This window comes from Phascolarctos cinereus, unplaced genomic scaffold, assembly GCF_003287225.1.
Source record: "Phascolarctos cinereus isolate Bilbo 61053 unplaced genomic scaffold, phaCin_HiC Scaffold_2;HRSCAF=192, whole genome shotgun sequence".
Taxonomy (NCBI): domain Eukaryota; kingdom Metazoa; phylum Chordata; class Mammalia; order Diprotodontia; family Phascolarctidae; genus Phascolarctos; species Phascolarctos cinereus.
In genome coordinates this window covers 137,955,812-138,027,900 of record NW_027555625.1, presented here as the reverse complement: position 1 = coordinate 138,027,900, position 72,089 = coordinate 137,955,812, and the positions used below count along the sequence as shown (strand labels likewise).

Sequence of the window (72,089 nt, the reverse complement as noted above, 5' to 3'; positions counted from 1 at the left end):
GAGAAATGATAAATGACCGTAGCTGTAGGGAATTGTGGTTCCTCCCACCCCCACCCCTACCCCACTCCTCTTGTTTGCGTGTACAGTCAATCCTCAACATTTGCAAGTTTAATTTTCATTAGTAACCTCATTTTCACTTTGGGGTTGGCAACCTGAACATTAAAAAAAAATGAGAGGCACCACATGCATATTTATATCTGTCTACTTTTCTGATAATGCTAACACTTAGTTTACTGTTAGTATCTGTCCCTGGGAAGGTGAAACTATGGAGCATTTTGTTTAAGAATGGATGCCAGTTATCCCTGTTGTTAAATTTAAGTCAAATATTAAGTTAGAAGCAATATGGCACAGAGGATAGAGAGCTGGCTTCAGAGTCAGAAAGACTTGGGTCAGGTCCCAACTCTGACACATTGACTGGGTGATTCTGGGCAATTCAATCAGTCTCTCAGTGCCTCAAACAACTCCCTAAGACTTTAGAAGAGAAAGTGACCATCTGCACTGGCAGAGGGAATTCCCCACCAGGAGCTCCCTATACCAGTAAATAGCCTAATATGCCACCCCTCCCAGATTAAGGTAATAGATAAATTTATAATATGTGAATACCAATAATTTGAATGGAAGGTAAGCTTGTTTTGTTCTTATTCACACTTTCTCCTCCTAGAATCCTGCAAACCAAATATCACATGTAGATATCTGTTTTCTTTGTTTCCATGTTATACAGTACTTGTTAAAATTTAAAAAAAGCTTTAAAATACAGAATTATTTTAAATAATGTGTCTGATTCTATTAACATGAGTAGATTAGACAGTCATTTTTGAAAGAGTATTCCAAAGGAGATGTGAGATTTAAAAGGAACATGCCCTGTCTCCAGTTCCCTAAACTCTGATTCTAGGAATCTATTTTGAGAGTCACACAGGGCACATAGGAATGAAATCGGTTTGTAAGATAAGCAGGGGTGAAACTATATAGGTCTTCACAAATTGAAGCCCATACCTTGAATGGTGCTCAGAAATAGATCAGAAGACTCAAAGTAGATCACAGAATGCTAGAGTCAGATGCTACTTGTTAACTCACATTCAATTCAATCCAACATGAACAATATGTTAAGGGATTACTTTGTGCAAGGCACTGTGCTGGACCAACCAATTATCAGTTTTTGATAGCTCAAGACACTTATTATTATTATTTATTCTTTCTCTCCTTTTTTTAATACTCATTACAAAAACCTCTGAGATATGTGTAGCTGTACTCATCTATATCTATCATCTATCATCTACACCTACCTATAACTATCTATATCTATCTATCTATCTATCTATCTATCTATCTATCTATCTATCTATCCATCTACCTAATCTGTAGCTATAAGACACACACAAAAAAAAAAAGAAGAAAGAAAACTGTCATTCCAAACCATCTTTCCCTCTTTAAATCCTTTTATATCCCAATCCCCATTCCATTCTTCTTGGCTAGGTGAAGTTTTGAGAGGACAGATTCACACTGAATTTTTTATTCGAAGGGCTTTTATGTTTGACTGAGAAGGGAAATGGATTCCATTAGAGTGAATAATCATCAAGCTAAAGAGTCTATTTGTATAGTTTCTTTTCTCTTAAACTGGGAAAACAGTTGTCTCTGTAGAAAGAGACAAAAATGAAATACTTCCTGTCCTCAAAGAGCTTACATCTTCCTGGAGGAGGAGAAATACATACATGGATAAAGAAATACAATGTATTTTGAATAGAGAGTGTGTACTAATAAGTGGAGGGGAAGGAATCATGGAAGACTTCACAGAGGAGATATTAGAGTCTTCTTAGAGGAGACTTCGAAGATGAGAAAACTTGAAGAGAGTACATCTCAAATGTGGAATGTAATCTATGCAAATACATGGAGGGAAAAGAGTGTTGGTCATGACTGGGGAATAGCTAGTAGTTTTGGTATGGCAAGAACATCAAAGACATGAAATAAAGCTAGGAAGGAAGGTTGGAAGCAAATCCTAGAGTACGTTAAGAAGCTTGGATTTCATCCTTTAAGGAGTAAGGAGGCACTAATGGTTTTCAGGAAGTTATATTAAATACATCTTCCCTATAGCCCTAATTAGAATATTGACAAGATAGAACCTTTGCCAATCCAGTCTCCTAGGAGAAGTCCTGCTCCAGTAATTGCAGCAGAGAGGAGCTAGAGATTATGGCAGCAATATGAAGTTGGATATGTCATTCTGCAACAGTAGAATGAGATTCTCAAAAGAGAGTTGGAAGGAGCCTCTGAGGCAGCAAGGGGTTCCCTTCTCTATGTATAATTGAATATATGCATTAATTTGGTAGCCAGGTGAATTAGGATTTAAAAAGGGGAGTGACTGGACTTGGGTTTGGGTGGTAGCAGTGGGAGTGAAGAAAACAGGAAGGCTGAGTCTTCTGATCTATTTCTGAGCACTATTCAAGGCATGGACTTCACAACTTGTGAAGACCTATAAAATTTCACCCCTGCTTATCAATTTCATAGTGTATTAGTAAAATCAACAAGATTTTACAATTGATTGGCATTGTTGTTTGTCCTTTTTCTCAGTGAGGGCCATGACATCAGAAAGGTTATGTCATGACTTGAAAGTGAATTGGATTGAAGTGAGGCAGGGCTGTGCTCTCTCTCCTTAGGAGCCATCTGGGTCCAGTGGAGAGACAAATATCAGTGTGACTGGAAACGGCCCCAAACATGTAAGCAGAAAGGAAAATAGTGACCACCGATTCAACTGAGCAAGCCTCTATTAAGTATCTGCTATGTACAAGGACCCTGACCTGGGGACAGGTACAGATGCAGCCCCTTAACTTAAGCAGCCCCTCCCCTAGCTGAGCTTATATTCTACTGGGAAGGGATGTAGAAGAGAGGACTTTAAAACAGACAAACATAAAAGGCAGCGATTTGAAGATGGGCTTCCTCAGAAGATGTCATCTGAATTGAATTTTGAAAGAAAAGAAGGATTCTTACAGGCAGGGATGAGGAAGAAGTAGGTCCCAGGCCTGGGAGATAATTTATGTAATTATAAAGAAGTGGGAGAGGAAATGTTAAGTTCAGGGAACATCTAATAGTCAAATTTTGCATGAATTTAATGTGAAAATATGGCTGGAAAGGTAGGATAGAGCCAAGCTGTGAAAGGCCTTGACTATCAAGATAAGGCATTTATGTTTTTCCTACAACAGTTAGAGAGCCAATTGATTGGCAAGGGAGAGGGAAAAGTCCAAGGTAACTCTAAAGATTCCAGTCTGTGTGACTGTGAGGAAGCACTAGCAACAGAAATCATTGTGTTTTGAGAAGAGATGGTTCTGCTAGGGATAATAAGGAGTTCTATTTTGGATGTTAATTTTTAAGTACCAGTAAGATACACAGGTGGAGGATATTCAGCAGGAAAACTATAGTGTGGGATCTTGGTGGGAGTGGGGTTAGAATGGGACTGGAAATATAGATTTGGGTGTCATACACAAAGAAGCCATGGGAGTGTATGTTATCACAGAGCGAGCAGGCAGAGAGAAAGAGACCAATGACTGAGCCTTGGTGAATGTTTATTGTTTGTCAGGAAGATGAAGTGAAGAAGGAGCTTGAGAAAGAGAACCAGGGGACAGTAGTGTCATAGAACTTTGGGGAGGAAAGAGTTGGTGGTCAATATTATCGTGGATGAAGACTTAGAAAAAGTCATTCATTTGGAAATTAGAATGCTAATAGTGACCTTGAAGAAAGCAAGATAAGTAGAGTGGTGGAATGAAAGCCAAGTTGGAGAAGACTGAAGAGTGAGTGAGAGGTAGGAGAGTAGAGGCCACAATTTTAGAGTGCTGCTTCTAGAAGTTCACCAGTGAAAAGTAGGAGGAAGAGAAATAGGGCAACAGCTTGACAGATGACAAAACCAAGGGAAGATTCTTTGGGAGTAGGGGAGACCTGAAAATGCCTTTAAGTTGAAAGAAAGGGGGTGACAGATAAGGAGAGATTAAAGATGGGAGAGAAGGAGGAAAGAAATAATAGAAAGAGCAAGAACTGAGAAGACATAGAAGGAAGAGAGTAAGGCCATAAGTGGAGAGGTTAGTCTTGGGAATGAAGAGGCCCACTTCATTATCTACCACAGGGAATAAGGAGGGAGGGAAAGAAGGAAGGAAGGAAGGAAGGAAGGAAGGAAGGAAGGAAGGAAGGAAGGAAGGAAGGAAGGAAGGAAGGAAGAAAAAAAGGAAAGGAAAAAGGATAATGTTGGGAATTCCGGAAATATAGAGGAGGAGAGATGGAATTTCATTTTGGATGAACTTAATCTTCTCAATGGAGTAGGACCTGAGCTCATCTTCTTAGAATGGGGGCTAGAAGGAAAGCAGAATCCAGAACCTTAGGATTAAAGTTTCAGGTGATGATGAGATCTAAGGTGGGACCATTGCTATGATCCGCCAAAGGAGAGAGAGAGGCTATGAGACCTGAGGAAACAGGTGAACAGGGAGACCAGGATGTTAGAAAGATCATCAGTGTGAATATGTAAAATTAATTTTCATCAATATCTTTTAATATTACTTTCATTTTCAACATATACCTCCTCACCCACAGAGAGAGCCATACCTAATAATAAAGAATAATAGAGGTGGAGGGGAAAGCAGTTCAGCAAAACAAATCAACACATCAATGAAGTCTGGGAGAATGTGCAGTGTGTTCCCACATGTATAACTCCCTCTCCCTGTCCCCTCCTTACCAAAAGTAGAGAGGGAGGTATATTCTCATATCTCTTCTTCAAAGTTAATTATAATTATAAAGTCATTATAATTATTCAAAACTCAATTTGGTAGTTTTTGTTAATATTATTCTTTTTTCTTTATATTATTATATATTTATATATATATATACATATATATGTATATATATACACATATATATGTATATATATATATATGTACATATATATATATATATATATATATATATATATATATATATATATATATATATATATATATATATATATAAAATCTTGCTAGTTCTACTTATTTCCCTTTGCATCAGGCCAAATAAGTCTATCTGTATTCCTCAAATTCATTTTTTCTTATGTACCACGCTTCATCTAGCCATTCATTGATCAATGGGAATCTACTTTGTTTCTAGTTCTTTTCTGACACTCAGTCAGCAAGTATTTCTTTGGGTTTTGTTGTTGTTGTTGTTGTTTTGTTTTGTTTTTAGGCAATTAGGGTTAAGTGACTTGCCCAGGGTCACACAGCTAGTGAGTGTCAAGTGTTTGGTGTGAAGTCAGATTTGAACTAAGGTCCTCCTGACTTCAAGACTGGTGCTGTATCCACTGGGCCACCTAGCTGCCCCAGCAAGTATTTCTTAAGCTCCTATAATAAAGAGGTCAGGCACTGTGCTAGGTACTGTTGATACAAATATTGTGAAGGAAGCCATCCTCACTATCAAGCTTACATGATAATGAGGAAGATGACAAATACATAAGCAGAATAGCTCTAAAATGGTTAAATGCAAATAGATAAAGTAGTGAAAAACAAGGTAGATTGTGTTGGAGGGAATCATTGGGAATATTGAATTCACCAAGGAAGATGGCCACAGTTAGGGTAGAGGTACAAGCTGTAAATCAGGTAGTAATGTATGGAAAAAGGTTAGAGAGTGGGAGTCCAATGGATGGTAGCAAGAAAGTTTTTGTTTTGTTTTCACTGGGTGCTATAATCAGATAGTACTAACTTCAAAGAAGGGAGATTATTCAGTGAGTGGTAAGGCAAGTGTGCCAAGCCTAGTGAAGATCCAGGAATATGCTGGTTGCTCTTTTGGGCTCTAGGAGCCAGAACACATTAAATGAGTGGCCAATAGAAGAGAAGGTGGGGAAAGATATATCTCTTGGGGGAAAGTCAACCAATTTTCTATTAGTACTAGGGGATGGTAAGAGTGTAGGAAGGAAAAGGTCTAGGATGAAGAGGAGTTTGTTGACAACAGAGCAGAGATTGCATGAGGCACAGTGGAGAAGTAAGGCAGAGGAAGTTAGGTGCTGGGGAAGGATATGAAGGATATGAGTGATATGAAGGTCAGAGGAAAAACCTGTCATTTGTACAGTTTTATGCTAGGTGAAGGCGATGGTAAGAATAAAAAAGAAATGATATATTTCCTGCCCTGAAGGAGCATGGGAAAGAGATGTTTGCCTAAGCAGATAATAATGGGAGCAGAAGGTTGGGTTTTGTTCACCATTCTGTCTACTTTTAGACAGAAGCTTGTACATATAGTGTCCCCAGGATGCTAATTAGTTTTTATGTCATGGAACCTTTGCTGATATAGTGTCCCAGGTAAAACTGCTCAGGTGATTGCAGCATGGAAAGGCTAGAGGTTGCAGCAGCAGGAGAGGATCATAGGATGATAAGGTTGTAGAATCATAGATTTAGAGTTGGGAGGAATATCAGAGACCAATTATTCCCAAGCTTCTTAACTTTATATGTGTCATGGATCCCTTTGGCAGGTAGTCTGGTGAAGCATATGGACCTCTTCTCAGAATCATGTTTTTAGATGCATAAAATAAAATATATAAGATTATAAAGGATACCAATCACAATGAAATCCATTTACCAAAATGTTGTAAAACCAAGTTCACATGCCCCAGATGAAGAATCCCTGATCCAGTCTGACTAACCCCTTCATTTAAGTGAGGATAAGTTATTTGTCTTAGGTTACATCGGTAGTAACGGTCAGGGACAGGATTTGAATCCATTATCATTTGGCAGTGCCAGAGTGAGATGCAGTGAGAACAGGAGAGAGAGTTCACAGAAGAGTTCCTTGAGGTATAGGGGTTCTGTTCTCTACAAATGGGTTCTCTGAGGCTCTCAGCCCTTGCCTAAACGGCCCAAGAAGAGAAGAAGGAACAAGAAGAGGTATTTCATCATTTTTGTTCTACCTGAAGGAAACTGTCATCAAAGTGATGCTTGTCTTAACTGTCTAGGGTTACAGAAGCAGCTGATGCCAAGACTAGGGCTGTGAGTCTATGAGGCGGTGAGTGGTGAGACAAGTGCCCTCAGACTCAGATGTGTATGTAATGGAGGCCTTCTGCATCTACCTGTGGCTGTGCCTGCTCTGGAATACAAATGAAGTTGGCCCACCCAGGACAAAGTTGTCATTAGAGAATAAAGGAGGGAAGATAGTTTTATGGGAACTCAATAGAATGTAGCTCCTTAGGGGCATAGACTGCTCTGTTTTTCTTTCTATATCTCCAAAGCTCAGCACAGTACTGGACATAGAAAGAAGACTTAGCAAATGGTCTTCAATTTAATTAAGCTTAACTCTAATGTTGTGATTCTTAACTGTCAAAGGATGAGCTTGTCTTCTCAACTAAGGAAATGAATTCTCCATGATCCTTTCCATCCTGCACCCTCCCAACCAATTATTTTTTGGCCAACAAGTATCAGATACCAGTGGGTTGAGATACATACCCCCAGCTTAGCAAGGCAAGTGACAAAATGGAACTGCTAGCCATGGTAGGTAGAAGTTGAAGTGAAGCTTATAATTGGCACAGAAGAAGACAGCTCAAAATAGATCACTGCTTCTTCTAGGGGCTGCATAAATCAATTTATATAAATTTGTTTAGATTGATTTAAGTAGCAATATAAATAAATTGTCTCTATTTGAACATGATTCTCATGATTCCCCTGAAGATGATTAGACAAATTAAAATTCTCTCCCCTGCCCCAACCATTTTACCATTGAAAGAAGTTTAAAAATTGATTCTTTGCCTCTATCACCTTCAATTTTGCAAAGGGTTTTCATCCAACTTTGGATGCTTACTGAATTGAGCTAAAATAATTCTTGTTGACTTAAATAAGGAAAGGTTAAAAAAAAAAGAGAGAAGAAATGGTTTTCTAGTATTCCAGCTTTGGAAGGGACTGTGCACATCTAGTAGTTCAAACTCACTCATTTTATAGATGTGGAAACTGAAGCCCTGAAAGGTTACATAAATTGTCCAATATCACATGGGTAGTTAGTGGCAAAGCCAGGATTGGAACCCAGGTCCTCTGACTCCAAATCCAGTACTCTTACCATCGTACCATGTAGCCCCTTGAAGTAGATACTCTTACCACTTTTGTACTGCTCTAATTATTTGGAAAATTTTCCTTACATTGAACCAAAATTGACCTCTCTATAATTTATACTCATTTCATTATTATACACTTCTGAAACTAGTTTGAAACCACTGTTCTTTTTTTTAAAGATCTGATTTATTTTATTTTACTTTCAAAATTATTATTTATTTTCTTTAACATTCTTTTCTTTTTCAAAAATTCCCTCCCAACCCTCCTCCACACATTGAGAAGGCAAGCAAAAATGATATAAATTATATATCTGAAATTATGTAAAACATGTTTTTATATTAGCCATACAGAAAAAAAGCAAAATAATTAAAGTGAGAAGTTATACTTCAATTTGCACTCAGAGTTCATCAGTTCTCTCTCTGGAAGTGAATAGCACTTTTTTCATTGTGAGTCCTTTGGAATTGTCTTGAATCATTGCATTGATAAGAGAAGCCAAATCTTTTACACTTGATAATCATTACAACATTGCTGTTACCATGCACAAATATCAGCCAGTTCTTCTCACTTCATTTTGCTTCAATTCATATAGGTCTTGCCATGTTTGTTTGCTTTTTTCCCCCAAAGTCACCCCCTCATCATTTCTTGTAGCACAATAGTATTCCATCACAATCATATGCCACAACTTATTCAGCCTTCTCCAACTGATGAGTATCTCCTAAATTTATAATTCTTTGCCATCACAAAAAGAGCTGCTAGAAATATTTTTCTACATATAGGTCCTTTCCTTTTTTCTTTAATCTCTTTGGGGGTACAAACCTAGTAGTGATATTGCTGGGTCAAAGAGTATGCACAGCTACAAAGCTCTTTGGGCATAGTTCCAAATTGTTTTCCAGAGTGACTGGACCAGTTCACTGCTCCCCAATAATTCATTACTATATCTATTTTCCCTTATCTCCTCCACCATTTGTCATTTCTGATAGGTATGAGATAGTATCTCAGGGTTGTTTTAATGTACATTTCTCCAATTAATAATGATTTAGAATTACATTATAGTAAATGGTTGTAGTAACCTAGTAAATGATAAACCCAAAGATCTAAGCTTTTGGAATAAAAATGCATTATTTGACAAAAATTGCTGGGAAAACTGGAAAACATCATAGCAGAAACTAAGTATAGACCAACACCTCACACTGTATACCAAGATCAAACTGGCTACATGATTTACACATAAAGATTGATACCATAAGCAAATTAGGAGAGCATGCTATAGTTTATTTGTCAGATCTATGGATAAAGGAATAATTTAGAACCAAAGAAAATACAGAAACCATTACAAAATGTAAAGTAGATAATTTCAATTATATAAAATTAAAAAGTTTTTGCACAAACAAAATCAATGCAGCCAAAATTAAAAGGAAAGCAGAAAACTAGGGGGGGGATTTTGAAACATATCTCTGATAAAGGCTTCATTTCTCAAATATATAGAGAACTGAGTCAAATTTATAAAAATACAAGTCTTTCCCCAATTGATAAATGATAAAAATATATTAACAGGCAGTTTTCAGACAAAGGAATCAAAGCTATCTATACTCATATGAAAAAATGTTCTAAATCACTATTGAATAGAGAAATGCAAATTAAAACAACTCTGAGGTAGCACCTCACACCTATCAGATTGGCTAATATGACAAAAAGGGAAAATGATAAATATTGGCAGGGATGTGGGAAAACTGTTACACTAATGCATTGCTTGTTTGGCTTTTAAAGCCCTTAGTAACCTTTCCAGTCTTCTTACACCTTACTCCCTTCCACATACTCTGATTAAACTCAGCTTCCTTGCTATTCCTTGCATGAGACTTTCATTTTTTTTTTTACTCTGTGTATTTTCATAAACTGTCTCCAGTGCCTGGAATTCTCTCTCTCTCCTTGTCTCTGCCTCTTGGCTTCCCTGGCTTCCTTCAAGTCTCACCTAAAATCTTACCTTCTACCAGAAGCCTTTCCTGGACTCTCTTAATGCTAGTGTTTTCCCTATGAGATTGTCTCTAATTTATCTGGCCTCTATCTCAAAGCAGTAAAAGCAGCTTCATCCATGGCCACATTGAGACTCTTTCCCATAGAATTTTTGTCTGAAAAAGACAGCCTTCTCTCTACATTTCAGAGCAGTAACATAGAAGTATCGTATGAGGCTATTGCTTGAACTCTCTCAATGAAGGACTAATAATTCCTGTATATTCTTAGATAGCTCGTGGATCAAGCAATTTACTTGTTTAGTAGGGAAAATATTGCCATGGTATTAATTGCCTTCTAGCAGATCCATGAAGAAAAGGCTTACTTCCAAAGGTTTATTACCACCTCCTCTCTGACCTCTTTGATTGGAGAATTAATCAGAACAGACCTGACGACACCATCTTTGGGAAACTGGAGTTTCCTAGTAGAAATGGATTGAATGATACTATATTAAGATTTAGCAGGAATTAAATTTCCCAATCAAGCCTAAGTAGTTACAGGAGATTTCTTCTAATAAGAGACTAACTGGGCTCAGAAATTGCTTTCCACAAATTCATTGAACATAGTTTGAATGCTGATAAGATACGACTTTGGCTTGGAGTCACCCTAGAAATGGTTGTAAGAATAACTTGCTAAGTTCATGAGAAGAGTTCATTTGTAATTTCCTGCATTTTCAAAAGTTTCTTCCTAATGAAAAAGAGGAGAGTTGAATCTAGAGTAATCGCTACCAACCTTGGTTTTGCTAAAAAACAAAAATAAAACTTTAAAATTTCTCTAAGTATCTTAGGGGGAAATAAAGAAATCCTTCAAACAAATTGATTTTACTTCAATATTATTAGAAAATGCTTGAAAGATTCCAGCTTAGGCACAGTGTGAAGAAAATTTTAGCTACAACAATTCTTAAATGCCAATTCCTATGTTATAGAAGGACTGCAATCTGTCTTTGCTAAATGAGTGCCTACCCACAATGACAAAAGCATAGATGCTTAAAGAACTAAAGTAATTAGGAAAAGGAAAGATAGGCCATGGTCACCAAAGGAGCTTGCCTTTGCCATGGAGGATGTTCAGCCTGGAGTCCAAACAGAAGAGGGTTTCCCTCCAAATGGTGAGGTCCTCCAGGTGATCCTGTTTATGGGTGACATTAATCTAATTATATCAAGCCCAAGAACAATAGAACCCCTAAATGATATCCACAATCACACAAAATATATTAGACTAATAATACAAATAGGGAAAAAATAGATGAAGTATATTTATTGCCCAGACTCTGATATGCAATTGAATAGATAGCCAATAGAGCTGGTCCATTTACACATATCTTTGGCAGACATTGCAGATAGACAGAGAGATGGACAAAGAATTGAATAGAATAAGAAGATTAGGGTGGATGGCTTATGGTAAATTGCATTTTTTAGTACCCACATTCTTCTAGAGATTCTGTATGGTAGTGAGTTGAAGGTCACCCAAAGGTTGGGCATAAGTAGTCTATATTATACCGATAAAGAAAAACTCATGTAGAAAAAGATATGTAAAGGATAAAATCAGGAGATATGTTTAACGAGGGGGAAAAAAGTGCACTAGGCATGGAGCTAAAAAGAGGAAAAACCCTTCCATATACTTATCACCATGGAAGAACTCTCTGCTTCTCCCCCCCACACACTTCCTGTTACTTAATTATTCCTAGAACCTCCGTTTTGAGGAAGGCCTAGTCCAGCCATGCTGACTCCTTCCCTCCTTGCCTTGCTCTCCTGACTCTTTGGACTTCTCCATACTCCCGTCTCCCACTGATGCTTTTCAGTTCCCTTTTATATGTTGTCTTCCCATATTAGAACATGAATTATTTCAAGGCAGGGACTTTTAAAAAATCATGTTTGTATTTTCAGGGCTAAGAACAATGTCTGGCACATAGTAAATGCTTAATAAATGCTTGTCGACTGTTGACCAGTGAACAACTGATTTGTTCCATTGGTATCTATATAGTATTAAGAGATCTAAAGAAAGGTTCGCTGTATGTTAAACAGATCCTTTGGGGATGATTTACATGAAGATATGACAAGAGCCACACTAGAAGAGACAGAATAGATTGGTTTCGATGAACACTGTTGGAGTGAGTAACCACACTGATGAGCTCACAGACCCATCAATGTATTCACTGTAGTATTAACATAGTTCTTTTAACTGAGAAGGTGCATGTTAGGTGGGAACCTAACAAATCTTTTTTAATATAAAATAGTAATAATACCCAGGATTTATATAATGCTTTAAAATTTATGTACCACTTTATGTGATATCTTATTTTATCTTCACTTCAATCCTACGTTGCTGTTGTTTACTTATTTCAATCATGTCCATGTGCCCCATTTGGAGTTTTCTTGGCAATGATACTAGAGAGGTTTGCCATTTCCTTCTCCAGTTCATTTTACAGATGGGGAACTGAGGCAAACAGAGTTAAGTGACTTGCCTAGGATTATAAGGCTAGTAAGTGTCTGAGGCCAGATTTGAACTCAGTAGAATGAGTCTTCTTGAGTTCAGGTCCAGCACTTTATCTACTGTGCCACGTAACTGCCTTAATAGATGCTATTATTATCATCATTTTACAGATGAGGAAATTGAGACATAAGAGAGGTTATGTGATCTGCCTAAGGTCACAAAGGTAGTAAGTGTTTGAGGTAGGATTCAAACTTAGCTCTTCTGGTTTCCAAGTCCAAATACTCTAGCTACTATTCATCTAGCTGAAAGGAAATAATAGGGTGTCCAAGTTCTCAGAAGGTTGGAAATCACTGGTCTCCGAATCAGAGTAGGGACTGCCAGCTTAAGAAATGCATACCAAATATGGAAGATGACATGATTTCTAATGGTATGATAGCTAGAGTTGTGGAAAGAGGCACATGCATGGCAATAGGGGTGGAAAGATAGAGGAGGGGAAGAGGTGGAGAATCTATTTAGCTTTCCTCCCTCTTTTCCTAACTGTTGATCTGATCCTAGGTTTCCCAAGAGCCTGGATTATCAGGAGCCACAGGGTCAGGGCAGGAGTGTATTGGAACCAGTTTGAATTTTCAGTATGGACATTTACATCTTGGAAATCAGCAGACTACAAATCATGGCTTGTTGAACGTATAGACTTCAGAAAGCAATGGAAAAAATGTCGCACAGCTAATGACACGCAGATTCAACTTAAATACATGCTATATGTACTCTTTTTTTGAGATCTTGTTGTCAAACTTTTACCACCACATCCCTGGAACAGGGGGTTAATTCCCCAGATTGTTTTCAATGACTAGGGCTCAATCAAACCAGTTGGGTAGGCTCAACGTGTGCACAGAAGAAACTAAAGCTCATTTGTTCTTTCCCCCTCCCCCCATTTAACACCACCTCTACTTCTTTCTGAACCTGTTCACAACTTGAAAAGGTATCTCCTGTGAACCCAAGGGTGACCTTGTACAAACCATCATCCTCTTGGACCTGTCGCCCAGTCCGTTTTCTCATCGCTACATTGAGGAAGTTGAATTACAGTATTTCTAAGATTCCTTCTTTCTATATCCTTTCCATTCTACGTTCTATAATTTAACTGGTCCCTAGCTTCATACTTCCTGGCAAGAAAACAGAGGTTCTCCATCAGCTAGCATTGTATCATCTATACAAAGAACTATCAGTTACAGCACGTGGAGAAACATTGAATGCTGCAGATAAGTACGTTTACCTTGGCAGTATACTTTCCAGGGATGTAACCTCATCGATGGTGAGGTTGATGTACACATTGCCAAAGCTAGCTCAGTATTTGGGAGGCTCCAAAGGAAGGTGTGGGAGGGAGGAGGTATTATTCTGCCTACTAAACGGAAGGTCTACAGAGTCCTTAAGGTGACCTCATTGTTTTATGCCTGTGAAACCCATATAGTCTATCAGCACCACGCTAGGAAACGGGACCATTTCCATTTGAATGGTCTTAAGAAGAGTCTGAAGATCACCTGACCAGATAAAGTATCAGACAACGAGGCCCTTTCTCAAGCTGAACTTCCAAGCATTCAAACTCTACTGCAGAGAGGTCTACTCTGATAGGCTGGTCATATTGTATGAACACCAAATGTACATTTGCTTAAAAGACTATTTTATGGAAAACACACAAGGCAAGCACTGCAGGTCAGTAGAGGTGACACAAGGACACTCTGAAAATCTCTCTGAAGAATTCTGCTATTGATTGTGAGACATGGGAGACACTGGCACAGGATCACCCAGCACGGTGTGCCCACATTGAAGAAGTCATTGTTCTCTAAGCAAAGCAGAACTGCAGCAGCTCATGTTCATATGGACTATTTGTGTCTTACCTGTGGAAGAACTTTCTGAGTTTGTATTGGTCTGATCAGCCACAGTCAAACACACTGTTTCTTGACCCCCCATACAGTGATGTCATTTTGGTCCTCTTCAAGCATGAAACACAACCAACCAACCAACCACTAGAAATATGTCTCATTTTTCATAGTCTACATGAAAATCCAGACTTAACAACAGTTTGGGTTCTAGGATGACAATGACAATATATTTTAATAAAGAGATCATTGCACCTGAAGTCAGGAGACTCTGGATTGGATTCCCAGCTCTACTATTTACTGCCTGACTGACCTTAGTTAAGTCCTTTCCTCTCCCTGGTTCTCAGTTTCTTCATTTGTAAGATGAGGAAGTGGGGCTGTGTAATTTCTAAGGTCCCTTCCATCTCTAAATCCCACAATCACTCATTTTACAAAAGTATTCTTCATTTTGGAGAGAAGATTCATAACAGTGTTGCTTTGAAATGTGAGCTTCCCAGATAGAGTAAAATTGTGTTTAGAAAAACATGACATATTTAATTCTTCAAGAGTCCATCTACCATATAAAATAAGACATGCTAAATCCTCTTAAAAAATATTTTTTCTGTATCTGATTAGTCCATATAGTCTTGGAGCACAGCACTAATTAAAATACAGTTTAGGGCTTGATATCCTATAAGAAGCAATGAGCTTCAGATAACAGAATTCACCCTTAAGCTTCACCTAAGTCATGAAGGAGGCCAGACAATTAATGGAAATTCAATACCAGTACTGTAAAAACTGCAAAGATGTTCCCTTCTAATGGAGCATTAATAGTGTCATAGATGTACACAGAAGTGGGCTGGGAGTCAGAAAACCTGGGTTCTGGTCATGGTTCTGCCACTAACTAGGTATGTAACTTTGAACAAATCTCTTTCACTCACTGGGACTCCATTTCCTCATCTGCTGAATGACAAGATTGTACCAGGTCTTCTATGAAGTTCCTTCCAGCTCTAAAACAGTTACCTAATATGGGTATGCATGTATACACACACACACACACACACACACACGTATATATACATATATGTGTATATATATGTACCTATGTATACCAATATACACTCATACACACATACATACATATACACACACATATATATGTGTGTGTGTATGTATATGTGTGTGTGTATATATGTGTGTGTATATATATATATATGTACATATATATACACACACACATGTATCTGTCTAGGTGGCAAAATGATGTAGTAGAATCAAAACTTGACTTGGAGTTAAAAAGCTTGTTACTCCTAGTCCCAGCTTTGTCAATTATTTTGTTTGCTTGGGAAGATCACTTCATCTCTCTGGGCTTCAGTTTCTTCCTCAGTAAAATGAAGGGTTTGGATTAGATCAGGGTTTTAAAAACTTTTTTTCAGGCAAATATATATATATATTATATATATATGTATGTATGTATGTATGTATTTATACACACATATATGTATATTTATACACACATACATATATTATATATATATGTATGTATGTATGTATGTATTTATACACACATATATGTATATATACACACGTATATATGTATATACATATATATGTATATACGTATATATGTATATATGTATATACACACACATATATACATATATATTTATGTATACCTTTGGCAATCTAGTGAAACCTATGGGCTCATTCTCAGAATAATTGCTTATTTTTAATTGAAGGAAATGCTAAATTTCAATTAGAGGTTAATGAAAATAAGTGAGGCAACATGGTCCTGGATTTAGAGTCAGAGGACCTGTGTTAAAATCCCAAATCTGTCACTTATTACCTGGCTAACTTTGGTCATCATTTAACCTTTATGGGCCTCAGTTTCTTCATCTATAAAATGGAAGAGCTAGACTAGGTGGCTTGTAAAGTCTCCTCCAGCTCTCCACCTATGACTTAGTATGTGAAAGATACTGTGCTATGGTGTAGGAATACAAGAACCCAAACTGACAAACAGTCCCTGCCCTCAAGGAGCTTACAGTCTGCAAGATTTACCCATAGCTAAGAATAAGATAATTTGAAGGAGAGAGTACTAACAGCCAAGAGTAATCAGGAAAGACTTCCCATGGGAAGTGATGCCTTTGCTCACTGCTATGTCTCTGTTGTACAAAGACATGAAGTGTTTTCTGACTGAGGAAGTTTTGATCTCTTTGTGATTATAAAATTATGCTGGTCAAATTTCCATAAGAGATAGAAAGAGTCTGTTTTAATGTGTATTCTTTTCTCTATTTCTCTTTTTGTATGTATGTGTGAGGTCCAAAATTAGGGTCACCTTTCTGACTGATCTTCTGAACAGGTTTATTCATTCCTAACATTGATGGGTATGGTAGAGGATGAGATAGAAGTGTTCGTAGCATATGGCACTGTATGAAAGATTATCAAATGAGGAAAAACAAGTTGGTTTCATTTCCATTAAGGGTAGGCCAATGCTAACTCTTTATCAGCAAGAATTTAGGTTAGACATTAATATTAAAACAATGAGATTTGTTGTTGTTCAGCTATTTTCACTCATGTTTAACTCTTTGTGATCCCATTTGGGGTTTTCTTGGCAGAAATACTGGAATAGTTTGCCATTTCCTTCTCCAGCTCATTTTACAGATGACAAAACTGAGGCAAACAGGGTTAAAGTGATTTGCACAGGGTCACACAGCTAGTACCATTCTGGGGTCATATTTGACCTCAGGCCCAGTACTCTATCCACTACATCACCATGCTGCCCCCCACAAAAAAACCAATAAAATATCTGCCCTAATTATGTTGGTTAAGTAACACCATCTTTATTTAAGAAGAACAGCCTTGGCCAATAAGATTCCACAAGAAGGCAAGAGATTGTGATTTAATTCTTCTTCTGTATTTGTGAAAAGGCAGGCTCCTGCCCAATTTGTAACATGGCCTTCGAAACAACTAACTTCTATACAACTGGAAACATGGGCTACATATTCAATACCATTTCAGATGTTAATATGGCCCATTGGGTTGGCTTTTTAAAAATTAGTTTTAACAATTTGGTTGTTTTCATGGCAATAGAAATAACAACATTACAGGTAAGATATTGGTCAAAGAGAAGGGATCTGGGGAAGCAGAGACAATGTATTTCAGAGAGTGATTGACACATCACACACAATGCTCTCTTCCTTTGTAGTCATTCTTGCCTCTGGACTCTTCCTCACTACATCCCCCCTACTGTCTCATGTTATGACCCACCAAATCTTGTCAGTTATACTTCCACAATATTTACATCTTGCATCTCTTGCATCTGCTCCTTCTCTTCATTCCCACGACTCCTGCTCTAGGTCAGTTTGTTATCACCTTTTCTGCCTGGGCTGTGGAGCTTCTCAGTTGTTCTCTGCCCACAAAGGTACCAAATTAACATGCCTAAAGTACCATGTCACTCCCCTGCTCACAAATTTTCAGTGGCTCCCTATTACCTCTGGAGTAAAAGACACAATCCTGAGCATGGAATTTAAAGCTAGGGATAGGGACTGGACTGACACAGGGAATGCCTGAATGATAAAACTCTTTCAGTATAGACCAGCATCTTCTCTGCAATTTAGTCTTCTGGTTGCCTAGAAGCTGTCTACAATATGGTTCCTGCCTCTAGACCTTCCTAGTCCTGTCTCATATGAGTTCTCTGCATGCACCCATTGTCTGGTTGGATGGATTTGCTACATACCATTCCATCTTCTACCTCCCTGCCTTTATACATGCACGTGGTCTCTCACATTTGGGATGCAAACGCTGCCCACCTCTAACTTGAAGAATTCCTAGGCCCTTTCAAAGCACAGGTCAAGCACAACCTCCCATAACAGGTTTCCCCAATTGTTAATACTCTCCCCTCATTGAAATTACTTGTTATTTATTTAATTGTGCATATGTTGTATCCCTCAGTAGAATATAAGCTTTTCAAGGGCTGCAATTTACTAGCTTTATAGTGCCTTACACATTCTTGTCATTTGGTTGCTCAGTTATGTCCGACTCTTCATGACCCCATGAACCACACTGTTCATGTGGTTTTCTTGACAAAGATATTGGAGTGGTTTGCCATTTCCTTCTCCAGTGGATTAAAGCAAACAGAGGTTAAGTGACTTGCCCAGGGTCATATAGCTAATAAGTTTCTGAAGCCAGATTTGAACTCAGATCTTCCTAACTCCAGGCCAGGCCTCTATCTACTGAACCCCCGGTTACCTCCAACGCAAATGAGATTAAGTGACTTGCCCAGGGTCACATAGCTAATGTCTGAGGCTGAATTTCAACACAGGTCTTCTTGACTGCAGGCCCAGTACTCTATCCACTGAGCCATATGGCTGCCTCTGCCTTACTCATAGTAGGTTCTTACTAGATTTTTGCTAAATTTGAGTGGGCTGTCACTTTATACTCATGAGGGTCACTGTGCCAGAAAGCTCTTTTCTGAGGTCATATTCCTTTTATTTCAGAGGAACATTATACCAATTTTAAAAATCTTTTCTATAAATAAAGGAAAGGCTGGGCTTAGGTTTCATGATAACTTGAAGGTTTTTCTAAGTAGTTTTGAGAAGCATATGTCAGAGAAGACTTTGTGTAGGTATCACTGCAGCAGATTTTTGGAAGCTAAGTTTCGTGATATATCCGAACACAGAGAAGGTGCTAGGTAAATATGATTAAGTGGAATCAGCTCCACAAATCAATGAATCCCCCACTGGGTAGAATGACATTAAGAAAAATAATGACTTGCACCATGGTAGAATTTTGTCCATTTTTATTAAAAGCATGTTTTACTTTTTCACAGAGTTAAGAAGGTCTCTTTAATGAAAAGCTCAGTCTACAGCATTATTTCTTAAGGCTAAATTTGCTTCAGTGAGACAATGTCACTATTAGAAAGTATTTACAAAGTTAGCACCTTGCATATGTAAATGCAGATAGCCTTGAAGTTTTTGTCAATATATACAAACTACCTTTACACACACACACACACACACACACACACACACACACACACACATACACATATTTACAGCTAATAAATAACATTTAAAGCCAAATCATATCTTGCATGTATAGACATCCTTAGAAGCTGGAGTTCCAAGTGATGCAGACCAGTTGACTAAAGGTTCTAACTTAAATTTATTTGTCTTCGCTAAAAAGTAGGCTTTGCTCCAATTAGTTAGCAGTAAAGGGGAACGCCAGCAGCAAACCACCCCACTCTCTTTTTTGTGGAGAACTCATCCCAACCAGCTCTTAACAACTTAACAACCGACATCACTGAGGCCTGACTGTAAATGGAGACCTATGACCCTACAACTTTCAAAAGCATCTCCATTCTAAGACATTCAGCACATCAACTTTTTTTTTAACCTGCCATGTCATAAGAACAGTAAACATAACTATGGGGAAATCTATCTAGATGTAGGGGAGAGGTTCATAGGATGAATCCCCCAGCAGCCATTTGCACCTTTGACCTTTCTCTCTTATTGTACACAAAAGCCTTTTTAGGGGGGAAAAAAAAGGAGATCTAGTTTATACACAATCATTTATTAACTCTGTGCTGATGATTTAAAAAACCTTTGGTGGTATTTGTAGGTGGCCATGGTGATACAGAAGCATCATTTTCTCATACAGAGTATTTTCTTTAAAAAAAAAAAACAAGCACTTTTTAATAGTTTTATTCATAATTAGAAATGAACGATTTAGGGGAAATGGCTTTTCAGAGATTTGTGTAAGTACAGACCACAGAGACAATTTGAGGTCTATTATTGGAACCAAGGAACAAAGAGTGATTCATCTTTATTAAGGTTCTTATTTATTTCCAAAATGCTTTGATTTGATTGAGATGTGCTTGACCCAATGCATTTTTGGAAAATAGCTCTTATCTAATGCTCTCTAATCACCGTCAGAATGGACAAAACCATCATATTCTAAATAATTTCACTTTCATAAAAAAATAAAAGGTAGTAACACAATTATCTTGCCATCTTCCTTCTATATGCAAGTTCTGGGTGATATCACAGGCTTCACTGGCTATTTTCAGAAATGACTCACTTTAAGGTCTAAAGCTAAAATATAAAATTGGTACAAATATATATCCATGGAGATACATATATATGCATATATATGCACACATATATATTTTGTTCAAGATAAACCAAGTAGCCCAATAAAAAATAATTCAAATTTTTGAGATGTCCTTTGAGTGTAGGCTGAAGATGGATATGTGAGAAGTTTTCAAAGGCCCAGTGCTCTAATTAACATTCTTAGTCATTCTCTCTCTATGTTCACTTAGTCCTGGTTGTCTCATGAGCCATGTCTCTTCAAGAGTCTTTCAAATAAGGCGGGGGGAAGGGGACTTTTAGTCAGGCAAACAGATGGGTCTGAATCGGCTATAAGCAAACCACAGGAAACCCTTGGTTCTACTCCATGTTAATGTTAGAAAACTGCAAAATAGGTCACATAAGAAAATTTACAACAGGCTAGTACCATAGGGCATAATTCATGTTTTATCTCAGTGGTCCAGATTTCATGTCTTTCACAATATGGGCTGTCTTTTCAGCTAAGATCAAGTGCTATTTGGCCACTGTATTCCTCAAATTAAACATACTATTTTTGGTTTTTCTTTGGGGGGGTGGATGTTTTTTGGATGTTCTGAGACTGTCTCCTTTAATAACTAACAAGTAAAAAGAGCTAATGATAGTAATACAGCTGGCATCATAAATACTTGGATGAATCCACTTCCAAACACCCAAAGCAGTAGGACTTAGTTTAAAATCTGGCTTTCTTCATTTGCTTCATTCCTTGCAGAATAAGTACAGTTCTTCCTGCAGGCTAGCACGGTTTCTGAAAACCAAAAGAAGGGGGAACTTATAGTCACATTCAGTAGTAGAACCATAAATTTACAATTGGAACCAGCATTGGAGATGATCTAGTCCAATCCTCTCATTTTACCGATGACAAAAATTGAAGCCCGGAGATGGGGAGTTTAAGGTTACCCAAGTAGTGACCTGTTTGCTATTCCATGCTGTAAATATTTATTAAGTACCTTCCATGTGCTAGACAAGAAGGATGGTGTGGTGTGGTAGAATAGAATATTTCACTGGAATCATAGAAATCTGAGTTCAGATCCTGCCTCTGACACACTGGCTGTGTGACCCTTGGCAAGTCATTTAACCACTAGGTGTCCCCAGGCAAGTATCTGAAAGCAAGTGTCAGTCTGTATTGTTAGTAAGAGCACCTCACTGAGAGCTTCCTAGCCCAGGAGGAATCACAAGTACAAGTCCAAAAAGAGACATGAAAGTTAATGCTTTGCAACTTTCTGTCTTGGGATAAAACAATGTGCAGCTCAAAGGCTATATGGGAGATGGCTCCCACCTACCTTTCAAGGCTTATTCATACTATTTCACTTTCACACATGTTCTGTTCCCGTCAAACTGATCTGCTATCTATTTGCTGTCTATGCATCATTACATTTCCACCTCCATGCTTTTGCAAAGATGGTCCCCCATGTCTAGAATCTTCTCCCTCCTCCTCACTGCTTCTTAGGGTCCCTGGCTTCCTTCAAAGCAAGCTGATCCATGCCTAGCAAAATACCTTGTGCATAGCAGGCCCTTAATAAACGAACTGAAGGGAGAAGGGTACAATGAATGAGTGATGAGTCCAGAGCACAGGAAAGAAAAAAGGCTTACAGCCCTTCAGTTAAGTTCCAGCTATCAAAGAACTCTTCTTAGAGAATGGCATCCTGTTAATTTATGCAAAAACTTAGGAAGCACTTCTCATCTTTATTCATGGATTGATGGTTAGTGCCTAATTCTCTGTATAAGCTGGAAGATAAGACTTGTGGTGAGGTAGGTCAGTCCATGGAAAACTAGAAACTTAAAATGCAAAATAATTTTATCTAGGCTTTTTGCAGGGAGGGGTAGTTTGATTCAATTACTTTCTAGTTCACGTTCAGATGCATCAGTGGAGGTGTCTTTAATGTATCTAAAGCCCAGTGGTCTAGAAATAAGATAAGGATTTTTACTAACATCAAACTCTCCAGAGTGCCTATAATGCTTGGGCTCTGCATAAAAATTCCTGATACTCTGGAAATAACTAGAAAATAGCATCCGTTCTACTCTTGGATTTAGATTATTAAAGAAAACTTCAATTGACCCATTCATTTTTGCAGAAAAAGAAACTAATTTTAGGAAGTTAAGGGACCTGCCCAAGGTTAGATGGGTAATAGTCTAAAGCAGATAGAAACAAGGGAAAGCATGCTGGCTCTGGAGCCAGACAACCAAGATTCAAATCCCAGCTCTTTGAGTTATCATCTATATGTCCTGGAAAAAGTCATGCAAATTCTCTGAGCCTCAGTTTGCTCAACTGTAAGATGAGGGGATTTTAGATTAGATGTTCTGTAAAGTCCTCTTATAACTCTATATCTATGATCCTATGATGAGGCCTCTGTTCCTCTGACTCCAAAGCCCAGTGGTTCTTTCTGATACACAATACAGCCTTTTCAACTAACACTTATTCACCCCTACTTGTTTTTTCCTCAAGCATCTACAGATGTCTACTCTTATAGTCATATATAATTCTTGAGAGAAAAGTGTAAACATGTGTATCACGGCTCATTTAAGGAAACCTACAGGTAAATGCATCTTTCTACAAATAACCATGTGGCCGATGACAAGCTTGAAGAACCATCTAGGGCTGTTTAAAAGCAAACACCAAGTTACCTCTGGCTGTGATAAGCAGAATAAACAAGACGATGAACTCATTATATTTGTTGAGTGAATGAATAAATCACTCAGTGATGTAGTACTATTGGCACATTCCCACTTTGAAAAGAATGTAATTTATCTAATTCAACAAGGTCACTGGCATTACTATCAATCCATATTGATATAGCGGTTTTTGAAAGGCTCTTTGACCCATGTGATCCACCCATTCAAAGACAGATATGCCTATCTGCATATGGGATAGCCATTGGAACATATTTAACAGGCATGCAACTCTCATTCTCTATATAAACATAGAAGGAGAAGGAATGCAGGTGAATAATGATAATTTTAGGGAGGGGCTAGTACTTCCCACTGTTTGTTAGGTTATTGGTTTATGTTACATTTTCTATATTCTCTCCCCTTCATACCTGTGCCAAAAGTGTGCTAGAGCCAATTCACACTGGCTTGTAAGAGCTGATTGTTAAATTTTCAGTGTGAGCATTTACATATCAGAAATTGGAAAACCCTACAAATTAGGGCTTGATTTCTTTTTTGCCGTTGTTGTTGATCGTCTAGACTTAAGAAAGTGACGGGAAAAAAGGAAAATCGTCTAGCCAGGAATTCAATAACATTGTTGGGGAAGGTCATGCATTAATCTGTACCTAACATGGAAAATTCTTTCTGGAAAGACTCTGTTAATGACTCTTATGGAGATTGTACTTAAATAACAGAAGAGCCAAAAATTTAATCTGGAATGGAATAAAAAGAGAAAACAAAGAAATCCCTATGGTACTGCTCTACCCCCACTTCTACCATCTTTGGATGTCTAGGAGAAGAGATTTGGTAGCTACTCCTCTGTTTCTTTCACTGTGACTTAAGGCAAGAGCATCAAGCTTGATGCTGCTGGTGAGATGTGGTGCTGTGGGCCTCTTCAGCGTGCTATTTGAAGATCAGCCATTCACATTCACAAAGGAAGCCAGCTGGGCCTTGCTCCCCACCCAAGGGTATTCCTAAAGGCACCTTAGAATTGGTAGAGTAAAAGACATTAATATTTTTTCTTAAAGACATCTATGAAAATGGTCCTAGAGAAGGAAGGTAGAATGAGAAAGGAATTGGGTAAAGTACAGTAGAGTAGAGAAAGAAATACTAAATACTAGTAAGAATATTTTGGAACACGGACAAATTAACAAAACCATTGCCATCACTGAAAAGCTATGGTGGCTTGAGAGGTCGAATAAAGAGAATTCCAGAGGGAGGTTTGGTCAGGGAAATGGGTACTATTAGACAAAACTCCTTATAGATTACAAAATGTAAGGAAATTCTCAGCAATATATTTTCTGGAACTTACCAGACAGCCTTTTTGCTCAGTGATTTGTCATAGCATTTCACAAATACTACAGGTTCTTTTCCTTTCTTCAGATGGGAGATTTTTTCTCTAGAACAGAAGACGACCCTATGAAAGAAAAAGGCGGTGAGGACATGCTATCCATGGGACCCTCATCAATTCCATCCAATGAAATCAATCAAAACCAGTCAAGTCAGTTTCTGCAACCATCACAATAATTAACAATCATCTGGGCCATAGACCTTTTTTGTTTTTTCTCATTCAAGTTTGGTTATCTCAGCAAATGAAGCAGATTGCAGAAGTACCAAATGCCAGCATAGAGGATTCCAGGTCTTTAGTCTATGGCTAAACAAAAATATTTGATGAGTAATCACCCAGCCTTTGTTTAAAGACTTCCAGCAAAAGGTGTGTATGTGGTGGTGGGGGGAAATCCTCCTACCTCCTGAAGTGGGCCATTCCATTTTAAAATGTAATTGTTATTAAGGGTTTCTTCCCCCTTGACATATAACATTTGTTTCTTTGTAATTTCTACCAACTACTTTTAATTTATGACTCTCAGGCCAAGAAGAACAAGTCTGTTGCCTCACCTGTGTGACAGTCCTTCAAATACCCAAATACAGCCAAGCCTTCTGTAGGCTAAACATTGGCAATTGCTTCTACTGATGTTCATGTGGCATGAACTGGGGGCCCCTTGTTATCTTGGTTGAGAGTTGAGTTTAATTCCTACCTTGGACACATTCTGGCTGTACGACCTTGAGCAAGTGACCTTTAATTGGTTTCTTCCTGCTCACTGCCTCCTGCTCACTACCTCCTGGCTTCCCTGGCTTTCTTCAAATCCCAGCTAAAACTCTGTCATCTACAAGAAGCCTTTCCTGATCCCTCTTAATTCTAGTGCCTTTCCTTTGTTGATTATCTCCAAGTGTTCCTATATGTATCATTTTTGTGTAGTTATTTGCATGATCTTCCATTAAACCATGAGCTCCTTGACATAAGAAACTTTTTTGCCTTTCTTTATAGCTCTAGTGTCTCAATACGTGACATATAGTAGGCATTTAATAAATGTTGTTGACTCACTCAGTAAGCCATATAATTCTGAAGACTACAAGCTTCTGAATGGGTACTGATTCATACTGGTGGAGGGAATTTCCTTACCAGAAGTTCTCTCCTTTAACGAAACCACAGGTGTGAATTATCTTTTTTAAAAACCAAAACATTAAAATCCTACCACAAGTTCATTTGAAAGTGAAATTGTCAGAGATAATTATGTTACTCTAAAGTTTCCAAAAGCTTTATGGAAAAATGTTTGCTAATTAGATGAAATCTTGTAAAAAAATTCAGGTTCCTACTCTAGCCATTCCAGATACAGGGGAAAATCACTGGACTCCATCTTTTCCATGCAGTGTCTACAAGGAATCATGTACCAGAAAAAAGTAGGAGCACCAAGCAGGGAATCAGGGCTTTGGGATTTTTAAGTCCAACTCTCCTATTGCTGTATCAAGGCATGGAATTGGGAAATACAACCCCTTTCCCAGCATGTTTGTGAAGGAATTATTCTAAGAAGGATTTCTAATGAAAACAGCCCCATTTGTAGAAATGCTGAACGCCTGGACTCTAAGATCATAGAGTACAAGCCAGAAGAATTCTTAGGCATCTCAGCCAACACCCTTATTTTACAGTTGAAGAATGGAGGCCCAGAAAGTTTAGGTGACTGCCCAAGGTCACATGGCTAGTGGATAGCAAAGCCAGGATTCAAAAGCAGGTCTCTTGACCATAAAGTCACTGTTCCAGGTCACCTTCAGGACCAAGTGCCTCTCTGCCTAAAATGAATGCAAATGATGGAGTAGATAATCCTAAAACACCTTTCCGTTCATAATAAAGTTAAAGGGAGTCTGAAATGAAGTCTGATAAGATTAAATTTAGTTACTTTTTCTGAGTTTCTCCTGCTTTGACTCTGATTTTCTGGATGCCAAAGCCAGTGTTGCTCCACCAGTCAGACCAGCTGAAGAAAGAATCGCTTTTCCACTGCAGTTTCACCATGAGTAGTTCTCCAAGGTCTATCTCCGTGTAAATCAGGAAGGAGTAAGTCTGGTTGGTAGACATTTCAGGCCTGAGTACAAATGCAGCACACACTGGGTTAACACATGCTTTGGGATCCATCTTCAAAGATAGGGACGTCTGACCTACTAAGCTCATGGAGAACACCTACTGCATTTGGTGTAGGCCAGGCAGTATATTTCAAGATTTTATATTTATGTAGATTTTTATACTTCAGTTGCCTAAGCCTTAGTTTGTTCATCAGCAAAATGGAGATAATAGTACCTGAAATAATAACTGCTGTGTCTCAGATGTGATAATACATGCAAAATATTTTATATACTTTAAAATGATAAGCATCAATTATATTATTGTATAAAGGTAAGAAATATATTTAAAGTAACAAAGATAAAAAAGTTCCTAGCTACTGGGGAAATGTATTCCATATAAGCAAGAAAAAAATGAACTCAGCATAGAGCAGAGACAAAGAGTTCTAGTTTTTTGAACCAGAAATTGGGATTTCCTGGTTAACTAATGTATTTTTGTTTCTCAGGCCTGTAGTTACACAAGTGAACTCTCTGGGTTTATTTACTTGTATATGAATCAAGTTTAATTTTTTAAAAAAGGTTGCTACTTACAGGGTGACAGAGATTTCCTCACTCTCAGCTATGGTGCCATACAGAGACAGCAGCAACACCTGATTGGTCTGAGTCACACTTTCAGTCCCAAGAAAATGTAACTTCACCTGATAGTGGAAGACTGGATAGGAGGAAAACAGAGAAGAATTATGAATTAAATCTTCTTAAGGAGCCCACAAATCGACAATTTAGAATTAGACCAAACATACTACTGATAATGAAACAGGAAAGATTTATTAGCACGTACATGGAATGCACATCTGTCTGGATTATCAGCGATGTGATAAGGAAAATATGAAGAGGCAACCATGATATAGGTAAAGAATGTTGGATCTGGAGTCAGATGACCTGAGTTCGAATACTGACTTGGACATTTACTACCTATGTGACCTTGGGACAGTTATTTATTCTCTCTAGTTTCAGTTTTCTTATTGGTAAAATCAGTGGGCTGAATCAGATGACTCCTCAGGTCCCTTCTAGCTTTAAATCTTTGATCCTTGAAGGCACAGGGGCCAATTTTTGAGAGGAAATTCCCCTATAAGGAAAAGGTTTTCAAAATGGGTTTATTTAAGTGAGCACACTAACATACAACAAATATTTGTTGAGTTCCACGTGAGTTGTGTGTAGGGTATTGTACTAATGAGAAAGGGAGGGAGGGAGAGAGGGGGAGAGAGAGAGAGAGAGAGAGAGAGAGAGAGAGAGAGAGAGAGAGAGAGAGAGAGAGAGAGAGAGAGAGAGAGAATATACTTAATAATGGTTATCAAGTGTAGGAAGGATTGACACATGAAGGACAGCAAGCTGGCTTTGTGTTTCCACTGAAGAAGGGTCAATGCTAAAATTTCAGCAAGAATTCATGTTATACCCTAATGGAAGGATGACACAGGGCATACGTCCTATGGATGGGGTTTGATATATAGGTAGATAGATAGATAGATAGATAGATAGATAGATAGATAGATATACACACACATACACACACACATACATATATACATATATATACACAGGATAATTCAGTAAGAGGGCAAGAGATGATGATGACTTGATGCCATCATTTCTGAGGAAGGTCCTAACCTACCTTTGTAGGGCATCTGAGAACGGGTCTTCAGGTACATTTTGCTGCTTCTCTTGGCTCTCACTTTATTGATCTCATAGCCCATGTTGTTGCAACGGTTCTTCCGACAGCTCAGGCAGAGTCCCTTATCAAAGGCTTCCTTTGAACTGCAGCGGTATGCCTTACTTGGGTTTTCTTCATTCAGTAGGGAGTCAATGAAGAGATGAATGGATCTTTCATGAGAGCATTTCACCAGCTGATCCATATCTTGAAAAGAAAAGAAAATCATGAAGAAAAAAAATACTCTCTGAAAAGAAAATCTCACTCTCTAGAAAGTCTACACATCACGTGATCCATTTACATGTCTAGATTTGTTTATATGTGGTGCTGTGTAAGATGACCTTAAGGTCCCTCCCATGGTTACATGACTACCTCTATCAACTTTCAGCGCCCAACACGAGATTTCAATTTAGAAAGGAAGAGTAACATCCATACAAGGATAGAAGTTAAGTTTTACAGAATTTACCATTCTTTCAAGGGAGGATCCCACCATCTTTTTTTTTTTTTGCTTCATACATTGCTAGCAATAGAATCAGTGTGTGGTAGTGGATAGAGTACTGAGCTTGGCATCAGAAAGACCTAGATTCAAATCTTGCGTCTGAAACTTTCAAGCTGTATGCCCCTGAATAAGGCCATTCTCTAGTTGGATAAGGACTGAGGTACAGCATCAGAAAGAAGGCTGGAGTGAACGTGGGTTTGAAACCTGGCTTTGCTATTTGTTACCTGTGTGACCTTGGGCAAGTTACTTAACCTCCCTGGGTGTCAGTTGGTTTGACAATCACCTGTACCACCATCAACTCAGAATCTGAATTTTAGAGGCTAAGGGGCCCTCAAAGGCCATCTAGACCAACCTGTGCAATTGAGCAATGACAAATAGGCCTAATTTACTCAATAGCAGTCAGACTGTAATCTGTGCTGGTAGAGTGTCCCCATACTGGGAGTTCCCGATGCCATAGATGCCATAGATCCTTCATGTCTGTTCCCAGGAGGCTTAACAGAGCATGGTGCAGTTATGAAACTCCATGCAGAGGTGTCAGATTCTGCCTCCTTCTTCTGCCAAAACTCCCAAGTGTGGCAGAACCAGATTGAAGAGTAACTGGGAGACGTTTAACAAAATAAATTTTAAAAATACAATACAGCATAGGTAATGTTAATCTGTGATTTTTCTAAGTCAATATGCAGCCTTCAAGGATATATTTCTATTTGAGTGTGACACCACTGCTCTGGAGGACTCCAGAAACAACAACAGCCTTTCCCTGTAGCAATAGCCCTCAAGGAGGTGATTGTAGGTATCATTAATTTCATTTTACAGGTGAGTAAACAGATTCAGATCAGTTAAGTGACTTGTCTGAGGACATATGATCAGTAATTGTTGCAGGTTGAGAGAGCCCTTGAGTGGGAATCCAAAGAAAGGAGATTGTTATAAACTCTGCCAATGAATGGCTATTGGACTTAACTAATAAAGTGGGGTGGAAAAGCAGAATTCTATTTCCTCCTTCACCACTGTGATCCCTGTTAGCTTAACATTTTATGGTTCCACACTGTGCAGAATCCAGTTAAGACCCTCACGTGACTACATTAAGTATAGGGGTTGGTAGATGGTACAAGAAAATGGAAGGACTTAGCATTCTTCAAGAAGCTCTCTGATCCCATCTGGGCTGACCCTTGATAACAGTGGAACTCACTTTCTGGGAGATGTGGAGGATACTGTGGTCACCAAGGCAATAAAATAAAAATAAAAGATAGGCTTCACCTGCTTCTAGTTGACATTTACCTCCCAGGCCTTTCGTTGCAATTTGGTTGATAGCATCAAAAAGATTACACCCTGGTTGAAAGAAGCCTCCATTGGGATAAATGTCAACATGCCCCACTGGCTTCTGGATTCCGATACTTCGGCCGGGCGATCCTCGAGTGAAGGTGTGCAATACATCTACAAAATCGGCATCATCTGGAGAAAGGCGACTGGTAGCTTCAGCATATTCAAAATTAGGTCCAGCAGGATCTAAGCCTAAATGAGATAAAACCAAGAGTTACCAACTACTCAAATCTGGTTTCCCCCCTCCCCAACACTGCTTATTTTGCAATTAAAGTTGACAGTGAATCTGAGAATTAAAATTTAAATGGCAGGAGTGTAGAGGGCACTAGTTGTACAGTCAAAGGGCCTGGGATGGAACCCTGGCTGCCAGTGGGACCTCAGGAAGGTCAATGAACCTCTTTGGGCCTAGTTTTCTCATCTAGAGGCAGCTGGTTACACAGTGGAGAGAGCACTGCGCCTAGAATCAGGAAGACCTAAGTTCAGATCTGGCCTCAGAAATCCACCAGCTGTGTAACTCTGGGCAAATCACTTAACTTATGTTTGCCTCAGTTTCCTCAACTATGAAATGGGGATATTGACCACACCTTCCTCATAAGGTTGTTGTGAAGATCAAATGAGATAATATTTGTGAAAATTGCTTAGTACAGTGCCTAGCACATAGTAGGTGTTAAATGCTTATTCCCTTCTAGCTTCTGCCCTTCCCCTCTGCCACTAGCCATGCCCCACATTTGACAGTACATCTTCCATCCCTGTGCTTTTGCATGGGTGGTTCCTTCGCCTCCACACTCCCCACTTCCCATGCCTGGAACACATTCCCCTCCTCACCTCTAACTTCCAGAAATGAGAGCTTCCTTCAAGCTTCCACTTGGGTCCTACCTTCTATTCAAATATTTTCTTAATCCTTGAAGTTGCTAATACTTACTTTTCTGTGTACATGTTGTTTTACTCAAGTGAACTGTTCATTTTAAGTGCTTAATAAATGTTTGCTGAATTGAATAATACAGACTCAATTTCTATTTAAAAATAGAATTTATCTATCATTTGTCCCTATAGCAGGATGATGTAGCCCTACCCATAATTTAAAACCCAATTCAAATGCCGCCTCTCCCAATCTTCTCCTCCTCCTCCAACTAAATAACTTTTGTTTTCATTCCTCCTTTGATGTTTTGGTTAGTTTTTGCTCTCTGGCTTCATGTGAGGGCCATCCACAACAGAAAATAATCAAGGCAAGGCAACCCATGTCCCCTGTCCATCAATCTAAAACAGCACTGCTTTAATACAGTGTTTCTGCCCAACCCTTAACATGCCCTTCCCATCTCACTCCCCAAAATACACATGATCATGGCCTCCACATTGCTCTGACTCTCCTAGAGAATGATCCCCATCCCTGTACTTGGGGCTCAGTCAAAGAAGGCTGTCTCCTTACCAGTAATTCTGTTAACCTTCTTATTTGTCAGACTTCCCGCAATGCCAGCAGCATGGGCACCGAGACTGTATCCCAAGAGATGAACATTTTCCAGTGGGTAGTTGAACTGCTCCTTTAGACAATGAAGAATGAAAAAATATGAATTCCCAGAGCTCTTGGTAAAACCACAAAGCCAAAGGAAACATAGCATGAACACCCATGGCAGTGAGGAAAAAAATGAGAATTACTCCAAATGAATTCTATTCTTTTTAATTTTATATGTCACAGATGAAAGAGATAAAAACTGCTCTTGTTAGGTAGGATTTAATTCTTTCCCCCTGAGCTGGCTAAATTTGAGGAAGCATTGGCTGATATCTGCTTTGAACTTTCCTTTTTTTTTTCCTCTTTAACTGGCTTCCTCCTAAAGCCCTTTCCCTCTTCACTTCTCTTGTCTAGAGCAATTACTTGTCATTTCCAAAAATGGTTCAACCTTTAATTTTTACAGGGGAAGAAACTGAGGCCTTAGGAGGGGAAATGCCTGGCCCAAGGCACCTAGCTAGTTAGTTGAAGGGCTAGAACCCAAGCACCCAAGTCTCCTGCCTCTCAACCTTTCACTGTCCTTCATGCTGTGTGGCCTCTCCTAACTCCAATTGTCCACCCTGACTGGTTCTGTACTACCCTGGGCCTTTCCAGAGTCTTGGCATGTTGTTGATCCCAAGGTGCTTAGGACAGAAAGGCTGCCAAAGACCAGCCTTAAGTTAAATTTGTGAAGGAAAAAAAAATGACCCTCTTGCCTTCCCAAGGGGAATTAGAATTTTAACTATGGAATTTTAGGCATCAAGTCAATGAATAGGGTGTGGGTTGAGGTCAATAGAGGGGAGGTTCTTCTCTATGTCCCCGAAGTGACTCTGTGTAGGGGGGTTGCCAATTCCACCTACTTGCTTTCCAGAAATCTGCACACTGGGCCGGGCAGGGCAGGACAGAACTACATTTTTATCAGATAGTTTCACAAGGCTGAAAGATGACAGGAAACTTGAACTTTTAGAGAGATTTAAATTGCTCTTGAGGGATATATGTACAAGGGAAAAAGGAGGAACACTGACCAGTGATCAGCTCTGGCACCCATGGCCAAGAGAATTGTATGCCATGTTATACTCTTTCATGTGTGCTTACCGCCAGCCAGTTGATAAATTTAGCAACATCTTGTCCCACCAGCTTTGTGTAGCCAGCAGATACTGGATAATGCTGCTGGGCTCTCGTCAGCCAATCGACTACAATGACATTGGAGTCTGGTTCCCTCTTGAAGAGAGCCCCCACAAGTTTGGGCACCCAGCTCTCATACATTCCTGTCACCTGGAAAAGAAAACAAAGGCTACCTTCTTAACATGATATTTTCTTAAAATATCAACAAAAAGGGTGGTTCAAGCTATCCATGGCCCATGGAGTCCACTGCTATCTTCCCAAAGTCAAAAGATGTCAAAGAAGTCCCCTATCACATTGGGTAGCCTCCCTGTGGAAGATTTCTGAGATGAGGACAATAGTGCCACAGAACAAGTAGATCTGGGTGGGTTGCAATCTGTATCACCAGAGGCAGTACTGAAATCAAGGAACCTTATGGCTCCAGGAAGCTGTAGCATGTGCAGCAGCCGTACCCTGATAAATGGGCTAAACCAGGTTGGGGGTAACTGACCAACAGGTCTCAAACCCATCAATGAGTTAGGGGATTGTCTACTCCAAGCCTGTGAAGACTTCCCTCAGTGGAATGGGTGGATGAGAATAGCTTGTTCCAATGGTCATGAAGGTGGCTGAAGCAGGCACTGTGGAGCTCTTAGAGCTTGGTCAGACATCAGAGATGCCAATGTCACCCACGGCATCCTGCACCATTGCCACTGGTCCTGACTGTTGTCCTGCCACTGAACTCCAGAAAAGAGAGGGATGCTGATGACTGAGAAGCTCTGCCTCACTCATAAGTCATGTGCAAGTCAAGCTATCACCTGTGATGTTTATTGGTCCTCTTTGAAAACAAAGGATAAATAACAATGATGACTGAAATCAATGAGATGATGGCTCCATCATAGTGTAGTAGAAGGAAAAGAGGGAATCAGTTACAGGAAAGCCCAGTCACTTAATAAACAAATGTGATAATACTCTTCAATTCAGTACAGCAAAGATTTATTAAGTCCCTAGCATGAGCAAGACATTGTGTGGAACCCTAGCGATGCAAAAACAAATACGGGACAGGGAGGGGGGAAGGGAATAAGTATTTATAAAGCACCTACTATGTGGCAGGCACCATGCTAAGCACTTTCAACAAATATTATATCATTTTGATCTTCACAACAACCCTACAAAATAAATAATTATTTCCATGTTACAGTTGAAGAAACTAAGGCAAATTGAAGCTAAGTGACTCGCCCAGGGTCACACAGCTAGTAAATGCCTGAGGCTGGATTTGAACTCAGATTTACCTGACCCCAGGCCCAGAACTCTATCCACTGCTTTATGGAGCATATATTCTATTGGAGAGTTAAGACGTCTACCCAAATGATATAGTATGAGGGAAATTGAGAAGGGAGAGAACACCAGAAACTTGGCAAAGCAGGACAGAAGGGATGGCACCTGCACTGTAATTCAAAGGAAGAAAAGCATTCTGAAAGGTTGGGATGAGGAGGCAGGATATTCCAGATTAGTGCAAATTCAGAGAGCAGGGGTGGTGTTTCCAATCTAGCTGGAATCTCCTTGTTTGTGAAGAGGACAAGTATGAAAGAAGACTAGAAATGCATGTGGGGGCCTATTGTGGTGGGAGGCCTGGAGTTCCTAACAAAGGCAGATAGGCAATGACACTGTGCCAAGCACATTGTGCTCTCCTTCTTTGTTAAACAAGTCTTTTTTTCCCAGATAAATCTTTACCCAACCTTAATCAGAACAATCACCTTGGGTCCAGATTAATGAGGTCTGATTGCATTATGTTGTCCTCAAAATTGGTTTAATTCACTTTGTAAAATTTGTAACCTTGCCAATTGGAAATGCTTCATTAGATTGTTTTACTCATTTCTACAATTTTTAATATGATTATCTGATAATTCTCTGCTTTTCTTCCCCATCCTACCCTCACACAGCCCAGACTAGATTAATCTATTATGGAACAAATTTGGTTCAATTCAACAGTACTGAGCACCCATTAAGTATGAGGTGGAAATCACCCTAAAAATTACTCCCTAAACATAAGCAAGAGATGTTTGTCAGTATAGGAACCAGTTAAAATAATGATCTCTGACTCCTGAGCAAAGGGAATCCTTTGGCATCGGTTGGCACTTCATGTGACTGGCTTGTATCACGCTCAAATGGCTTTTGTTTTTTCCTGTGATACAATCAATTCTCAAAGGACTCAAGAAAGCTAGGTTCTAGAACCATCGCTGCCACTAAATGGACCCATGTGAAACAAGTCACTTCATCTCTCTGGGTCTCAATTTTCTCATCTGTAAAATGGAGGTAATAAAGCATGCCATATCTAACTCACAGGGCTGCTAGCATAACAACATTGTAGTTTTAGAGCTGAAGATTCATTACAAGTCATCCGATACAGGCCCCCTTATTTTACAGATAAAAAACTGAGATCCAAAAGAGATAAAGAACTGTGAATGGTTGTATAATCCGGTGTTATTTAGGGACCAATAGAAATCTTATTGAACCCTCTCTTGGCAATCTGCTGCTTAATCTTCTTTGCATTCCCTCTGAGTGAGCACCTTAGGCTTCTTAAACTTAGTTTAATAGGCCTGCCCCTCCCTTGTCCTCAGTCTTCCTCTCAGATGGCGCAGCAGTGAATGGCAAAGCTGCCATTCAGGAGGGGATGATGTCAGACTTGCAGAATGCAAGGTTAATCACTCCCAAAGGGGATGAGACCCTCATCCTTCACAAAGAGGTCCCTGTACTTTAGTGCTTGTCAGGCAGAATCCAGGCAAGCGGCCAGGCTCCAGTACAGCTGCTTCTAAGGGCTTTCTGTGCTTGCTTGTGTGTGTGCTACATACTAAGCATTCTTTCAGCTTCTGCACGATAGGGCTGGCAGGACCCCTTCCATTCCCTGCTTTGCACAGAAAGCAACTTCCCTTTGTGCAGGTGACTAGTCTGGCAGGAGAATCCTGTCTGTGCGTGACCCCAGGTGCAGCAGGTTCCTTGAAACAATCAACCTTTTCAGATCAGGTAACCAGTAAATAGTAAGCAATTCGCCAGACATCTCCCATGCCCTAGGTGTCTGGTATAGATACCCTTATCAGTGGAATGGGCAGTGAGGTCACACAGTGGATAGAGCAATGGGTCTGGAGTCCGGAAGACTTGAGTTTAAAGCCAGCCTCAAACATTTATTAGTTGTGTGACCCTGGGAAAGTTATTTAACCCTATTTGTAACTCCAGTATCTTTGCCAAGGAAAACCCCAAAAGGGGCATGAAGAGCTGGACATGACTGAAAACGGCTGCACAGACAAAATCAATGGGAATGATAATCAATCCAATCTTAAGGTCATATAATCATATAGGCAATGGCTCATCGGTGGTGTTGTTCAGTCATATCTGACCCCATGTGGGTCAGATACTGGAGTGGTTTGTCATTTCCTTCTCCAGCTCATTTTACATATGAGGAAACTGAGACTACCAGGGTGAAGTGACTTGCCCAGGGTCACACAGCTAGTAATAACACATAGTAAACATTCAATTAAATGTTTGTTGATTGACTGATTGACCCTCTGCCTTAATCTACTGGACAAGGAAATGGCGAACCATTTTGGCAAACAAGCCCCCATGGACAGTATGGTCTATAGGGTCACAAAGAGTCTGACATGACTGAACAACAGACAATCCCTATATTATTTTTTGCAACCCCTTTGTTTTACAGATGAGGAAGCCAAGGGACAGCAAGTAAAGTGGTTCCTGACCTGCCGGGTCCAGTGCTTGGGTATTTGGATAAATACTAAATGCAGGTTCTGTCAATTCAATGGGATGAATTCCTAAACATCAGATATTCATCTTCTACCTAAAGCTATTTCAAGGTACATGTTCATATTTAACAAGCTAATATTTTGTAATAAAATATAGTTTATCTTGTTAACAAGATGTTTTATGGTTGGATGAAAAACCTAGTATATTTGTGGACTGTGTTGACCATTCACTCTTGCTCACACAAAAATTATTACAACATTCAATTTGTGTTTGTAGATAAAGGTTCCGAAGTTCTGTCATGAGAGAAAAGATGATGAGACCTAAATTTGTTCATTCTCCTGGCTCTATTTTCTCATAACCTTTTCGTATCAATTTCAAGGACCATAACCCTTAAAATTACGGAGGGATTGTCTCAAAACTTAAAAAAAAGAGATCATCACATAAAAATATTTTTTAAATGGGCAATGAAATGACCAGACATCTTGAATTAGCAAAAACCAAACAAGTAAATATTAGAGTCTGGCAAATTAAAGTGCTTATTCCCTTTTTTGGAGCAAATTTATGAGTGTGTAAAGAGTGTAATTAGCACATACCTGAAATATATCACAGTGTTCACAAAAAAGCATGCTTTTTTGGTTATTTACTTTTGACCCTGGGGTTGTAGCAGCTCAGGACAGCCCTTTCCCTACACATGCTCTCTTACCGTCCATCCATGAATCACCACAAAGGTTTTGCTGCTATGATTGAAGTTACAGTCAGCCACAGAATTGATGTCCCCAGGAACAAGGTGGCACCTATCCTCTGTGATTTCTTCTGGGGTCCTCAGTGCAAATTTGCTTTCAATGTCTCCAAAATCCTCATTTCCTCTTCTTCCTATCAGTGAAAAGGAAAAGGATTAGCATTGTGTTTGGAATGACCACGACATGAGCCTAAGGTCAAGGAAATGATTATTAATGGTGTCACTCCTCTGCTCAAAATAGCTATGGTAGCTTTCTACTGTCTACTCAGAGGAAGCTGATGGAGTAATGAATAGAGCCCTAAACCTAGGGTCAGGAAAACCAGAGTTCATATCCAGCCTCAGACAACTTACTAACTGTATGACCCTGGTTTACCCGACTCTAGGCCCTGGTAAATTGTATGACCATTTAACTTTTGTCTGCCTCAGGGTTATTGTGAGGAGAAAATGAGATAATGTTTGCAACGTGCTTAGCGTAATACTTGGAAATACGGTATATATATTTATAAAAATATAAATGCTTATTCCCTTCCCTATCAGATAAAAAAATTCAACTCCTTTGAATGATATTCAAGATCCTCCAAAGTCTAGCCACAGGTGAGCTTTACTGAAACAACTTTAGTGGGGCACTCCACCTTGTTTCTAAGGTTCTAAATAAATATCAGCTCTAGAGTTCAACAAGTAAACTATGGGTTCAAAGCCCAGCTCTGCTTCTTCTAATATGTGTGACCTTAGCCATGCCCTGTCCCCAATATGTACCTTGGTTTCCTGGAATAAATGATCTTTAAAGTCTCATCAGATACTAAGTCTTTTAACTGTTACCCAAACTCTGCCAGCTATCATGAAGCAGAGCTAAGGTTAGGATCCCCCAGTTCTCTGACTCAAAAGCCACCCTTTCCACCACCATTATCATCATAATCATAATAGTTAGCATTTACATAGCACTCTAAAGTTTGCAAAACATTTTACAAATATCATCTCATTTGATCCTCACAACAACCCTGGGAGGTAGGTGCTCTTAATATCCCCATTTTATAGATGAGGAAACCAAGGCAGATAGCAATTAAATGACTTGCCCAGTGTCACAAGTGTAGCAAATGTCTGAGGCTGGATTTGAAATCAGGTCTTCCTGACTCCAGGTCCAGAGCTCTGTCCTCTCAGAGTATCAGACCAAGTCAGAATGAGAGAAGATAAAACACATTCACAGGAAGTTTCTTTGTAGAACCCACCAATTTTAAAACAATGTTTTGAAAACCAAAAAAAGTAATTATTTTTATTAATTCAATTAAATTAAAAACATTTATGAAGTGCTAAGACAGGCATGAAAGAAAAACAATGCCTTTAAGGGCCAGAGGAATCATTTTATAGGGTCTAACAGGTTCCCTTTCTCAAAAGCTAATAGTTATGCCTTTCCCTCTAAATATCCTTTTGCATTTCTACCTATGCAGCCCTCCACAGGAGGTCAGAATTAAGGCAAAAGAAGTTATTTATCAGTTCTTAGTAGTTAGTACAAAATGGAGATAGCTGAGAATGAAAGACTGTTGGATGAATCTTCTGATGGGGATAGGCAGTTGAATTGAATGTTAAGAAAACTTCCTTTGGTATCATATAGGAGAGACAACCTGGCTTAGTGGACAGACAGTGAAACTTGGAGCCAGGAAGACCCAGTTCAAGTCTCATTTCTGGTATTTATTGTCTATGTGACCTTGGACAAGTTATTTAATCTCTTGGCAATTCACCAATCAATCAAAAAACAGTTATTAAGGACCTGCTTTGTGCCAGGAACTGTGCTAAGACTCTTAAGTGGCAGAGAAGGCCCACCAAAATCAGCAAAGTTCCCTATGCTAATGAAATAGCAGGTCCAATTTCTCTCCCTAATATAGACATAGCAAAAAAAAAAAACCATACCAAAGTGAAGATTCTGAAAAGGAGCAGTCAAAATTCTGGCGTGAAGTCTATAACCCAAAACCAATAATATCCATAGGGGAAATCACAAGACTTTTTTTTTTGTCATCTGTTGGCAAATTGTTCCTCTCTATTTCTTGCTAAACTGTTCTCTAAGAAGCTAAGGACAAGTATATGATCAAATCCACTACCATGCCTGAGCTTTAGCAGGAACAGTGGCTTTAGAAATTGAGTAAGGATTATGTCAATTCCCATTTATTTTTCTAACAGGAATAATAGAATACTTGTTCATTTAAGACATAATTAGATTTGCAAAGAGAGACCTGACTGAGATCAATAATAGCACTGATAATAGAAACCCAAAGACTACCAAGGGATCTCAACAAATTTATCCTAATGTTATCTTAGGAATGTCCAGTGTTTTCAGTTGTGATAGTCTATTACCCGAGTCTAACATTCTAATAAGTGATTCCCAATCAGTACCAAGATTCGACTTGAAAACCAAAGGCAGCATTTGGCATTCAGCGTCAAAAACCATTCTTGGCAAAGAGATACCCACATGGCAAGATTTGGACTTTAAAGAAAAGTCTGTTCTAAACCATGGCAAAAAGCCAGTCTTTAACACAATCTCCATTCCAATAAAGGCCCCAACATCATACTTGTAATAGCTGCATTCAAATTCAACAGACATTTATTAACCTCCTCCTGTGTACCTTTCAGTGTTGTTTGTAAGAAAACTTCTTTTCCAAGCCCCATGTAAATAAGAGTCTCTGTCAGGGATTGGAAGCAGGGCTGGCCTTGAGTTAGGAAGACCTAATTCAAGGTAGGCTTCTGAAACCTACCAGGTGTGTCTAAGGGCAAATCATTTAACCTCTTAGAGCTCCCAGATAACTCTCTAAGGCTGTTAGTTGGAGGAGTGTGGCAGCTCTGCTTGAGTGAGGGGGATTTGTTTAATTGAATTCAGGCATCAGGAAAATCACAGGAACTGCCAGGACATATTTTGGTGTGGAGAGAATTCAGTCATCTCCCTAAATAACTCACCAACATCCAAATGAGGGACATGTTCCCATGACATAGTGCCCTCTACTACTGTGTGGGATCTCTGAGCACAGGGGTCACGTATTATTTTACCTTTGTACCATCCCAAGCTGTGAACGTTGTTCTCTGCAAACAAAAAGAGTGCATCATTTTCTATGTGTTAGGAGAACATTGCCTGCATTCTGGATCTAATGATTTAGACTTGAGTCTCCTTTCCCCAAACTGAAAGAGATCCTAGCCATGCTCACTTGCTTTCCTGAATTCAGTTGGTCAGTTGTTCTTGAAGAAAACCAAGCACATCACGAGGGCGATTATCTCGACTTTTGAGTGAATTGGATTTAGGTGCACAACAAACCTATTAAATAAGTACAAAGCTCTTTGTTAAGTTATTGGGATATGATACCTATATCGGTAGAAAGCCTAAAGACTAATGTGTGGCCAAGTCTAAATCTATAACAAACATTACATACTGTGGTAATGTGTAGTTAGAAGTCCCTTTGAGAAGCCTGAAATCCAATTGCAATACACAACTGCCCCGCCTTTGCTTTGGCACAAAGGAGGGGATGGATTTCCTCCGGTGATAGAACAAAAGCCAAAGCGTTCTGTCCATTACCTTAGGGAAGAGATCTGGGACTTGATGTTGTGCAATGATTAGAGCAAGGATACAAACTTGAGCAATGTACACTAAATCATTCTACTTCTCAGTACCTCGACTTCCTCCTCTATTTAAAAAAGAGTAAGTTGGACCGCCTGACATTTAAGGTCTTTTCCACCTCTAAAATCTGTCATACTCACGACAGGATGATTAAGGGAATACTTGCTACCATATAAGCTCTCTACAAGTTGAATAGCCACCTCAAGAAGAGAACATGTGTTTCCCTTCACTGGAAGTCTTCAAGCAAGAGCTAGGTGGCTACTTGTCAGGTATATGCTTGGAAAGGGATATTTGTTCAGATAGGGCTGGCATAGATTGTCTTGGAGGTTCCTTCTAACTCTGAGATGCTTATTCTGTGACTACGACTAGTTTTTGCCTTTCTCCTTAAATAGTTATTCAACTTGTATAGGTCTTGTGTGTGATTGTATAAGTGGATAAACTACTTGGAAGTTCAGCATCTTATGATCCACAGAGAAACCCTTCTGTCTTAAAATGTTTTAAAAATCCTTATGTAGAAATGTTGCCTTAAATTTATCTTCTAAAATTATAAAACTCATAAGGTCTCTCCATTATTAAGTTTTAATTGTTTGCCATTACCCCTAAACATCAAACTATTTATGAAATAAAATGCTCATTTTTTTCCTTGAAAGTGTTTACCAAATTTGAAGTTTTGATAGGAATTAATCAGTAAGTATTTATTAAGCCCTTGCTATGTATTTGATGTTGTATGGGTGCTAGAGAAACAAATATAAAATCTAACCAATCTCTGCCTTCAAAGGGCTTATGTTCTACTGGAGATATTTACAACATGTGCATGAGTAAGCAGAGAATATAAGAAATGAGGTATTTCAGAGAACACAATTATCTTCCAGATGATCATTACTATAATTCCTTAAAGATATCTCAGTTGCTTAAAAGAGTGAAATATGCTTCCTCAAAACTTCCACAATCCTAGCTTAGGCCATGTGTAGATAAAAGGAAGGAAGGAAGGAAGGAAGGAAGGAAGGAAGGAAGGAAGGAAGGAAGGAAGGAAGGAAGGAAGGAAGGAAGGAAGGAAGGAAGGAAGGAAGGAAGGAAGGAAGGGTTAACAAATGAATATTTTTAATCATAAGATTATAGATATAGAGCTGAAAGGGATCTTAGAAGTTATCCATTCCATCCCCCTCATTTTACAAATGAGGAAACTGAGACTCAGAGATTTTAAGTGACTTGCCCAAGTTCATATTGAGTAACAGAAATAGAACTTGATCCCAGGCTTTTATTCCCAAATTCTGGGAGTCTTCTTCTGTACCACAGTCTTTAATAAGTTATAGAGTAGCTGAGTTGGTTCTGCCACCAACTAACTGTGTGACCTTGGACCAGTCACTTCATTAGTCTGGTCTTCATTCTCCCTGCCTGTAAAATGGTAGAACTAGACTAGTTAACTTTTGTTTCCTTCCAGTTGAGTCTCAGACTAAGTACGATGCCTTTCTACATAAAATAATGAGAGCTTACTAGCTGCCTTTTTTAAAAAGGATCCATGGAACAGAATATTAGGGTCAAGAAGTTTGCTGATAATCTGATCCCAAATTTGCTTGGACTAATTAGCATTCAACCTCTAACAGAGAAAAATGAGGAGTCCATCTCCAGAAGAGGACCACTAAAGAGAGAGGTCATTGGGTATGGCTGAAGATCTGGCTTTTTGGTGCCTGACGTTAGGGCTACTGCAGACCTGCAACATCTGTATTTCCTAAATAAGTAGCTAAAGGGTGGAGAATGTTAATGAGGATAAAATGCTTATCTCTAGGCAGACAATAATTCAGAGATAAGAAACAGGATTGAAGTATAAATCTAAGTAACTGGAAAATTTAAAGAGGAAAAACCTAATTTATAGGATCTATAGCTATAACTATACTAACCTATAGTATAAGAACTGCTAAGAACTTTGGTAGTTATTTGGTCCAATCCCCTAATTTTACAGGTAAGAATCTGAGGGTCACAGATGTGAAGTATCAGGTGCCATTTGAACCAGTCCCCTACCTGCCCCCCCAACTCAAAGTTCAACATTTTTTCTACTACGACAGGGGTTCTTAACCTGAGGCCCATAAACTTGTCTTTAAAAAATATTTTTGACAGTTGTATTTCAATGAAATTTGTTTCCTTTGTAATTCTACGTGCTTTATTTTAGGCATTTAAAAGCATTGTTCTGGGAAGGGTTTGATACTGGACTGCCACACAAAAAGGTTAAAATCCCTGAGATAGGGGGTATAGGAAATCAGTCACTACTAGGCATCTGAGCCAGGAAGGCTTAGATATGCTAAAAGTTCTTTTCAGTCTGCAAGAGAAATGCAGATCACTAAAACTGCCATTCATCTGTAGCCTTTTAGATACAAAGGTCATTTAAAACAGAATTCCTTCTCGGGTTGCTATGACCTCTCTGGTGAGGACAAAGTATTTAAAGGATAAGCTTTTTTTTTTTATTTGCTGTGGCTGAAATTCATAATCATTTACCCAGACTGTGTCTGCCAGCTGCCAAAGTAATAGAGTGGATAACTCCAAATAAGGGGGTAACTGAGGGAAGGCAGGGAAATCAGTCCAAATAGGCATTTGATGGAATTGGCCTCACGAATTCAACACTGTCTCAAGGCATCAAGGGCCCAAATTAAATGTCTGTTTTAATATTAATTATTCTTTTTTTCCAGAAAAAAATAGCAAGTGTTTATTAGAAAGCAGCACGAAGAGTCAGTTCTTCACCACCTAAATCCTTAACAAATTGAATTACCTAAGGTTAAATTTCTTACATCACTGGAGAAGAGAGAAGGGGAAAAGATTGCATTAAGATATGGATTTTAAATCCTACTGTATTTAGCTAATGAAAAAGAAGGTCCTCATTCTAATACATAAGTTCCCAAAATGGGCAATACTGCCCCCTGGGGGGGGGGCTCTGGAAAGATGAGGGGGTGGTAGTAGTCTCAGGTGCAATTGGGGGGCACTGAATAAAAAAAGGGTTAACCTAACCTAATCCCAGTGGGGGTACTGAGTAATTTTTTTTTGAAAAGGGGACAGAAAGCCAAGTAAGTATGCTTCATCTGTCTCCCAGATTAAATATAGGAAACATGTTGTTTTAAAAATCCAAGTCAACATATGCAAACTAAATAGCTGTATTAACAAAGGATTTTTATTACTGGAAAACCTTCTAAATTCCTTTCCATTGATTATCAGATCACTCACCATCTGAAAAAACTTGGATGAGAGTAGAGGGGGGGAAATGGAAAGAATCCCATCAGAAAAATTGAAATCCAAATGCATTTATTCTCTTGGGTCTGCAAACCCAAAGAAAGTCTGTCATATGAACATTTTTTAAAAATCCAGGAAGCTAAGATGCCTTTGTCAAAAATACAGGCAAAACATAAATTAGTTTGAGTCTGAAAGGCACTGCTCCTACTTGTCTATATAAAATCAAACAGCCATGGGGAGTGGAGGAAGCATATGTAGACCAGGGGAAGGGGAGCATATCTATATATGGCTCTGGAATTACACTGCAACATGGCTACAAACCAGTCCTTTCATCCTTCTTGAAGAGACAACATGGCAAAGTGAAAAAGGAGCTGAATTTGGAGTTCAAGGGCATGGGTTTGAAACTTGGCTCTTCTAAAATCCTGTGGGATCTTGGGCAAGTCTTATAACCTCTCTTGGCCTCAGTTTTCTTATCTCTAAAATGAGGGTGTTGGCCTCCCTTAACTGAGATCCCATGTCAGTCCTTTATCCAATCAGAATCACTGAACTCAGAGTCATTCAAGGTTGCTTCCAAAAGCTAGGTCCACTCTGCTGTAATTTGGGGCAAGTGCCAAGCCAACGTTAAAATAAAGTTATCTTGAGTAAGTCTTCACAATAAGGTTTCAGATTCTCCCTTAATGGCAAACACTTACTTCACCCATTATTAACAAGTGTTCACAGGATCATAGATTTATTCTGAGACTGTAACCTCCTTCGAGGGGGTTCAACTTTGTGTCCTCGTGGCCTACAACATTGTGGGCACATAATAGTTGATGAGTAAAAATGAACTTGGCTCAATTCAACAAGCCCCAGGTAACTTATGCCTACATATATGACAAAATAAAATAGCTAAGTATATCTAGGAAGATTAAGCGTTCAAGATTGTATACTCCTGCTAATTATATTACGTGTAGTGTATGATCTATACCTTTAAAATAGCCACAGACAACAATACACAGAATCAATCATGCAAACTCAAATTTGTTCAGAAAAACGCTGGAGGAGAGAGTTTTTACATTGACGGGGCCATCAAGAAGCTCCAGAAAAGAATCATGGACCAGGATTCAAGAAATGTACAAACTAGGGAAATGTATGACCCTGGGCAAGTCATTTTTCTTCTCTTGACCTCAGGTCCCTCATCTGTAAGAATGAACAGGTTGCTTCGTGTAGTGGGAAGCTCACTGAATGTGAAGTCAAGACTGGGATTTGAATCCCAGCTCAACCACTTACTACCTGTGTGAACATGGGAAATCATCCTACTTCTGTGGTCCTCAGTTTCTTCATTTATAAAATGAGAAGATTAGACTAGTTGAACTCTGAGGCCCCTTGCAGCCTCAAGTCTCGTGAACTGTTGAACGCTTCTCTAAGTGCTCTCCCCACTCTAAAATTCTGTGAACATTCTTGAAATACACTGGAACACCATCACTTACTTCAAAAGTCTTCCAAATATGCCTCCTACTTTGGAAAGGGCAAATGCAAGCAAAAAAGGGAAAAGCAAACCCCTACTTAGATAAAGAGTTTTTAACAAAGATGTGTTGTTGTTCAGTCCAGTCTGACTTTTTGTTACCCAACTTGGGGTTTTCTTGGAAAAGATACTGGAGTGACTTGCCATTTCCTTTTCCAGCTCATTTTACAGAAGAGGAAAATGAGGGAAAGGTTAAGTGACTTGCCCAGGGTCACATAGCTAGTAAGTGTCTGAGGCCAGATTTGAACTCAGGAAGATGAATATTCAAGTGCTCTATCCACTATGCCACCTAGCTGCCCCCCTGCCCACCTCATCTCCCCCCCCACCCCAGGATTTGCAGCCTAGGTAAAATGTCTTATTTGAATAAAGCAACTTCTGCACACTAAAACAAACTACAATTATTATAAAAGTCGATACTTTAAAAATCTTCTCACTCACAAGAATTCCAGAATTATGGATCTAGAATGTTGCCACCTCCCTAGCCTGCTAAACTATTCATCCTCTGATATCTTTCTCCCCACAGTCCTGCAAAGAAGTAGCAGTATTATAAAATATAAAAATATAAAAATAATTAGCAACCATTGCCTCAAATGATCCTTCACCATTCACAGTGAGGCCCAAAAGACATTGGTTTAGCCTTCATTTTGAGTGATTGAATTCCTTAAACATTAAGGTAAATTACAGATTGTCTTCATATTAACAAAGTATAATGTTTAGAGTTGGAGAAAAAAAATAAACCTTCAAAAAGGTTGTCAGGTTATAAGAGCCTTAACAAGAGTCTTACAGAACTGGGAATGGATCCTTCTCAAATAGTCAATTTTATTTCAGGTAAGAAAGGCAGACAAAGGATTGTGACCGGAGGGAAGGGGCAAATTTCCACTTCTACCCCCACACAAGTCTCTTCTTCCACCCCTTTCCTTTTCCATGAAACTATCAGACTTAATTATATTTCCTCTCCCTGGGCCTCAGTTTCTTCAACTGTCAAATGCAGAGTTAAGCCTGATGATCTCTAAGGCTCTTTAGATCCTTAAGATTGTAACACCAATTATCTAATTAATCATTTGTTCAACTATATAGCAAGAGAGGCAGCCAGGTGCAGTGAGTGGATATGTCAGCCTCACAGTCAGGAAGACCTGGGTTAAGACCTGTCTCTGACAAATACTAGTTCTGTGACATAAGGTAAAAATCTATCAACACCACAGTGCCCCAGGCAACCATGTGAAACAACTGTCTTAATTTGGGGTCTGGGAACTCACTTTAAAAATTTGATAATTATTTCAACATAATTCTTTTGTAATCATCTATATTTTATTTTAGGCATTTACAAACATTCTAAGAAGGGGGCTGACTGAAAAAGGGATCCATGATACACACACAGAAGATTAAGAAAGATTTCTGCTGCCAGACAAGAAGGTGGTCTACCTTGGTTGAGGGAGTTTCCTTATTGGGAGTTTCTTGAACCAATGAAGTCACAGGTCTGCCCCCCCCCCCCAAATGTAACAAGGACACATCAAAAGTACGGAAATATTTGCAGGAATCTCCTCTCCTAATTGGTACAACCTAGATCTTCTGACTACAAATCACAAGGTCATGCTGAAAGTCACAGTGGCTAAGGTGGTGCAGTGGATACAGCAAGGAGCTTGGAATCAGGAAGACTTATCTTCCTTCATGAGTTCAGATCCAACCTCAGAAATTTACTAGCTGTGTGACCCAGGGTAAGCCACTTAACCCTGTTTGCCTCAGTTCCTCATCTGTAAAATGAGCTGGAGAAGAAAATGGCAAACCACTCCAATATCTTTGCCAAGAAAACCCCATAAAAATGGGGTCATGAAGAGTCAGACGCCACTGAAACCACTAGACAACAAGGAGATCAAGCCATCATTAAGTACTGGCTCTCTTCCCCCTTTGTAAGTTACTGTTAATTAGATCAATGCCAGGAGTGTGGCAGGTGAGCCTAATGTAGCTACTCTGAAGGTAGGGGGACAGAGCCTTCAGGGAGTGCTGTCTCCTCTTCTGGAACAGTCCCTTCTCTCTCTAGCCTGAACGAATTTAAATACACAAAACACCTTGATATCTTAAATGATCATAACAGTAGAATACACATTGAAAGCTGGAATGGCCCTTTAGCAACCTCCTAGCTAATCCCTTATTTTACAGAGGAGCCCCAAAGCATTATGATCTTTTAACCCTAACAATAAAGTTAACAGTTAAAACTACTCTGAGTTAATAGTACACATACACTTTTCAAATGTATAGGGGGACGGGGGGGGGGGGAAGGGGGGAGACGGGACGGGGGAGGGGAGATTGGGGGAATGGAAGGGGAACCTTGTCATTTTACTAAGGTTTTTATTTTATGGTTGTAGAATCTGAATTCCACCCAGTACCTTTTCTAGTGTTTTTCGTGAGACAGGACTCCAAAAAGTCAGACGTGAAGTCCGAGATCTTTCACATACTGTATTACTTTTTGAACAGGGCCTCCCATAATTTTGAAGAGTAAAACTGTAGTGAATGTCAACCCTTCTCCCAAAGTCTTATCGCTTCCTACCTCATTAACAAGAATACTTTCCCCAACCTCAAAATAAGTCAAACGTTTCAACACAACCATTCTCTCTCTGTCCCTGTTTCTGTCTTTCTGTCTTTCGTACATAATACACTGATACACAGAGAGATAGATACACCACATTCTAAGCCCAGACTAGCTGAACTGGATATCAGAATTCTTAATAGTAGCACGTGGCCTCGCAGAGGGGAAAAAAAACGAAACAAAAATCAATATGAGAGCTAAGGGATTGGGAAGCCTGATCCAATTCCCCCTTTTTTCTTTTCCAGAATAATGCTTCAATTACCCATGTTGTGTGGCTTTATTGTGGGCAAAGCCTTGGACCTGGAAGAAACGCTCCCCACCTCTATTCAGTTAAAGACAGACGCTCAGTGTCTAGCTCCAGACAGCTTAAAACTCCGAATTCTTTCTCTAGGAAGAGCAAAAAGTGCTCCGACTTGGCAGCGTCCACACCCAATCTCTGAAACCACTCTTGTGAACCCAAGAGCCAACAGGAGCCCACGTGGCATGGGATCCATAGCCCCCCGGGAGTAGCCTCGTGAGCAGAGCTAGCAGGCACCTTGGCTTTGGAAGGCTGGCCGCCTGGACACATCTCTGAGTTGCGGTGGCAAGGCACCCGTGTGATCGTGCTTTTCCTGGTCTGCTGTTAAGTTCTAACAGCATCGTAAGATTTTGGGTTTGGGGACACCTCTAGGAAAGCTCCCCGTACACCATCTCTATCTGCAACTCAAAGCCAGTGTAGGATTTCCTGCACATTCTTCCCTTCCCCCCAGTCCACAGGGAGTTTGGAGAGCGCGCGAGTGCCAGCTTCTCCTAGAAATGCAGGCATCCTTCCCTGATTCGCCGTACAGAAACTCCTCATTTTTTTCCCCGCCCCTCGGCTCTTCTGGGAAGACAGCCCTTCCCTCTTGCCCCGAGGCCCGAGCTGAGCTGTGCTAAACTGAGCAGCCGCGCCAGCCACAACTAGGGTCACCTTGGCTGGCGTTCCTCTCATTCTTGCGCTCCCGGGGCTGCGGGGTTACCGCCGGTCACCACCATCCCAGGCCCTTCCCCTCCCACGTCCCGCCCCTCACACTCCCCCAGACCATCACTGGCCCGAGCTCATCTCGAACGGCTGCTATGTAATGCGGCCAAGGCGAGTGACCCTTAAGCACCAGTAGCTGCAGAAGCCGGGTGCTGCGGCCGCCCGGAAACCCAGAGCGACGGTGATAAGAGCAAACCATCTCCACCGTGTCTAGTCCCTCAACTGCCAGAGAAAAAAACTATGCACTTCCCACCCCTGGCTCCAGGCGCCCGTCTCCCCAAGGGACTGCTAGTCAGTGCCCTAGCAAGTCCTGTTCTGTCCCGTACTCCCTTCCTTCGCTGTTTCCCTGGTGTGCATCAGGTTCGCCCTTCCATCCTCCTCCTCTCACTCCCGCAGCTCGGCAAAGTTGCAAGAGAAGTTGGGTCTGCCCGGGAAGGGGTTCAGACTGCAGATGAAACTTACTATTTGAGGCGGCAGCGGCCACCCCTCCGCTGGACATGTTCAGACTCTGGAACCACAAACCCAGGACTACCAGAAGCAGCGCTTTGCCCTTCATCTCTGCACGCTTCCCTCTCAGCTGGCGCTGGACTGCACAGGCTGGGCTGGGGGAGGGCTGGGGAAGCCTCAGTGCAGGGCAGAGCAAAGTTGCCCTTTAAAGTGGAGAAGGGCTCCCGAGTCAGGAGTCTGACACTATTGCTACTCCGGGGCTTCTTATGTGACTGGAAATATGCAAATAAACCTCATCACCTATTGGCTATAAAATCATAAGTTGGGGGGAGGGCCCTAAATTCACTTCCAAATATCTGAGCAAATTGTAATACGAATCAACCCTGCCAGCAAGAAGAGGGGGAAAGGGCAGGAAGCGAAATTTGTTTGCTGTGCGCATTTGCCCCTTGCCTTTCCTCAGGTGGCCGATTCCCTAGGGCATTACATAATTACTAATAAAATGAAGAATAACTATATAAAATGAATTGTGCTCACAAAGATTTTTTTTTATTCTTGTTTTTGAAGATTATACTGTTAAACTGTGGTAAGTCAGTGGCTTTGTCCTGAGCAGAGTGAATCTTCGGCCAATTCTCAACTTTTTAATAACATTCATTCTACCTTCCCCCCACCCAGTTCTCTGGGATTCAGCGGTGATTGTGAAGAGGGCGTAAGCTTGCTTGCAGGATGCACTTAGGCATGTTGATGAGAAGGGAGCATCCAACATCTACGCAAGACTGAACCTCATTTATGTTTCTCTTTTGTCCTTTTAAAATGCTGGGCCATCAGAGATCCCCTCCAGGTACCCAAGAATTAGACCATATTCTCAAAAGACTGAGTGTGGATTTCACATAACTCCAATTCACAGAATTTGGAGATGCAAAGAACCTTAGAGATCATTCTGTACAAACTCCTGATTTTATAAATGAGGAATCCCGAGGTACAGAGATGGGAAGTGATTTGCCCCAGGTCACATACAGAGAAAACAGCAGAGTCAGGGTTCCAACCCAGGTCCTTTGACTTTTTCTTAGATTTTCTAAATATGAATATCAAGCATAAATTATTTTTTAGGTAAAACTACATACATTCAATGTATACAATTCATGTCTTGGACACGAATCTTGAAAGTAATGTATTCAGCAGCAAATATCTCACTCAAAATTCCAACACCAATCTCCATTTAGGGGGCAGGGTAAGGAGGGAAGGAATCAGAAATCAAAGAGATTGCCTGAGATTTGACAAAAGTTAGCTTTTTAGTTTAATTCTTTCTTTTATTTCTTAGTAAAACAGGAACATTGCATTTATTGTCTCAAACGAAATTATTTGTAAAGCATTCTACTAACCTTATAGCCCTCTCTAAATGCCAGATGTTATTATAATTATTATTACTATTATTATATAAAAATAGTACTAAAATATATTATTACTCTAAGAAAAAATTTTTTAAAGTATAAACAGTTTTGTAATGGCCCTTGATTTGCTAATTTTGTGTGTCTACTAATTGGCCAAAATTTTCCTGGAAGAATGAACTCACAGCAACTTCTATCTGCTTGAGATTAACACTAAAGGAAAAAGAACATTACTAATTCTCTCTTCTCCAGGGCATACGTAGTTGATAGGTGGGCGTGGAGGCTAAAGATCCTCTCCGATTGGCTGTTCTCTCTATGCCCATCAGGTGCCTAAATATGAATGACTTGGCTCACATGATAGCCAAGCTGTTCCTGCAGTGGGTTAAAGATGGGTCTGTCCCAAGCTTTTGCAAGGTTATTTGGAGGATGATGGCAAGAGAGGTTTGGCTTTTTGTAAAAGGCATTTCATTTGTGGCAATGTCCTCTTCCAAGTGAAAGACACCCTCAGGCCAGAGGCCTAGGCATTTATGATGTCTTAATATTATCCTGAGTCAGTCCTGCTTTCTCATAGGACGGAATAAAATAAAATTTACATTCTCTGTGAAATATATCAACGACTTTTAGGACTTTAACTATGGAAAAGTTTTTTTATGACCCAGAATATCGTAAAGATAGCAAGTAAGTATCTCTGGAGCATTCTTTGAGAAGAGAACAGGGTGTATGGCACATTGATAATGTTTTATCATTGCATTTTCAAGCTGGAGGAAGATAGGTCCCCAAATGGGGGTTTTCTTCATATGTATATTTTAGGGGTAAGAGATGACACTGTTGTAATCTATTGCAGGCTATGTCTAACCCCCTCAGGTCTTTAGGATGCCCTGAGAATTTATGGGGGTATCTTCTCTACTGACATGGCTGGAGTGCCCCTTGGCTGCATTCCTTCCACTGTTAGGGACCAGTTACTAACTTCTCAGTTCCATTTAACCACTGAAAATCAATTAGCCTTTACCAAGGATATTTACTTTGAAGGTATAACAAACAAAATACAAACAATTTCCCCAATACCTGGGGGTCATATTCTCCTCTACACAACTGAGATGAGTAACCTGGCTTAGTTCCTACATAGCATTGGTCCCACCAAGTTCATGTCCAAAGGTGGTAGACCTGCTAGATGAGTCCTACTTCCAACTATTACAGGGTTTGAATTCTGAAGGTCACTCCTGAAAGTTACTCCTTGCTCCACTGGCTACTAAACCCACACTCTGGAATGCCAGGATACCAGAGTATCCTTTTGACCTTTCAAAACTCATGAGGTCAAGTCTCTAATCTCCTTTACCTACAGTAGAAAAGAACAAATGAAGAAACCAAGGACCAAGACCATTTCAAGCCTTAGAGGGGGATAAAGATCCCAAGGTCTCTCTTTTACCAGACTCCAAAAGTGAAGGCTACAAAAAAATGACAATAATAATAATAGTTAGCATTTATATAGCACCTACTATATATGCCAGGCAGTATACCAAGCACTGCTTACAAATATTTCACATTTGATCTTTATAACAACCCTGGGAAGAAAGTACTAATATTATCTCTATTTTACAGATGAAGAAATTGAGGTAAAGAGAGGCTAAATCATTTTCCCAGGGTCACACAGCTAGTAAGCGTCTGAGACCAGATTTGAACTCAGATCTTCCTAACACCATACCCAATGCTCTATCCATTATGCCACCTAACCAGGCCAAGTTTGATAGGCCTTTTTGAATGGCTAAAATCAAAACGTCTCTTCTTCACCATGTTTAGCTACCTGGGACTGATTACAGGATATCCATGAATCCTACACAGTCTGTCCAAGGTACATCATCAAGGCTTTCCTGAAAGCAAAGTCCCTAGCCTCCTCCACTTAGAAAGAGACACCATCTAAGACACTGTTTATGTGCTAGACCTCTCTTACACTATTATACAATTTTTAAATAAAAACATAATAAAAAAGAATTCTAAAATTGATCTCAAAGTTTCAAAAGATTGAGAGCTAGGGAAAAAAAACTCTCTAGAGCATAAATTTAGAGGGACAAGGGTCCTTAGAGTTTGCCTAGTTCAAATTCCTTTATTTAAAAATGAAGAAAACAAACCCCAGAGAGGTTAAGTGATTTGCCCACAGTTACACAGGTAAGGGGTATATGGGATGGTAAGGGGGACCAGCACCTCTGGTGTGAGGGCTTGCTGAACCTTTCCAGGGCTACTTATCCACCTTTGGTGTCTACCTGGTTCACTCCACTCTCACCTGTGGCTCCAAGAATCTGTAGCATGCATGGCCACCACATCCAGGTTAAACCATCTCAACAACTAGGGCTAAACCATGTTGAGGGTAGCTGACAGATCTCAAAACTGTCGGTGAGTTAAGGGGATGTCTACCATAAGCATATGAAGACTTTCCCTGAAGAATGGGCAGATGAAAACAATTTATTCTAACAGCCACCAAGGCAGCTGAGGCAGGCACTATGGGGCACTTAAAGCTTGGTCAGACATCAAAGACACCAAGGTCATCCACTGAATTCCAAGCCATCACCAGTCATCCCAACTTCTCTCTTGCCACTGGACTTAGATGACTCTGGAAGAAAGAGCAAGGCTGACAATTTTGTGCAGCTCTGCCTCACTTAAATCCAATTCACCCAAGAGTTAAGACGTCACCCTGTGATGTCATTGGTCCTCTTCGAAAACGAAGGAGGAAAAACACCACCACATAGGCAATAAATATCAGTGTAAGGATGTGAACTCCAAAGCCCCTAACTCTGGTTCCGTTATCCAACATCATCCTAGTCCAATAACTCATTCAGAAAGGTATAGCTTAAGAGATACTTAAGAGATAAGCCTTATGATACAAAAACATCAAGTGACTTGCCCAGGGCCAAGATCAGAGTAAATATCGGAGGGCAGATTTGAATGTAGGTCTTCCTGGTCCAAATTCAGAATGATATCCCCTTTACCAGGAGGCTTCAAAATAATAATAATCTAGGGAGAGATGTAGACTTATGGTTTCACTGGCACAGGGGATTGGCAAGTAAGAAAACTTCCTCAACCAATGCAAATGAGGACCTTTTCTGAAATTTATTTTCTTAGAGAACTGCCAAGAGATTGAGAAATTGTCCCTTGCCTTCTTCAGAGGCAGGATTTTAACCCAGGTTTGCCTGGCTCTGAGGCCAGCTTTCTATTCACTACAGACTCTATCCACCAAAACGGCTCTCCAAAAAATAGGTAAATAAGTAAAAATGTCTAAAAATAAAATCATGAAGGAGAAAAATGTCAAAAACTTTTTTAAAGAAAAAATTTATTTTTAAAAAAATTTATAAACAATAAAATACAGAAGATTTTTACTGAAAAAAATATTTAAGTACCCCACTATGCCCAGAAAATTTTGAAGACTGAGTGTCTGTGCAAGTCAAACTTGAAGGTAGACAGTCATTTGAATAAGAGGCTAAGGGTCAGTAGGCTTGGGTTGCCCTCAGAATACTCTGCAATTAGACCCTGTCTACTGGTGCATGAGATTGGAGCTGCTGGGTTGGAATACTGATGAGTGGATTTGGCTATTCATTCAGGCCTCCATATTTCCTCAGTCCCAGTGTAGTTACAACTGCGAGGCCTTCCTGGAGAGTTTAGCATTCATAAAGAGCCATTCTAGAGAAGTTCCAAGGAGCTGGGTTATGTGGAGATTTAACTGCAAGCACAAGCTGGATGCACCAGCCTTGAATAGTAACAGCTGATCATCGTTATAACTGGCTAAAATGCACTAAGGGAATGCTTGGGTAAGCAAGCGGGGATGGATTTTGGGGAGGGCTGTTTCAAACAAATGGCAGGAGTGGGGGAGAATTTTAAGAATGTTATGTGGTTAATCCAGACAATTTCTTAGCCTTTACTGCAATCTTGTTGAGGTTGGGAGCATTCAGGGGGAAAAACACTAACACTTTTTAAGCCAGTCATAAGACCCACAGCCTAAATAATGAAAGCAGTGTTTTAAAGAAAAAAAAAATAAAGGAAAAATGACAAGAATGTTAAAAAAAAAGTCGATAGCAAATCACCAAGCTAGTTTATATATTCATATATACCTAATTTTAATGGGCCAGGATGTGACAGAGAGATAAACAGAGATAACAGGTCACATAGAAAATACATACATACACATAGCCACTTTGTGGGTGATTACTTTCTATGGGGAAGGAGTAGGGGAAGGTTTCCTTGAGGCAGCTAGGTGGAACATGGGATAAAGCACTGGGACTGGATTCAGGACAAATCTAGCCTAAGACAGTAGCTGTGTGACCCTAGCCAAGTTATTTAATCTCTCTGAGCCTCAGCTCATCTGCAAAAAGGGATGAATTATAGCACCTACTTCCCAGATCAAATGAGAATATTTCTGAAGTGCTTAGCACAATGTTTGACACATAGCATCCACTCAATAAATGCTTGCTCCCTCTTCCCACCCCCTACCTCCAGCAGAACTTTTAGTCACTTAGGGAGAGGCATACATTTCTATGGATTTAGAGATCTCTGATTTCATTTCATTGGTGTGTGGAAATATCCTCCAGATTTTCCTCTACAATCTAAAGAATCAACCCCTCCTGTTTAATTTAGAATCTTGAAGAGTTGAGAGGATAAATGATTTACCCATGTTCAAGCAGAATTTGAACCCAAGTCTTCCTGACTAAAATCCAGCTGTTTTGCCTACTATGCCATATTACCTTTCAGAAATATATAGTATACATAATATAAAACATCATATATGTATGTATATATAAAAAATCTCTGTCTCTATATGTATGTGTGCTTTCTCTCTATGTATACATACATGCATACACACATATATGTATGTGGTGCTAGGTGGTGCAGTGGAGGGAGTGCTGGGACCGGAGTCAGGAAGACCTGAGTTCAAATCCGGTCTCAAACACATACTATTTGTGTGACCCTGGGCAAGTCACTTAACCCTTGTTGCCTCGGTTTCCTCATCTGTAAAATATGCCGGAGAAGGAAATGGTGAACCACTCCAATATCTTTGCCAAGAAAACCCCAAAAGGGGTCATGGAGAGTCAGACAGGACTGAAACAGCTGAACAACAAAAAATATATATGAATAGGGATTTCTGTTTTGTACCTTATTCAAGCCAGAAAAATGACAAGTGCATTTGCTGCTCCTCCATTAGGCTCTAATCCCTTTTAAGGACAAGGACTGTGTCTTGTTCTTTCTTGATCTTCTTTGTAGCATCTCTCCACCACTACCACCACCACCACCATGACTCTTACCTAGGCTAGCCAATGCCTTGAACTTGAGATTCTCCATACCTGTTTGTTGAATGAATGACTTCTACATTTAGATCAAACATGATATTTTTTTCTCTCCCTTAAGTATTGTAATGCAAGGAGAAAAGATGAGTTACTGTAATCTTGAAAGGGCTATCATACACATCAAAAGCTCTTTATGATGATGGCCTGTTTGGGGCCTTTCTTCTCCTAGCTACAGTTCTGGTGCCCCCTGCTGGCTCCATAGTGATACTGTAACATCTCCAAAGAATTACAGCATGTTCAAGAGGCTCTCTCTAACTCTTGTATGGTTTGCTCTTTCATTTTAAATGTGCATCCCTTATCTCCCTGATTGGAATTTAAGCTTCTTGAGGGCAGAGTTGGCACATCATACTTTTCTACCAGAACAGATATAGCACAGTGCAATGCAGGTAGGAATCAAAAAGAAATGAGGATAGTAAATTTAGAGAAAGGACCTTAGAAGCCATCTAGTTCACTCTTTCTTTTTTGGTTGTTGTTTTTTTTTTTTTGGTTAGACAATGGGGTTAAATGACTAGTTCAGGATCACACAGCTAGTAAGTGTTATGTGTCTAAGGCCAGATTTGAACTCAGGTCCTCCTGACTCCAGGGCTGGTACTCTATCTACTGCGCCACTTAGCTGCCCCTAGTCTACTCTTTCATTTTACAAGAGAGTAAACTGAGGCCTAGAGATGCTAAGTGACTTGTTCGAGGTCACACGGGTAGTAAGTGACAGTAGAAAAGGTAAAGTTTTAAAAATCAGGTAAGTGAAGTTAAAGTGACACATGTAAAGTTTTTTTTTCACCTGGCAGTTTTGAGATGTTCACTTTTTTCTTTTTTTAAGGTTAACATGGAATCTATCTTAATACCTACTCCACTGCTTTATCCTGTGGGGAGGTGACCTTGAATTGTTTAAGTCTCTGTCTGTAGAATGTAAAATCTGGCAGGTCATTCCAAGTTGGAATGGATTTGGTTACAGCCTGAATGATGGACAGCAGCAGGGACCAGTTTTCTGAGCTCTAGTATGCCCCATCACACTCTTCCACCTCAGCTCTCCCAATCCCGCAGCCTCTCTTCTCCTTATGCAAAAAGAGGCAGCTAAATCTTGCCTGTCCATCTATGACCAGTCCTTGAAATGATATGGCATTGCTTTAGCTTTTACTATTGAATTATTTGAATATGTTGCCTTGAATGATAGGAGGACTTGATAGTTTTTTTTTCTTTTCAATTAGAATCAAATATCACTAAAGCTACTTGTTGTTTTACTGGATTATTTTGGAATTCACAGGATCACCCCCCAGAAGGGAATATATTCTGTGCCATTGGGAGAGGAGCTAACCACAGCAAAGATGTCTGGGAGCTTCTGACTTCAGAAGCATTGGAATAAGTAAAGTTTGTGTAAACCCAAATCAAGGCGACTCATAGCACAAAGGGCCTAGGGGTACCTGGAGAGACTAACAGCTCTTAGAAGACAGACACCCTAATGAAAAAAACTCCTCCCAAAGGTGCAGATAGAGACTTAAGCCATATACAGTCCAGCCTAGACAGGTCTCCAGGCCAGTGGCAATGGTGGCTCTCTTCAGCAGTTCCAAGCATGTCCCAGCAAATGGAGTCAAGTGCAGGAGTACTGGTCAATCAGAGAGAGAGGCCTGCAGAGTTTCAAACTCTGGCTTCACAAATGCTTGCCTAGTGAGCAGAAAACCCTCTACTCTCCATCTCTAAAAGCATTCCAATCATTAGCACCATGTTCAGCTATGGGACTAAATTTTACTTGGTTGTTTTGTTTTTTTCCCTCTCAGACATCAGGGGACAATGTCCTCCACTTTAGTGAATACTCTTCACTTGCTCAAAAGCTGATAAAACACCCCAATTTTCCCCTAATTATCTCTTTGAATCACAAGAGATCTCTGTGTGACCCTGAGCAAGTCAATTAACTTTTTCTGTCTTCCTCAGTTTTCTCATTCAGAAAATGGGAATAATAACAGCACCTATCTCCCAGGGTTGTTGTGAAGATAAAATAACACTTGTAAAGGTTTCTGCAAACTTTAAAGTACTATGAAGATAAATGTTAGCTATTATGGCTATTATTAAATGGATAGGATCATCCAAATCATTCCCAACGTTACCAGCCACACCTAAGGTTGGAGGTGAGGGTGATGGAGAAAGGGGTTCATTCTTTAGGTCTTCCATTATGCCTTTCCTTTTGGGGTAAGGATGGAAGGCAAGGTTCCCATCCACCCAATACTTCTGTAAGGAAATTTTCTTAGGAAGAAAGCAAGGCAATTTCATGATATTCATTCATCTAATTAGTCATATCAGAAAAGACAGAATTCATTCCACTCTTTCATTTACAGACGAGAAAGCTTAGACAGAGATAAGTGAAGTAACATGCCCAATGACAAGGTTTAATCCCTATGCAAAAGGAGACAGCTAGATTTTACGTGTCCACCTATGGCCAGTCCTTGCAATGACAGGATATTGCTTCAACTTTTCTTATTGAATTATTTGAATATGTTGCCTTGAGTGATAGGAGGACTTGAAAGGTAGAGCTTTTTCTTTTCAGTTGGAATTAATGCATAACTAAAGCTACTTGTCATCTTGCTAAATTATTTTGGAACTCATGTTAATAGATTTAGAGCTGAAGGGACCAGAGACATCTTTTTTCTTGTTTTGTTTTGTTTGTTTTTTTAGGCAATTGGGGTTAAGTGACTTTCCCAGGGCCACACAGCTAGTAAGTGTCAAGTGTTTGGTCTGAGGCTGGATTTGAACTCAGGTACTCCTGACTTCAGGGCCAGTGCTCTATCCACTGTGACACCTAGCTGTCCCCAGAGACATCTTTTAATCTACCCTGGTGGTTGTACCAAGGAGGAAAGCCACCATCTCTTCACTGTTCCCATCCTTTCCTCTGGCCCCCTTCCACCATTGACCTCCATCCTTGCATTGAATCCCCCTACAATCCCTGAGAATTCTTCATCACCACTGCTATAATTACAACTCTGTTTTTGCTGCATGAATATACTTACTGCACCACCCAATATAAATACTGATGCTTTGTACTCACTCAACACTTTCAAACCCTTACAAGAAGCTGAGTCCTCTTGCATCTGATAACCCTTCCCCAAAGACACTTGCCAGTTCTGAAAGAGTTTTCTTCTCTTCCTCCAGCCCCAGGGCATGGCCTGACTGCTCCCTTGGCCTCTAGCCATTGCCACCACACTAGTGCCACAAAAGGCCTCCAGCTGGTGTTAATTTCCTGGGACCGAGTTTCATTGGGGATTTAACACTGGCAGGAGGCCCCATATGTTCCCACAGGCACTATGGGAAGGCACACAGGTAGTTTCAATATTGAGATGGTATTAGAACCACAAGCCCTGGTAAGCGTATGGAGAATCTACTAGGATAGAATTAGGGGGACCTCAGGATTTAGTAGGTATCCAGAGGCTTTTCAGTTAAAAAAATATTCATGGGATAAACAGCATATCAGTTGTTTTTCCTGACTGTTCACAGAGAAGCTTAATCCTAAGAAGCCTGCATTTTACAGGCCAGTGAGTTGTACTTTGATTCTTGGCAAAATTCTAGCATATATTGTTAAAAGGATGGTTAGTGAAGACGTCTAAAATCACAGGGTGATCACAATGAGACACCATGGTGGGCCTTATTTCTTTTTTGAGAAAGTTAACAAACTGGTATATTAGGAGAAAGCTATAGATATAGTTAACCTAGATTTTAGCAAAAAGTTTGATAAAATCTTTCATGCTAGTCTTGAGGAAAATATGAAGAGTTGTGAGCTAGAAAATGATATAATTGTATATATGGTGCCAGATTAAAATAATATTCATTAATAGTTTCCCCCATTAGATTGTAAGCTCCTTGAGGGTAGGACTGTCTTTTTCCTCTTTCGCATCCTCAACTCTTAGTACAGTGCTTGGCACCTAGTAGATGCTTTAATAAATGTTTATTGATTGATTGGTTGATTAATGGTTCAAGGTCAACTCAGAAGAAGGGATTTTCCAGTGGCATTCCCCAGGGATCAATTGCCCTGTGCTACTTTGGATCGAAGCCTAAATGGCAAGATCAGTCAACTTACATGTGACATAAAGCTGGATGGGGTGGGGGGGGGATGAGATAACACATTGGATGACAGAGATGTGATCCTAGGAGATTTAGACAGGCTAGAACACTGGACTCAATGTAAAGTTTACACTTGAGTTCAAAAATCCACTTCACCAGTATAATCTAGGGAAGAATGTTGTTTAGACAATAGTTTGTCTGAAAATGATCTGGAAACTTTAGAGGAATACAAGCTCAAGAAGAATCAATTGTGTAATATGGCACCCAGAAAAGCTAATGAAATCTTAAGTGGTTTTAAGATAAAAGCAGATCTGCTTCCAGATCAGAGAAACTCTCTCACAGGATCATTGTGAAAATTAAATGAGACAACACATGTGAAGCATCTTACAAACCTTAAAGAGTCATATAAATGTTAGCTACCATAGAGGCACTCTATTCTTTCCTGGTCAGACCAACTCTTGGGCCATTGTATTTGGCTCTGGATGCCACAGGTTAAAAGGGCATTCATCATCTTGGAAGTATTCAAAGAAGGCAACCAAGATGCTGAAGAGCTTTAATTAGATGCCATTTGAAGATTGGTGGAAGAAATTAGGTATGGTTAGATTGTCAGTCAGTCAATCAATAAACATTAATTGAATGCCTATAGGGGAGCTAGGTGTCAAAGTGGATAGAATACCAGTCCTAGAGTCAGAAAGACTCCTCTTCCTGAGTTCAAATCTGGCCTTAGGCATTTACTAGCTCTGTGACCCTGAAGAAGTCACTTAACTCTGTTTGCCTCAGTTTCCTCATCTATAAAATGAGCTGGAGAAGGAAATGGCAAACTGCTCCAGTATCTCTACCAAGAAAACCCCAAATGGGGTCACAAAGAGTGAGACGCTACTGAAAAGTGACTTAAAAGCTAACAAGAACAACCACCACAACAAAATGCCTACTATATGCCAGGCACTGTGCTAAGTGCCAGGGATATAAAGAAAGATAAAATGCTGTCCCTGTCCTTGAAGGGTTTTCACTTGTTCTATTTGGATCCAAAAGGCAGAACTAGGATCAGTTGGTGGAAGCTGTAAAACGGCAAATGTAGACTCTCCATAAAGGACACATTTTCTAAAAATTAGTGCTAACCAAGAGAAGAATGTGAACTCTTAGGAGATCATTGCCTTCTCCTCATCAAAAGTTTTCAAGTAAAAACTGGATGGCCATTCATCAGGTATGTTTTAGTGGGAGTTCTTTGGAATGTATAGAGGGAAGAGGAAGGGAATAAGCATTTATATAGTACCAACATTGTGCCAGGCACTGTGCTAAGCACTTTATGGACATTACCTCAATCAATCCTCACAACAACCCTGAGAAATAAGGGCTATTATCACCCCCATTTTATTGTTGAGGGAACTGAAGCCAAAAGAGGTTAATTTATTTCCCTGGGGTTACACAGGTAGTGAGTATCTGAGGTCACATTTGAACTCAGGTCTTCCTGACTCCAGAGCCAGTGCTCAATACACTGTACTGTCTAATTGCTTAAAGGTTGAATTTTGTGGATGCTGATTTCTAAATCTAAGATTCTAAAAATCCCACAAGTCTATCAATTGTATCTTTGCAAAGGGAATTGACCTCTAAAGAGACCAAGGCAATAAGTGGACAGTGCTAATCACAGTTTTTTTCAACCACCTATAGCTATTAATTTAATTACTAGTACTCTAAAAGTGACCACTTTGTCCAAAGAGCAACAAGTTGATATTACTGGAAGAAATAACTAGAAGATCTAACTACAAAGACCCTATGAAGGAAGACGTTATCTGCATCCAGAGAAAGAACTGATAAATAGATGTATGGAATGATTTTACATGCACACACACACACACACACACACACACACACACACATACACACACACATACACACACACAATTTGTGTCCAATGGTAGCCATTTTGGGAGGGGAAGAAAAAAGGAAAAAAATTTGCATGATAATTTTATTATATTTTTAAAAGGAATAGCAAGTTTCATGTGCAATCATCTTTTTTTCTACTATGTTATGGAAACGATTGTTTTATTTCATAAATTAAAATGAAATAAATGTAAATTAAAAAAGAACATCCACATTCAGAACATCTCTTGCCTCCTCCCCTTTTCTCCACTCACACAGGTCCCCACTTAAGCTCCACATCCTCTCTTGTTTGGACGATTGCAGTAGACTCCTGATTAGTCCCCCTGATTCCAGTCTCCACCACTTTCTAAGCTGTCCTCAACACCCATCTGCCAAACTGGTATTCCTACAGGAAGACTGACTGTCACTTATCTGTTCAAGAATCTTCAGGAGCTCCTTCTTGTGTCTAGATGAAAAATATAAACTTTTCTTGAGCATTTAAAACCTTTCATAATCTTTCAGAATGTAATCTCCCATTCTAATCTGATTTCATTTTATTTCCCACCAGACTTTCTATGTTCTAGCCGAATTGGCTCACTTGACGTTCCCTGTCCATAACATCCCAGATGCCTTTGCCTGGCTGGAATGCCTGTTCTCTTCTCCTCTGTCTCTAAGAATCCTTCAAGGCTCGGCTCAAGTGGCTTTTCTTGAACTTTTCAGTAGCTAGCTCACACTCATTTAAACATACTAAGATTACTTTGCATTTACTACACACACACACACACACACACACACACGCATGCACACACGCACGCGCACACACACATATGTATATTTGACTTATCTGAGTACATATTATTTCTCTGTAGTAGAATAAAGCTCCTTGAAGGCAGATACTTAAAAAAAATCTTTCTATCCTTAGTGCTTAACAAAATGCCTGGCATATAGTGGACACACGATAAGAGCTTGTTGAACTTAATTGAACCTATCAATATTTACTAATAAGGGAGGGAATCTGTGAGTTCATCGGTCTGGAGAACTCTGTCCTCTATGATGATACAATATGTAAATCTTAAGGAGTTTCATGAGACACACAGAGATTAAATGGCTTAAATAGTCACAGAGCTAAGTGTTGCAGGAAGGATTTGAATCTGTCTTCCTAAATTCAAGTATAACACTTTCTGCCTTATATCTATCGATACTGACAATCTAGCATTATCGAGGGTCCACCCTCCTCCCACTACCCAGGCTCACAGCCTGGGAGTCATCCTCTACTTCTCATTCTTTCTTGTTCCTCATCCTCCCATATCCAATCTGCTGCCTAGGCCTGTTGATTTTACCTTCATAACATCTCTCACATATGCCCCTTTCTCTGGTTTGATGCTGCCAGCAGCCTGGTGCAGGCACTTACCACCTCACCCCTGTTCTATTGCAAAAGCCTATTGTTTGGTCTCCCTGCCTTAAGTCTTTCTCCAGTCTAGTCCCATCTTCTCCTCAGCTGTCAAAATGATATTTCTAAAGCACAAGTCTGAACATGTTAAATCCATACACACACACATACTTACATGCACATGCACACACACACATACATGCATACAGAAAAAAATAAACTTTAGCAGCTCCCTCTAGCCTCTAAGATCAAATATAAAATCCTATTTGGCATTCAGAGCCTTTCATAACCTGGCGCCTGCCTATATTTGCAGTCTTCTTACATCTTACTTACAACCACATAATCTCTTGCTTCTTAATACGATAACGCTTCATCTCCTGACTCAAGGCATTTTCACTGACTGTCCCTCATGCCCAGAATTTTCTTCCTCATCTCTGCCTCCCTGGCTCCCTTAGGGTCTCAATTAAAATCTCACTGTCTACAATAAGCCTTTCCTGATCCTCCTTAGTGTTAGCGCCTTTCCTCTTGCACACACACACACACACACACACACACACACACACACACAATTTATCCTGTACATATCTTTTCTATTTGTACTGAGTTATTTTCATGTTGTCTCTTCCATCTGACTATGTGCTCATTGAAAGTACGGCCTGTATTTTATATCCCAAGTGCTTAGCACAGTGCCTGATACATACTAGGTATTTAACAAATTCTTGTTGACTGACTGATCTCAGTATAAATAAAACCAGAAGACATTAAGAAGTGACAGATAAATGGAAATATAGTTTCCAAGTTCACTTTGGAGAGGCAAACAAGGAAGCTAGTCCACTTGGTTTCATCATCCATTAAAAAAAATGGAAACAATACATCATGGGGATATTGATGATTTTGCTTTGCAGAACTCAAAAGTATATAGGCCACCAGGGAGATAATTGTAGCATATTATTCAACATTGTTCTAGAAGATAAAGAAACAGAATTTTTTTAAAGAATTCAAAAAGTTACTCTAAACCAAGTCATAATACGTTTTTCTGCCTGGTGACTTCAAGGTGAAGGTGGATTTAGGGGATGATGTTGAGAAATATGTTGGAGAATGTGATTTATGCTTAGAAAATGAGAGAAACCAAAGGCTTTGTAGATTTCACATAAGCCTCATTCCTCCAAATCATGGAGTTAGGAAAACCAAGCACGGCCCTAAAGGATTTTCTCAAAAGAGGATCTTCTCATGCATATGTTAAGATCTTCAAGAAGAGAAATGACTATATCTTAAAGGACAGAAAATGATTCTGTACAACTCATTGCTGATGTGGGAGTCACTTCAGAATAAGCTTTCTGTGACCAACTAGAAGGAGGTCAAAATCAAGAAATGAGAAGAAAGTATATGGATGAGGAAAAGATGCTAAGAACAAATAAAGTGGCTTCAACCTGATCTATTAAAATACATTGTTGGTTTAACAAAAGGGGGAATGAAGTAAGGTTTAGATAATGACCTTGCTAATGACAGTTTCATAGTGGATATAAAACAGTCACCTTAGTGAAGATACCAAACATGCGCAGAAACTACCCCTAGCCAAACAGCTGATCTTGCCAAGCAAAGAATCACAAGAGCCAAAGACATGCCACACATGATCTAGAGTAAAAGTCATTTATAAAACATTACCAAGAAAGATGGTGGGAAATGAGCTGTATCACCTCATAAAACTATAAAAAGCAGTGGAAGCAAAAAGAAGTCTGCAGAAAGCTTGGCATGAGACTCAGCCAAGCCCAATCATCACAAGAGCATTTATAGACAAAGCTGGAAAGAGAATAACAAATAGGCAAAAATGGAATAGATTTGTGAGAGTTTCAGTGACAATGTGTTTTTATCATAAATGCCGGTAGAAGCAGCATTGTAGACTCAAACATCTCAGTACCTAATGTAATATATAAGAAAAGTGGAAATGATGCAGATAAAAGTAGGAAAGAGCAGATTGACCAAACCAACTACACAAAGAAGACATCTGTGTGGGAGGTGGCACAATTATGAAATACTGAAAGACCATTTTGTACGATATATTACAGAGGGGAAGATTCCAAAAGAATGGCTAAAATTATAGACCTTATCATTACCTTCAAAAAAGCAATCAAGAAAATGTAAATAACTACTGATCCACATGTCTACATTGTACAGTCTTTATGAGAATGATCTGCATGTGGACTGAGGACATTCTTCTGATAAAAACATGAGAGGAAAAATGCCATTTTTTCTTCTTTAAATTTTAAATTTTAATTTAAAAAAATTTTTTAGACGATTAGGGTTAAGTGACTTGCCCAGGGTCACACAGCAAGTGAATGTCAAGTGTTTGGTCTGAGGCCAGATTTGAACTCAGGTCCTCCTGACTTCAGGGCCAGTGCTCTATCCACTGAACCACCTAGCTGCCCCCCTAAAATTTTTATTTTCAGTTCCAGATTCTCTCCCTCCCTCTAACCATGGAGAAGGCAAGACATGCAATACCCATTACATATACAAAGCCATGCAAAACAGTTCAACATTAGCCACTTTGTAGGGGGGGGGGGCGGGGAAGCAAGAAAAATAAAGAACAAAAAAAAAGGTTCAATCTGCCCTTAGAGTTCTCTCCCTGGAGGTGGATAGCATTTTTCAACATGAGTCCACCGAAATTGCCATGGGTTATTCTCTTGATCAGAGTAGCTGGGTCTGTCACAGTTGGTTACTGTCACAATATTGCTGTTACTGTGTACAATGTTCTCCCAATTCTGCTCATTTCATTTTGTGCCAGTTCATATGGGTCTTCCCAGGTTTTTCTAAAATCATCCCCTTCATCATTTCTTATACTTCAATAGTATTCCTTCACAATTATATACCACAATTTGTTTAACCATCCTCTAATTAATGGACATCTTCTCAAAGAAGCTGGTTGATGTTGGCAAATAATGTTTACAGCAGACCATGCCTCCATAGTCATACAGCTAATAGAAAGATGTGGAGAATCCTGCTGTTAGTATTGGCTTTTGATCACACAAACACACACACACACATAACAGATGCACACAGAAATGTCATGGAATCAGGAAAACCAAGCATGGCCTTAAAGGATTTTCTCAAAAGAGGAACTTCTCATGCATATGTTAAGATCCTATAAGATCCTTTGATATTTTCAACCTTAGAGATCCTCTGATTATCAATGTCAAGTGCATAACACAGGGACATATGTTTTCTAAAGGTGTTTAGCAGTGGATGATATGTCTACCACAGAGTCCACATGGAAGGAAGATTCCCTATAGACCAGAGATTTGTAACCTTTCTTTTTTCTTAATCTTTGGCATTCTACTGAAGCCTATAGACTCCTTCTCAGAGCCATGTTTCTAAATGCATAAAATACATAGGATTACAAAGGAAACCAATTCCATTGCAATATAGTTAGGATTTTTGTATAGGTGGTCTAGGTAGCTGCTGAGGTTTGTTCTCCTGTGTGATCCTGTGATCTGCCAGAGCTCATATACTGAGATGCTATATGAAGTTATATCTAGAGAATTGGATTTGGAGACAGGAAGACTGAGTTCAAATCCTAACTCAGACACTTACTAGTTATATAACCCTGGGCAAATCATTTTACCCTTCTGAGCCTTAATTTCCTCATCTATAAATTGAGGATAACAATAGCACCTCCCACACAGGACTGTGGGAGGATCAAATGAAATTATCATGTATGTAAAATGCTTTGCAAACCTTAAAAGTGCTATGTAAATACTAGCTATTATTACAATAAACTTAGTCAAACAACATTATGGAAAAACTTGTAATACAACAGAATTGTTACTTTGTCTAATCAGATGCTTGCATTAAGATAACTTTGTGTATGACAGGGGTGTATGACAATAATGAATTGATGTTAAACTTCAAGCCAGCTTTTACACTCTCCTCTTTCACCCTCATCAAGAGGCTTCTTAGTTCTTTACTTTCTGCCATCAGAGTGGTATCATCTGCATATCTGAGATTATTGATATTTCTCCCAGCCACCTTAATTCTGGCTTTCGATTGGTCCAGCCTGGCATTTCACATGATGTACTCTGCATATAAATTAAATAAATAAGGTGACAACATACAACCTTATTGTACTCCTTTTCCAATCTTGAATCAACCAATTGTTCTGTGTTCTGTTCTAACTGTTGCTTCTTGACCCAAATACAGGTTCTTCAGGAGAAAAGTAAGATTATCTAGTACTCCCATCTCTTTGAAGACTTGCTACATTTTGTTGTTATCCATATAGTCAAAGGCTGTAATACAGTGAATGAAGCAGAAGTAGATTTTTTTCTGGAACTCTTGCTTTCTCTGTAATCTAGTGAATGTTGGCAATTTGGTCTCTAGTTCTTCTGCCTCTTTGAAAACCAGCCTGTTCTTCAGGTAATTCTCAGTTCACATACTGCTGAAGCCCACTTTGCAGAATCTTAAGCATAACCTTGCTGGTGTGTGAAATGAGTGCAATTGTTCAGTAATTTGAATATTCTTTGGTATTGCCCTTCTTTAGGATTGAGACATAAACTGATCTTTTCCAATCCAGTGGCCACAGTTGAGTTTCCCAAATTTACTGGCATACTGAGTGCAGCACTTTAACAGCATCACCTTTTAGGATTTTAATAACTCAGCTAGAATTCCATTGCCTCCAGTAGCCTTATTGTTAGCAATGTTTTTTAAGGTCCACTTGACTTCTAGGATGTCCAGCTCTAGATCAGTAACCACACTATCATGGTTATCAATGATGTAAGAGCTTTCTCATATAGCCCTTTTGTGTATTCTTGCTACCTCTTCTTAATCTCTTCTACTTCTGTTAGGTTTCTACCATTCTTATCTTTTATCATGCTCATTTTTGCATGAAATGTTTCCTTGATGTTTGTAATTTTCTTAAAGAGATCTCTTGTCTTTCCCATTCTATTGTTTTCTTCTTTTTCTTTGCATCACTTACTTTAGCAACTTTTAAATTTAAGCAACTTAAGCAAATTTTCTTTATTTAAGAAAACCTTATTATCTCATTTTGCTATTCTCTGGAATTCTGTATTCAGTTCCCATTCTCCTTTATCTTTCACTTTCCTTATTTCCTTAGCTATTTGTAAAGCCTCATCAGACAGACATTTTGCTTTTTTCCTCTTTTTTTTCTTTGGAATGTTTTTTTGTTGCTGCCTCCTGTACAATATTATGAACCTCTGTCCATAGTTCTTTGGGTACTCTATCTACCAGATCTAATCCCTTATATCTATTTATCACTTCCATTTCATATTACTAAGGGATATTATTTAGGTCATACCTACAGAGTCTGATGATTTTCCCTACTTTCTTCAATTTGTCTGAATTTAGCAATAAGAAGCTCATGATCTGAGCCACAGTCAGATCCAGGTCTTGTTTTAACTGAATATGCTTCCCATTAATTATCAGCCCATAAATTAGCTTTAGAAAGGGGTATTTATTAATTTAATTTAGAAGAAAAGTTGAAACAAAACATTTCCCCTCCAAACCTGATGTGCCATCTTTTACAGCTACCCATTGGTTCCAGGGGAAGAGCTTGGTCTATACTTAGAGAACAACGATAGTGAGGCACATGTGTTAAGGATATGCATGGTTGAAGGGTAAATTTACAATTCCTCCTTACTGGAAGTCTTTTACTGAGTCTCTAGCCAGCATCCTGGTTCAAGGGATCATGTGCTTTGAAGCTGATTTCTCTCTAGAATTGATATGTTTTTGCTTCTGTATTTGTGTTTATCCTTGGTACGTCTTTGGGTTGAATGCCTTTTTTTTCCCCCTTGCTCTTTTCTCCAAAAAGACATGATCATTGGAAGGACAGAGGAAGAAACCCCTTGTTCCAAAAGCAATTCCCCTGAAGGGGCTAGGATCAAATTGGAATCTATCAGAGCTATAATTTTCTACTGCTTGGCTATATTTCTCTGGACTGACTGAACTCACTGATGGACTGACTGTTATTTTATACATGAGCTCCCTAGTTGTGACTGATCCTCCCAGCCAATCTCAATAATTTCTTTCTTGACTCACAGAGAGCTACAACTCATTAAGAAATCACAGGGGATAAGCTGTCTTTTTTGTACATTTAAAACTTCTTCATGTCCATAGATTGATTGATGGGGGAAGAACTCCACCTGAATAAAAATACTTGGATACAGGAGGCTCTCATTATTAGATATGTTTCAAGGACAATATTTTTGAAATGATCATCAAAAGTCAAAATTTTAAAAATATATTAATATCTTTCTAATATGTCAATTTCTCCCTTTTTCCCTGACTAAAGAACCATTCCCTGCAAAAAAAAAATTATAAGAGAAAGAGAAAAAAAAAGAAATTCAGCAAAACTAACCAACAAATCAATCCAGTTCAGCAGTACAGGTAATTGGTATTCATACACATAGTCTTACACCTCTGATTTCAAAAAAGTAAGGAGATCCATTTTCTCATGATTATAATTACCAAGAATTCACTCCAATTTTTGTTACTTTTTCTACTTGCACTATTGTGATCATTGTATATAAGACAATTAGGTGTTACAATGAATAGAATGCTGGGTCTGGAGTCAGGAAGACCAAAATACAAATATGTATGAACATCTTAATAGCTGTATGACATTGGGCAAGTCACTTATCAACTCTGAAAACAAATGAGCAAAGAATCACAGAGGTTACGCAACTGCTGTTAACTCTGAAAATGCAAAAGAGCTCACACAGATTATCACAACCACAATTAACTCTAAGAAATAAAATAAAATAAAACCAAAGTACTAACAGTGGTCATAAGCAAAAGGCTTTCTTTATTCATTGTAAGAGGGAAATTAGACACATGTGTCAGGGCCTCCTCTAGGTGGAGACCCATCTAGTGAGGCCAAATTTTGTACATATAGCAATGGCTATGTAGTGAGCAGTAGCTATGACAATGAGGAATAACAAGAATGGGACAAGTTTGATTCACAGCAGAGCTTCACGACCAGAACATGGTTCCTGCAGCTGTTTGGGGCTGTTATAAAACATTTCTGGGATTTTGCTATGGCAGAGTTCAGCCAGAGGGTGAGTGCAAAGGATTGTTGTTATGATAAGCTCAGGGCACAGCTTGCTTCTGGGCTTTAGCTCTGGAAAAGACACTGTTTCCTAAAAGAGAGGGGTGGTCTTGGCATGGGGGTCCTAACACTCAACCTTTGTTTCCTTGATTTCCTCAACTGTAACATGAGGATAAAAACAGCAGAATAAAAACTCCCAGGGGTTGTAGTGAGGCTCAAATTAAATAATGTTTGTAAAGCACTTAGCACAGTGCCTGACACATAATAGACAATAAATGCTGCTTTCCTTTCCTCCTTCCTTCCTTCCTTCCTTCCTTCTTTCCATCCTTTTTTCCTTCCTTCCTTCCTTCCTTCTTTCCATCCTTTTTTCCTTCCTTCCTTCCTTCCTTCCTTCCTTCCTTCCTTCTTTCCATCCTTTTTTCCTTCCTTCCTTCCTTCCTTCCTTCCTTCCTTCCTTCCTTCCTTCCTTCCTTCCTTCCTTCCTTCCTTCCTTCCTTCCTTCCTTCCTTCCTTCCTTCCTGGTTCTGCTTATTTTACCTTCTATCAGTTCATATGTCTCCCTTGCTTCTCTGTATTCTTCATTTGAAATTGCAGATCTTGACTTCACATGGGCTGATGCTGCCTTTGTTCATTCAGGAATTCATAGTAACTACTGAATAAGTGAATAAAGGTAGCAGGAATTCAATTCATATGAATCACCATTATTTGAATACTTTTAAGGGTAATGTCATGTGCTGAGCATTAGGAAAATAGATGGAAATAACACAGTTCCTGCTCTTAAGGAGCTTACATTAAGATATTAAATATAGACCTTTATTAGACATCTTCAAATAACCAGAGCAGTGAAATTGTTCAGTGTCAAAAAGCATAATGGAGAATTTACTTTATTGCTTTGGAATTGTTCTCTTGCAATTCCCACTTTTTTGGCCTTACTAACTGGTTTATAATTAGTTTTTCTAGTATTCTTAACCTAGGTGAGGGCAGGGAAGGAGTTGGTCTATGGACCTCCAAGGAGTCTGTGAACAGAGTTCATGAACTCGGATGGGGGAGTAAAGATGCATCTTTATTTTCACTCACCTCTAGCTGAAATTTAGCATTTCTTTCAATTATTTAAAAACAGGATTCTGAGAAGGTGTTCATAGGCTTTGCCAGACTGCCAGAGGCATCTGTAACACAAAAAAGGTTAAGAACATTTGCTCTAGGGAGTTAGCTTAAATTGGAGTGAGGATTGAATAAGTTAATATATGAGAGGTAGCCTGGTATAGTGGAAAGGACAATGGACTTGGTGTCAAGAATGGAGAATTGCTTTCTTACTCTACAACTTACTAGCTATTGTGACCCTGGGTAAGTCATTTATAACCTTTCTCATCTCAGCTAGTTCATGTGAAAATCAAGGAGTTGAATTTAATGTTCTTTAATATCCTTTTCTACTCTACTATTCGATTTTATATGTGTTTCTCAGAAAAGTAAACCATCCTATATATATCTTAGGTACCACAATCATTTTCTTTTGCTTCCCCTATATGTGTAAGCCCTTGTAAAAGGGCTTCCCTTTGTACAATCATTGGTTGGCTCCTGAAATTATTTTTTCTTAATAGAGGACAATTAGTT

The 72,089-nt window shown here is 39.4% G+C and overlaps 1 protein-coding gene across 3 annotated transcripts; it reads right to left on the bottom strand.

Moving 5' to 3' along the window:
• Positions 1–19,098: 19,098 nt before the first annotated feature.
• Positions 19,099–49,687, bottom strand: LPL (lipoprotein lipase). 3 transcript variants are annotated; one of them, XM_078149624.1, is made up of 11 exons: positions 49,434–49,686; positions 40,106–40,138; positions 37,037–37,206; positions 32,575–32,754; positions 31,423–31,534; positions 29,955–30,188; positions 28,145–28,387; positions 27,067–27,187; positions 26,319–26,501; positions 24,398–24,502; positions 19,099–21,187 (listed from the first exon to the last, which is right to left on the bottom strand). In XM_078149624.1, coding segments are annotated over exons 1-11 (1,476 nt in total). In that variant the 5' UTR covers positions 49,528–49,686; the 3' UTR covers positions 19,099–21,186. The 3 variants fall into 3 exon arrangements, with proteins under 3 accessions (XP_078005750.1, XP_078005749.1, XP_078005751.1); XM_078149623.1 differs by lacking the exon at positions 19,099–21,187 and having other exon boundaries at positions 24,394–24,502; positions 49,434–49,687; XM_078149625.1 differs by lacking the exons at positions 19,099–21,187; positions 40,106–40,138 and having other exon boundaries at positions 24,394–24,502; positions 49,434–49,685.
• Between the last annotated feature and the right edge of the window lie 22,402 nt (positions 49,688–72,089).

Bases quoted from the DNA above. Each gene is read 5' to 3' on its own strand.
- LPL (XM_078149623.1), bottom strand. From the start codon at position 49,527: ATGAAGGGCAAAGCGCTGCTTCTGGTAGTCCTGGGTTTGTGGTTCCAG. The intron at 40,139-49,433 runs GTAAGTTTCATC...TTTTGTTTGCAG, and splicing joins GGCCGCTGCCGCCTCAAATA to AGAACAACGTTCACAGCTTG. The intron at 32,755-37,036 runs GTAAGAGAGCAT...TTTCTTTTCCAG, and splicing joins TGGTGATTCATGGATGGACG to GTGACAGGAATGTATGAGAG.